A 72089-nucleotide genomic window follows, 5' to 3' on the forward strand; every position below is an offset into this window, starting at 1 on the left:
CATCCTGTCATGTGCTGCACCCATCCGGGGGCCTGAGAAGGCGGGGACACCAACGCGCTGTGGGGGTCAGGTGCCGGTATCGCCGCCAGCTCAGGCCCCCCAGCACTTACTATATTCACCTGTCCTCCGTTCCACCGATGGGCGCCGCCATCTTCCCGGTCTCCTGGCTGTGACTGTTCAGTCAGAGGGCGGCGCCGGCGCGCATTAAGCGCGTCATCGCGCCCTCTGAACTGAAGGTCACAGGCCGAAGGCCGGGAAGATGGCGGCGCCCAGCGGTGGAACGGAGGACAGGTGAATATAGTAAGTAAGTACACACACAGTGTAGTATAGTAAGTATATACACACACACATATATATACACACATACACACACATACAGTAAAATATACCTTTTATTTATCCATTAAATTAAAAAGTTCCAGATTTCTTCAGTAACAATATTGCAAACATTCAATCCCTTATGGACGACATGTTTCGACACATGTCGTCCATAAGGGATTGAATGTATGCAATATTGTTACTGAAGAGATCTGGAACTTTTTAATGGATTAATAAAAGGTATATATATATATATATATATATATTTACAATAAAAGCCAGCAATTCAGAAGCCACATAATGTAAAATCACTGCAGGAGCAGACAGGATAGAAAAGATGGATTACATACAGGAAATACAAATAGAATAGAGAGATAGATAGCGGTCAGTGACAAATACAATTAGTGCAGTGTGTGCTGCTGACTGTACATGTATTTAATTAATAAAAGATAATTTTTCTGAAAAAAATGGTGTAGGCTCCCATGTAATTTTGTCAACCAGCAAAGGGAAAGCCAATGGCTGGGGGCAGATATTTATAGCCTGAGACGGTGGTAATACTCCTGGAGCTTCCCAGGCTGTTAGTATCAGCTCACAGCTGTATAATTAGCCTTTACTGGCTATTAACCCCTTCCCGACCCATGACGCCACGTAGGCGTCATGAAAGTCGGTGCCAATCCGACCCATGACGCCTATGTGGCGTCATGGAAAGATCGCGTCCCTGCAGATCGGGTGAAAGGGTTAACTCCCATTTCACCCGATCTGCAGGGACAGGGGGAGTGGTAGTTTAGCCCAGGGGGGTGGCTTCACCCCCCCCCCCCCCCCGTGGCTACGATCGCTCTGATTGGCTGTTGAAAGTGAAACTGCCAATCAGAGCAATTTATAATATTTCACCTATTATAACGGGTGAAATATTACAATACAGCCATGGCCGATGCTGCAATATCATCGGCCATGGCTGGAAACACTAATGTGCCCCCACCCCACCGATCGCCCCCCCAGCCCTCCGATCTGTCCGGTACACTGCCCCGCTCCCCTCCGTCCTGTGCTCCGCTCCCCCCGTGCTCCAATCACCCCCCCTGCACTCCGTTCCACCCCCCCGTGCTCCGTTCCACCCCTCCCGCGTTCCGATCCCCCCCCCCCGTGCTCCTCCCACCCCATCATACTTACCGATCCTGCCGGGGTCCGTCCGTCTTCTCCCTGGGCGCCGCCATCTTCCAAAATGGCGGGCGCATGCGCAGTGCGCCCGCCGAATCTGCCGGCCGGCAGATTTGTTCAAAGTGCATTTTGATCACTGAGATATAATCTATCCCAGTGATCAAAATAAAAAAATGATAAATGACCCCCCCCCCCCCTTTGTCACCCCCATAGGTAGGGACAATAAAAAAATAAAGAATTTTTTTTCTCCACTAATGTTAGAATAGGGCTAGGGTTAGGGGTAGGGTTAGGGCTAGGGTTTTGGTATGTGCACACGTATTCTGGTCCTCTGCGGATTTTTCCGCTGCGGATTTGATAAATCCGCAGTGCTAAACCGCTGCGGATTTACCCCGTTTTTTCGGAGCATTTCACTGCGGTTTTACAACTGCGGTTTTCTATTGGAGCAGTTGTAAAACCGCTGCGGAATCCGCAGAAAGAAGAGACATGCTGCGGAATGTAAACCGCTGCGTTTCCGTGCAGTTTTTCTGCAGCATGTGTACAGCGATTTTTGTTTCCCATAGGTTTACATTGAACTGTAAACTCATGGGAAACTGCTGCAGATCCGCAGCGTTTTCCGCAGCGTGTGCACATACCTTTAGAATTAGGCTATGTGCACACGGTGCGGATTTGGCTGCGGATTCGCAGCAGTGTTCCATCAGGTTTACAGTACCAAGTAAACCTATGGAAAACCAAATCCGCTGTGCCCATGGTGCGGAAAATACGGTGCGGAATCCGCAGATGAAATCCGCACAAAAAACACTGGAAATCCGCGGAAAATCCGCAGGTAAAACGCAGTGCCGTTTACCCGCGGATTTTTCAAAAATGATGCTGAAAAATCTCACACGAATCCGCAACGTGGGCACATAGCCTTAGGGTTGGAATTAGGGTTGTGGTTAGGGGTGTGATTAGGGTTATGGCTACAGTTGGGATTAGAGTTAGGGGTGTGTTGGGGTTAGTGTTGGAGGTAGAATTGAGGGGTTACCACTGTTTAGGCACATCAGGGGTCTCCAAACGCAACATGGCACCACCATTGATTCCAGCTAATCTCGTATTCAAAAAGTCAAATGGTGCTCCCTCAATTCCGAGCCCCGACGTGTGCCCAAATAGTGGTTTACCCCCACATATGAGGTACCAGCATACTCAGGATAAACTGCGCAACAATTACTGGGGTCCAATTTCTCCTGTTACCCTTGTGAAAATAAAAAAATGCTTGCTAAAACATCATTTTTGAGGAAAGAAAAATGATTTTTTATTTTCACGGCTCTGCGTTGTAAACGTCTGTGAAGCACTTGGGAGTTCAAAGTGCTCACCACATATCTAGATAAGTTCCTTGGGGGGTCTAGTTTCTAAAATGGGGTCACTTGTGGGGGGTTTCTACTGTTTAGGCACACCAGGGGCTCTGCAAACGCAACGTGACGCCCGCAGACCATTCCATCAAAGTCTGCATTTCAAAAGTCACTACTTCCCTTCTGAGCCCCGACGTGTGCCCAAACAGTGGTTTACCCCCACACATGGGGTATCAGCATACTCAGGAGAAACTGGACAACAACTTTTGGGGTCCAATTTCTCCTGTAACCCTTAGGAAAATAAAAAATTCTGGGCTAAATAATTATTTTTGAGGAAAGAAAACGTATTTATTATTTTCACGGCTCTGCATTGTAAACTTCTGTGAAGCACTTGGGGGTTCAAAGTGCTCACCACACATCTAGATAAGTTCCTTTCGGGGTCTAGTTTCCAAAATGGGGTCACATGTGGGCGGTTTTTACTGTTTAGCCACATCAGGGGCTCTGCAAACGCAACGTGACGCCCACAGAGCATTCCATCAAAGTCTGCATTTCAAAACGTCACTACTTCACTTCCGAGCCCCGGCGTGTGCCCAAACAGTGGTTTACCCCCACATATGGGGTATCAGCGTACTCAGGAGAAACTGGACAACAACTTTTGGGGTGAAATTTCTCCTGTTACCCTTGGGAAAATAAAAAATTGCAGGCTAAAAGATCATTTTTGAGAAAATAATTTTTATTTTCATGGCTCTGCGTTATAAACTTCTGTGAAGCACTTGGGGGTTCAAAGTCCTCACCACACATCTAGATTAGTTCCTTTGGGGGTCTAGTTTCCAAAATGGGGTCATTTGTGGGGGATCTCCAATGTTTAGGCATACAGGGGCTCTCCAAACGTGACATGGTGTCCGCTAATGATTGGAGCTAATTTTCCATTTAAAAAGCCAAATGGCGTGCCTTCCCTTCCGAGCCCTGCCGTGCGCCCAAACAGTGGTTTACCCCCACATATGGGGTATCAGCATACTCAGGACAAACTGGACAAGAACATTTGGGGTCCAATTTCTCCTATTACCCTTGGCAAAATAGGAAATTCCAGGCTAAAAAATCATTTTTGAGGAGAGAAAAATTATTTTTTATTTTCATGGCTCTGCGTTATAAACTTCTGTGAAGCAGCTGGGGGTTTAAAGTGCTCAATATGCATCTAGATAAGTTCCTTGGGGGGGTCTAGTTTCCAAAATGGGGTCACTCGTGGGGGAGCTCCAATGTTTAGGCACACAGGGGCTCTCCAAACGCGACATGGTGTCCGCTAACAATTGGAGCTAATTTTCCATTCAAAAAGTCAAATGGCGCGCCTTCCCTTCCGAGCCCTGCCGTGTGCCCAAACAGTGGTTTACCCCCACATATGAGGTATCGGCGTACTCGGGAGAAATTGCCCAACAAATATTATGATCGATTTTATCCTATTGCCCATGTGAAAATGAAAAAATTGAGGCGAAAAGAATTTTTTTGTGAAAAAAAAGTTCTTTTTCATTTTTACAGATCAATTTGTGAAGCACCTGGGGGTTCAAAGTGCTCACTATGCATCTAGATAAGTTCCTTGGGGCGTCTAGTTTCCAAAATGGGGTCACTTGTGGGGGAGCTCCAATTTTTAGGCACACGGGGGCTCTCCAAACGTGACATGGTGTCCGCTAAAGAGTGGAGCCAATTTTTCAAAAAGTCAAATGGCGCTCCTTCCCTTCCAAGCCCTGCCGTGCGCACAAACAATGGTTTACCCCAACATATGAGGTATCAGTGTACTCAGGACAAATTGGACAACAACTTTCGTGGTTCAGTTTCTCCTTTTACCGTTGGGAAAAAAAAAAATTGTTGCTAAAAGATAATTTTTGTGACTAAAAAGTTAAATGTTCATTTTTTCCTTCCATGTTGCTTCTGCTGCTGTGAAGTACCTGAAGGGTCAATAAACTTCTTAAATGTGGTTTTGAGTACCTTGAAGGGTGCAGTTTTTAGAATGGTGTCACTTTTGGGTATTTTCAGCCATATAGACCCCTCAAACTGACTTCAAATGTGAGGTGGTCCCTAAAAAAAATGGTTTTGTAAATTTCGTTGTAAAAATGAGAAATCGCTGGTCAAATTTTAACCCTTATAACTTCCTAGCAAAAAAAAATTTTGTTTCCAAAATTGTGCTGATGTAAAGTATACATGTGGGAAATGTTATTTATTAACTATTTTGTGTCACATAACTCTCTGGTTTAACAGAATAAAAATTCAAAATGTGAAAATTGCGAAATTTTCAAAATTTTCGCCAAATTTCCGTTTTTATCACAAATAAACGCAGAATTTATTGACCTAAATTTACCACTAACATGAAGCCCAATATGTCACGAAAAAACAATCGCAGAACTGCTAGGATCCGTTGAAGCGTTCCTGAGTTATTACCTCATAAAGGGACACTGGTCAGAATTGCAAAAAACGGCAAGGTCTTTAAGGTCAAAATAGGCTGGGTCATGAAGGGGTTAAAATGGAAGACGCCAAAAAAAAAAAAAAAAAATGATGTGGGGTCCCCCGATGTTTACCCTGGTTACCAGTGTAAATGTAAGAAAACCAAACACTTCATACTTACATTCCGGTGTCTGTCCCCCGGCGTTCTGCTTCCCTGCACTGTCAGCGCTGGCCATCCATAAAGCAGATTACAGCAGTGACATCACCGCTCTGCTTTACGGCCAGACGGCGCTCACAGTCAGTGCAGGAGAGCATAGTGACGGGGACAGACACCGGAATGTAAGTATGTGTTTTTTTTAACGTTTACGCTGGTAACCAGGGTAAACATCGGGTTACTAAGGGCGGCCCTGCGCTTAGTAACCCGATGTTTACCCTGGTTACCAGGGGACTTCGCATAGTTGGTCGCTGGAGAGCTGTCTGTGTGACAGCTCTCCAGCGACCACACAGCGACGCTGCAGCGATCGGGATCGTTGTCTAGATCGCTGCAGCGTCGCTAAATGTGACGGTACCTTTAGGCTATATTCACACTTAGCGGTTTTTACCGCGGAACCGCCGCGATTTTGATGCTGCGGGTCCGCAGCAGTTTCCATAGCGTTTACAGTAACATGTAAACCCTATGGAAACCGCAAACCGCTGTGCACATGCTGTGGGAAAAACCGCGCGGGAACGCAGCGGTTTACAACCCGCAGCATGTCACTTCTTTGTGCAGAATCGCTGCGATTCTGCACCCATAGGAATACATTGAACCGCTTACTTCCCGCATGGGGCTGTGCCCACGTTGCGGGAAGTAAGCGGATAATGTGCGGGTGGTACCCGGGGTGGAGGAGAGGAGACTCTCCTCCAGGCCCTGGGAACCATATTTGGGGTTAAAAAATAAAAAATCTGGTTATACTCACCCTCTGATGTCCGGAGCTCCTGGGCGCTGCACGCGGCTGTCCGGTCAGAGTTGCTGTGCGACCAGGACCTGCGGTGACGTCGCGGTCACATGACCGTGACGTCACGAAGGGTCCTTCTCCCACAGCATCTTAGGAACCGGACCGCCGGGTGCAGCGCCCAGGAGATCCGGACATCAGAGGGTGAGTATAACCAATTTTTATTATTTTTAACATTACTATTGATGCTGCATATTGCTGCATATGCAGCATCAATAGTATAGGCGGAAACCCGCAGCGGAAAACGCGGAACAAACCGCGATAAATCTGCAGGGAGAACCGCAGTTGTTTTGCCCTGCAGATTTATCAAATCCGCTGCGGGAGAACCCGCAGGGACCCGACGCAAGGTGTGAACATAGCCTTACTCTCCTAGCAGAAACCAAAGCTACTAATAATACTGTCTTTAATGAGATATATTTCAATGAGGCTGTATGAAGAGGTTCGAAAGGGCTTTCTGTTAATGCATCCAGAACCAAACTCAAATCCCATGATGGGATCTAAGGTATATGTACTGGTTTTGAGCGTTGACACGCAGATATAAACAGAGATACCCATCTATTATCTGCAATGTCATAATTAAAGAGAGCTCCCAGAGCTGAAATTTGAACTTTAACCCCTTTCTGCCAGCTGACGGAATAGTACGTCAGCTGGCAGATCCCCCGCTTTGAGGTGGGCTCCGGCGGTGAGCCCACCTCAAAGCCGCGACATGTCAGCTGTTTTGTACAGCTGACATGTGCGCGCAATGAGCGCGAGCGGAATCGCAATCCGCTCGCGCCCATTAACTAGTTAAATGCCGCCGTCAAGCTCTGACAGCGGCATTTAACTAGCGCTCCCGTCACATGATCGGGGGTCAGCGGTGCATTGCCATAACAACCAGAGGTCTCCTTGAGACCTCTATGGTTGTTGATGGCCGATTGCTTTGATCGCCACCCTGTGGTCGGCGTTCAAAGTACACCTGCCTTTCTGCTACATAGAGGTGATCTGTACTTCACCTCTATGTAGCAGAGCCGATCGTGTAGTGCATGCTTCTAGCCTCCTATGGAGGCTATTGAAGCATGCCAAAATTAAAAAAAAGTATAAAAATATAAAAAAAAAATTAAATATATATAAAAGTTCAAATCACCCCCCTTTCGCCCCAATCAAAATAAAAAAAAAAAAATAAATAAATAAATAAAAATACACATTTGGTATCGCCGCGTTCAGAATCACCCACTCTATCAATAAAAACAAAGGATTAACCTGATCGCTAAATGGCGTAGCGAAAAAAAAATCAAAACGCCAAAATTAAGTTTTTTTGGTCGCCGCAACATTGCATTAAAATACAATAACATGCTATCAAAAGAACGTATCTGCACCAACATGGCATCATTAAAAACGTCAGCTTTGCACGCAAAAAATAAGCCCACACCTGACCCCAGATCACGAAAATTGGAGACGCTACGGGTATCAGAAAATCGCGGGTTGTTTTTGTTTGTTTTTTTAGCAAACTTTGGAATTTTTTTTCACCACTTAGATAAAAAATAACCTAGACATATTAGGTGTCTATGAACTCGTAATGACCTGGAGAATCATAATGGCTGGTCAGTTTTAGCATTTGGTGAACCTAGCAAAAAAGCCAAACAAAAAACAAGTGTGAGATTGCACATTTTTTGCAATTTCATCACACTTGGAATTTTTTTCCCGTTTTCTGTTACACGGCATGGTAAAACCAATGATGTTGTTCAAAAGTACAACTCGTCCCGCAAAAAATAAGCCCTCACATGGCCATATTGACGGAAAAATAAAAAAGTTATGGCTCTGGGAAGGAGAGGAGCGAAAAACGAAAACGGCTCCGGGGGTGAAGGGGTTAAGAGCGTTTACTGAGAGATCTAAATCAAGTCCTTTCTGCAGAAACTCCAATATGGGGAAAATGGGTATGTCTGTAGATACCTGTGGTGTGCAACTCAAGAAATTTTCTCCATATCCTAGCGTACATTTTTGGGGTGGATGGTTTTCTACTTTTCATGAGGTTACTTACTAAACCCTCAGAGAATCCTCTACGTTTTAATAATTACCTCTCAAATTCCAAACTGTCAAGTTCATACTCTTGACTTGAGGGTGGAAGAAGGCCCTGAGAAGAATCCAAGGGTCGGAAATAGACATTGCCTTTAACCATGAAAACCATGGCCTTTTGGGCCAAAATGGAGCTATCAACAAAACTCTCACCCCTTCCTCCCTTATCTTCCTGATTACTACCAGAAGGAGATTCCATGGGGGAAAGGCATAGGCCACATTGAATGTCCATGGAACCTGCAGGGCGTCGAATACATCTGGATTGTCCTGTCTGCATAATGAGACGAATGTTTTGACCTGCCTGTTGGATTTTGTTGCAAATAAGTCTATCTGAGGTACACCCCATGAAGGAGTATGGGGGGCGCTGCACCTGTGAGTGCGGAATATGGAGTAGTATGGGGGGCGTTGCACCTGTGTGAGTGCGGTACATGGAGGAGTATGGGGGGCGTTGCACCTGTGTGAGTGCGGTACATGGAGGAGTATGGGGGGCGTTGCACCTGTGTGAGTGCGGTACATGGAGGAGTATGGGGGGCGCTGCACCTGTGTGAGTGTACCTGTGAGTGTACTCACGTGCAGCGCCCCCCATACTCCTCCATGTACCGCACTCACACAGGTGCAACGCCCCCCATACTCCTCCATGTACCGCACTCACACAGGTGCAGCGCCCCCATAATCCTCCATGTATAGCACTCACACGTGCAGCGCCCCCCATACTCCTGCACGTACCACACACAGGTGCAGCGCCCCCCATACTCCTGCACGTACCACACACAGGTGCAGCGCCCCCCATACTCCTGCACATACCACACACAGGTGCAGCGCCCCCCATACTCCTGCACGTACCACACACAGGTGCAGCGCCCCCCCATACTCCTGCACGTACCACACACAGGTGCAGCGCCCCCATACTCCTCCATGTACCGCACTCAGAGGTGCAGCGCCCCCCCCCATACTCCTGCACGTACCACACACAGGTGCAGCGCCCCCCATACTCCTGCACGTACCACACACATGTGCAGCGCCCCCCCATACTCCTGCACGTACCACACACAGGTGCAGCGCCCCCCCATACTCCTGCACGTACCACACACAGGTGCAGCGCCCCCCATACTCCTGCACGTACCACACAGGTGCAGCGCCCCCCATACTCCTGCACGTACCACACAGAGGTGCAGCGCCCCCCCATACTCCTGCACGTACCACACAGAGGTGCAGCGCCCCCCATACTCCTGCACGTACCACACAGAGGTGCAGCGCCCCCCCATACTCCTGCACGTACCACACACAGGTGCAGCGCCCCCCATACTCCTGCACGTACCACACACAGGTGCAGCGCCCCCCATACTCCTGCACGTACCACACAGAGGTGCAGCGCCCCCACATACTCCTGCACGTACCACACAGAGGTGCAGCGCCCCCCCATACTCCTGCACGTACCACACACAGGTGCAGCGCCCCCCCCATACTCCTGCACGTACCACACACAGGTGCAGCGCCCCCCATACTCCTGCACGTACCACACACAGGTGCAGCGCCCCCCATACTCCTGCACGTACCACACAGAGGTGCAGCGCCCCCCCATACTCCTGCACGTACCACACACAGGTGCAGCGCCCCCCATACTCCTGCACGTACCACACACAGGTGCAGCGCCCCCCATACTCCTGCACGTACCACACAGAGGTGCAGCGCCCCCACATACTCCTGCACGTACCACACACAGGTGCAGCGCCCCCCCCATACTCCTGCACGTACCACACACAGGTGCAGCGCCCCCCATACTCCTGCACGTACCACACACAGGTGCAGCGCCCCCCATACTCCTGCACGTACCACACAGAGGTGCAGCGCCCCCCCATACTCCTGCACGTACCACACACAGGTGCAGCGCCCCCCATACTCCTGCACGTACCACACAGAGGTGCAGCGCCCCCCCATACTCCTGCACGTACCACACACAGGTGCAGCGCCCCCCATACTCCTGCACGTACCACACACAGGTGCAGCGCCCCCCATACTCCTGCACGTACCACACAGAGGTGCAGCGCCCCCACATACTCCTGCACGTACCACACACAGGTGCAGCGCCCCCACATACTCCTGCACGTACCACACACAGGTGCAGCGCCCCCACATACTCCTGCACGTACCACACACAGGTGCAGCGCCCCCCCATACTCCTGCACGTACCACACACAGGTGCAGCGCCCCCCCATACTCCTGCACGTACCACACACAGGTGCAGCGCCCCCCATACTCCTGCACGTACCACACACAGGTGCAGCGCCCCCACATACTCCTGCACGTACCACACACAGGTGCAGCGCCCCCCATACTCCTGCACGTACCACACACAGGTGCAGCGCCCCCCCATACTCCTGCACGTACCACACAGAGGTGCAGCGCCCCCCATACTCCTGCACGTACCACACAGAGGTGCAGCGCCCCCCCATACTCCTGCACGTACCACACACAGGTGCAGCGCCCCCCATACTCCTGCACGTACCACACAGAGGTGCAGCGCCCCCACATACTCCTGCACGTACCACACACAGGTGCAGCGCCCCCACATACTCCTGCACGTACCACACACAGGTGCAGCGCCCCCACATACTCCTGCACGTACCACACACAGGTGCAGCGCCCCCCCATACTCCTGCACGTACCACACACAGGTGCAGCGCCCCCACATACTCCTGCACGTACCACACACAGGTGCAGCGCCCCCCATACTCCTGCACGTACCACACACAGGTGCAGCGCCCCGCATACCCTCTTACGACTACACCACCATAACACAAGAAGTCAGTACTTCCTACAACTACTGCTCGCATCTCATTGGCTGGCGCGAATCTCCGTACGTACAGGCCACACCTCCTCAGTACGCACGCGCAATATTATGCCGATCGTACAGCCACGTCCACTTCCCTTAGTGCCGGAAAAGGCGGGTTTTGTCTCTCTTCCTAATGCCCGCCCCTCCGTCTGGCCACGCCCACGCTCTCCCATTTCTGGAGGATACGTAGCACGTCGCCATTGAGTGAAGGGGTTTGATAGTTGTGTAAGAGGCGGCGACGTCAGGAAAGACCCTTCACCGCCTGAACTACTCCGCGCCTCTCTGGGCTCCACAGCTGCGACACCCCGTGCTCCGCCGCCATGACCTCGCTGCGCCGTTTGCTGCTGTTGCTGCTGCTGGCTTTCCCGGTCACCCTGCTCGGCAGAGGTACGTGTAGTGTGCGCCTGTTACTGGCCAGTGTGTGGCGGCTGCCCGGGAGTTTCCGGCTGCTGTAGTCCCGTCATGCGGTGCGGGGTGTGCGGTGCGGGGTGTGCGGTGCGGGGTGTGCGGTGCGGGAGGAGCGCGGGGTGTGCGGTGCGGTGCTCCGGCCTGTGGCTGACGTGTCACTGCGCCCATTCATTCTGCGGCTCCTCCCCCACTAGTGCAGGGACCGCGGGGGTCCTCACTCAGTGCCCACTCTCCTCCAGCTGATGGTGGCCCCTTGTACCCCACCTGTGAGGATCTGACCCCTTCGCCCCCTGTACACACTGTCTGGCGAGCCATCGCCCGGCTGAGCAGGTCACACATCTGTGGCTGCAGAATCCGGGGCCCAGGAGGTAAAAGGGGCCACGTCTGCCGGTGGAATTGTGTGTTGCGGAGCATTATTGGCCTTCTGGTTCACGTTGCGTTAAGTGCAGTCCATTCAACGCATACACTAACGGACTGCGTTAACGGAAGTGCCGAGAAAGATCGTGTTTATGCGTTGCGCTAGCGCAGATGCTGTATCTGTTAGCGGTGACAGACCCAAAAACGCTGCAGACCGCGTCCGAGGGTCCGTCACAGAATGACGGCACATCACTAACGCATGCCGATTATGACATGCATTAGCCATGCGCTACATAATGGCAATCTCTGGGTGCGCTAACGGATCCGTTACATAGCGTTAGTGCCGCTATGAAACGGATTCCATCAGCGGATTGCCATTAACGCAATGTGAACCCTAAGGGCCCTACTGTTGTTCTTCACCAACTGTCAGTGTGGGCCTGGCCTGGTCCTTATCTCCATGACCTCATCAGGGCCCCTCATATAATATAGGCAGACGGTATCAGCCACCTAATGTGTATTGGGGTCTTTCCACTGTCATTGCTGCAATACACAGATCTGACCTGGCAGCTACTGATCCCCTCTCCAGATGAATGTGAGACCCCCAGTGTGGAGTTTATAATAAGTAAAGCGAATCCAAAGAAACGAATGGTTGTTGTGAAATCCTCTGATCGGCAGGGACCCTCTGACATATGGGAAGGAGTTGTCCATGGCGAGCAGGCAGTGTTAGGGGAGACCCACCACCTCCATAATTACCTCTGTTTTGGGAGACCCTCCGCCTCATCTGCTTCTCATCTTGAAATGAAGAGCAGATGCGGCTCTATAACTATTTCTTGGCGGAGATCCGTGACCCGGAATAGCCGATTCTCTGTGGCCTGTAGATGACTACATCAGGCCACAAGATAATGAGGGATGGCGAGAGGAAGGTGCCACAATGTACCGTGTGCCTCACTTTGTTTTGCAGCCTCTGACATAAGACACCTTTGGGTTTTTTTGTTTTTTTTTTATATTTTTTTTTTTTTTCAGCGTTTGTCTTTTCTTGGCAAAGCTGTTCAGTTTATTTCAGACTTTCTTGGATGTCCTTCAAAACGTACGCAGCGGGTGATGACTCCACAGTTGATAGCCACTTGGCATCATGCGTTTTGGCTCTTATTCACATCACTGTTTGCGTTTTAGAACTTCACCTAAAAATCTCACCATTGACTTTTAGAGTGTCCAAATCTAAACTCTTTCTGTTATCATTTCTTTAGTTGCTGCCCAAGATGCCACAGAAGATGAAGAAGCCATTGAAGACTCTGTGGTAGAAGATGATGATGACGAGGCTGAAGTGGAAGAAGATGAGACGACAGACTTGGTAAACGGGCATTTACATAAGAGGATGGGTGGTCTAGCTGGGCTGTAGCCCGAGCAGGGCAACCATCCCAGAATGTTTTCCTCTGTTTCCTCCTACTGCCACCTTTCAGCTGCTTGAAATTTCCCCCTGAAAATGCAGAATATTGTAACACCATCTGAATTGCTTTACTGAACCAACCTCCGTTACCTTCCGTTATTCCCACTATATCATAATTATCTTCTAACATTATGAATTCCAATTCCCCCATCTCAACCATCATTTTAATTTAATCAATAGTATATATGAAAATCAGCAACTTTGTAATATAACTTATCTGAGGAATCTGCTTCTTTCTCCTCCAGGACTGATTATTCATTCTTAATTCAGGGACATAATCTGTATTTAGTGAAGACTGATTTTCTATTCGCCACGACAGCACCCACTAGAGAGAGGGGATCCGCCCCTAGGAACAGGAAACCTACAGAGAGATAAAAGGGGCGGCCCCCCCTCGCTCCTCAGTTGGTTTCCTGTTCCTAGAAGGGAACCCACAGAGAAGAACTCTATGGCTAAGAAGAGGAAGACCTGCCTGGGCTACCGCCTGTATCGACTCTGCTGAGCGACAGGGGTCCCAGAGCAGGTAGACAGTGTCGGGGGAATGTTCCTGCGGGCTCCCCCCTCATCTGGTGCGGCTGACAGGGAAGCCTGAAGGTACCAACGGTCTCCCTGCTGGGACACCGTTGGGTAAGTGCTAATGAAAGGCACGGCGCAGTGTGGATACCTGTGGTAATGCCCTCCTGAGTGGAGCTGAGCAGCGGTGTGGTATCCCTGGGCGGAATCTTCCCTCCGTTCCCTCCAGAGGTAAGAGGCGACATGGTGGGAAGCAGCGCTGAGAGCGCTTCCGGTTTGCAGAGACGCGGGCGCATGCGCAGTAGCGTCGGCGTCCCATGGAAGGAAGCTTGAACTTCCGGGGTCGCGGTGTCAGAGTACCATTTCCGGGGGAACCGCCATATTGGATTCCCCCATGCGATCCCAGCGTCTGGATGCCGGACTTGTGAGTAAAAAAAAAAAAAAAAAACAGGATGGGGATGTATGCAGGAGTGGCTACACTATAAAAGTCAGGATGAGAAGTGCAGTCAGTGTGCATTATGTCATCCCAAGAGGAGGTCCGTGTGCACTCCATGGAAGAGCCACTAGTACCTAGTAGCGAAACCAGGAAAAACAGCAGTGGACACTTTAAGTTAAGTGACTCCACTGATAAATCGGGAAGAAAATCATCCCGTTCCACATCCCAAACTAAGACAACCCCGCAGCCGGTAAAATTAATACGCTGGGTGAGTGTACGCATACTTCACTGAAGTATATATTGATTCCTTTGCTTGTATTATTTTAGGCAAAAAGGACGGGAAAGAGTAAGCACAAACAATGTGCTATATGTACCGAACCCCTGCCTGACTCCTATACTAAGAGTCTATGTCAGGCATGTATAGATAACACCTTACGGCAGGAGGAATCGGTGAAAATGAACGAGATACGGCTCATAATTAGGGAAGAACTTCAGTCGTTAGGAGGCGGTTCTTCCTCGATTAATACCGAGAAAAAGAAAAGAAGAGTATCCTCACCTAGAGCCGACACGTCAGCAGAGAGTGGGGAGGTCGACTCTGAGGTCTCTCAACTGTCTGATTCTTCAGGGGAAGAAGACTTTGTTTGCTTTCCAACTGAAGGCATAAACAACTTGGTTAAATCGGTGAGAAATACGATGGGGGTATCGGAGTCAAAAGAACCCCAAACACCACAGGAAATCATGTTTGCTGGTCTTTCCCAACGGAAAGGCCACGTGTTTCCAATAAACCAGGCCATAAAGGACCTCGTTAAGAAGGAATGGGGTAAAGGTCAAAAAGGTTTTGTACCAATACCCTGTAAAAGGCGCTACCCATTTGATGACGAAGATTTAAGTACATGGACCAAAATACCAAAGGTCGATGCTGCAGTTGCATCTACATCTCGCCGGTTCTCCTTGCCCGTGGAAGATGCAGGTTCCTTAACAGATCCCATGGACCGAAAATCAGATGCGCTCCTTAAAAAATCGTGGGAGGCCTGTGTCACGGCATTCAAACCGGCAATTGCAGCCACATGTACTGGCAGATCAATGTTAGTCTGGCTGGATCAGCTGGAGCAAAATATTAAAAATGGTGTATCCAGGGAGAAGTTACGAGCGTCTATCCCTTTGATCAAGGGTGCGGCTGCCTTTATATCGGATGCCTCTATTGACTCCCTACGTCTGGCGGCCAGAACAGCTAATATCTCCAACACGGCTAGGCGGGCTTTATGGCTAAAAAACTGGAAAGGAGATGCCCAATCTAGATCAAAATTATGTGCCATACCCTGTCAGGGTGAGTACCTGTTTGGAACAGTCCTTGACGATATACTCAAGAAGGCAGGTGAAAGGAAAAAAGGATTCCCTAATCCCTTTGTTCCATCTTACAGAAGGGCCTTCAGGAAGCCACCATTCGGAAAGAAGGGAGGCTTCAGAGACAGATGGAACAATGAGGATTTTAAACAAAAAGGAAACCTGTTTAATAAACGTCCATTCAAGCCAGCCGACAAATTCCAGTAATTATATTCCTCCAGTGGGTGGAAGATTAAAACAGTTTAGGCAACAATGGGAAGAGATAACAATAAATACTTGGGCCATTAAATTAATATCTTCAGGCCTCACATTAGACTTTATTAGAACTCCACCGGACTCCTTCCTCCTTACCACCTTAAGATCCAGGCCTCAGCAAGAGGCACTTGAAACAGAGGTTAAAACCCTCCTACGCAAACAAGTCCTAGTGGAAGTCCCATCTTCCCAGAGGGGGAGGGGATTTTATTCTCCCTTGTTTCTGATTAATAAGCCGGATGGCTCTTTCAGAACCATAATTAATTTAAGAAAGCTGAACTCCTTTATAAGGCCTAAAACATTCAAAATGGAATCCATTCGTTCAGCCATAAAGAATTTATTTCCAAACTGTTACATGGTAGTATTGGATCTTAAGGATGCTTACTATCATATTCCTATACATCATTTATTCCAGCAGTTCCTTCGGGTAGCAGTCTGTATAGAGGGACAAATTTGTCATCTACAATATAAGGCGATGCCCTTCGGATTATCCATGGCCCCAAGGGTTTTCACAAAATTGCTATTGGAAGTTATGTCTTTCCTAAGAGTAAAAGATACTTTAGTCATTCCATATCTAGATGACCTATTGATTGTGGGTAAAGACCCCCTACAGTGTGAGCAGAGGTTACGGGAAGTAGTGGTTTCCTTACAATCCCTGGGGTGGCTGGTTAATTGGGAAAAATCTAGACTTCAGCCGGTTAAGTGTCAGAAATTCCTAGGGCTCCTTCTAGATTCAGCTGACCAGATTTGTAAGCTGCCTGAGGATAAGAAAATCTCCATAGTTGATAAGGTATCTTTAGCAATAGAAAATCGTAGTATGTCACTCAGACAGAGCATGTCATTACTAGGTTCTCTGACATCGTGTATCCCTGCGGTCCAGTGGGCACAGGCTCATACTAGGCCTCTACAAAAATTTATATTAGAGGAGGACATTAAGAATAGAGGCTGTCTGGATAGAACAGTTTATCTAACAACGGAAGTATTACACTCCCTTAGGTGGTGGTTAAATCAGAAAAACCTTTCAAAAGGGGTTCTCTGGATAATTTCCCCCTCTAGTATAGTGACCACAGATGCTGGTCCTAAAGGCTGGGGGGCACATTTTAAGGATCAGTGGGTTCAGGATCTTTGGTCTAGTTCGGAACTAGATAGTTCTTCAAATGTCAAAGAGTTGAGGGCAATATATTATTCCCTACTTCACTTTCTTCCTCAGCTCAGCGGCTCTCACACAAGAGTGTTCTCCGACAACACCACGGCAGTAGCTTACTTAAACCATCAAGGAGGTACGCGGTCGGACAGACTCAGGCAGCTGGCATCAGACATCATGGAATTAGCCGAAGGTCATCTGCTATCACTATCAGCAGTTCACATCAGGGGCACAGACAACTTTCGTGCCGATTTTCTGAGCCGTCACACCCTTCATCAAGGGGAATGGATGCTAAACAGAAAAATTTTCAAAATGATAACAGCGCAATGGGGTATTCCTCAAATAGACTTGTTTGCCACAAGAGCCAACCGACAGGTCAGGATGTTTGCCTCTCTAAACAGAGAGGACAAGCCGGACATACTCGATGCCCTCCAAGTGCCCTGGACTTTCGACCTGGCATATGCTTTTCCTCCATTGAATCTACTACCTTTGGTAATAAGAAAAATAAGAGAAGAAGGAGCAAGAATTCTATTAATAGCCCCATTCTGGCCCAAAAGGCCATGGTTCTCATGGCTGAGGGCGATGTCAGTGTCGGACCCGTGGATTCTGCCTCAATCCAAGGACCTGCTCTCTCAGGGTCCGTTCCTTCATCCTCAGGCAAAGGGCATGAATTTAACTGCATGGAGTTTGAAAGGCAGTTACTAAATCTCAGGGGGTTTTCTAGTGGGTTAATAGATACTCTGATGAAAAGTAGAAAACCCTCAACTACCAGGATTTATGTCAGAATTTGGAGGAAATTCCTTCAATTCCATACTACACAACTTTCCGCTGATATTCCTATATTTCCAATATTGGAATTTCTACAAAAAGGTCTGGAATTAGGACTCTCTGTAAGCACTCTGAAAGTGCAGGTGTCAGCCTTAGGAGCTCTTTTTAATTTTGATGTAGCAGGTAATAAATGGATATCTCGGTTTATATCTGCCTGTGAGAGATCGAGACCAATTAGCATACCTCGGGTCCCTCAGTGGGATCTATCAATAGTCCTAAATGCATTGACTCAATCACCTTTTGAGCCTCTCCATGCAGCCTCACTAAAAAATATTTCTTTAAAAACGGTATTATTAGTGGCATTAGTTTCTGCCAGAAGAGTAAGTGATCTTCATGCTTTATCTATAGATCCTCCCTTTTTTGTGGTAACATCAGATAGGATACTTTTAAAAACAGATCCTTGTTATCTCCCTAAGGTGGCTTCTACCTTTCATAGATCCCAGGAGATCCAGTTGCCTACCTTTTATGAGAACCACTCAACTCCAGAAGAAGAAAGACTTCACACCCTAGACGTAAAAAGGACTGTCTTAGCCTATTTAGAGAGAACTAGGGACTGGAGGAAGAGTAGGGCTCTCTTTGTGTCTTTTCAGGGTAAAACCAAGGGTGCCGGAGTCACAAAGAACACATTATCTCGCTGGATCAGAGAGGCAATAATCTTGGCGTATAAGGCTGGAGGGAAAGATCCTCCAATGCATGTGGGAGCGCACTCTACAAGAGCCTTGTCGACTTCCTGGGCAGAAAGGGCAAATGTGCCAATAGACCTTATATGTAAGGCTGCAACTTGGTCTTCACCGAATACCTTCTATAAGCATTATAGATTAGATCTATCCTCTGCTTCTGATCTAACTTTTGGTGTATCGGTCCTTGACTCAGTAAACCCACCCAGTCTATAGTCTCTGCAATTCTCTCTAGTGGGTGCTGTCGTGGCGAATAGAAAATACCGGATTACGTACCGGTAATGCTCTTTTATAGAGCCCACGACAGCACCCGTTCACATCCCTCCCTTTTCTGTATATAGTTGCACATGGTGCTTGTTTGGTGAGGTGTAAATATTAGAAAATATAGTATGAGGTTGTAAATATGTATATATATGGATATACCCGAACCTGTTAACTAAAACCTGGCGGCGGTTCCTCCTATTCTCTGTAAAACAACTGAGGAGCGAGGGGGGGCCGCCCCTTTTATCTCTCTGTAGGTTTCCTGTTCCTAGGGGCGGATCCCCTCTCTCTAGTGGGTGCTGTCGTGGGCTCTATAAAAGAGCATTACCGGTACGTAATCCGGTATTTTCTTAGGCTGGGTTCACACTGCGTTAGTGTGACCCATTTAACGGACTTCATTACACCGCGGCACAACGCGGTGTAACGTAGTCCGTTAACGCCGCCATTACTTTCAATGGCGAACGCATCGCTAGCACATGCCCACAATGGGCGTGCGCTAGCGATGTGCCGTCATTGAGTGACGGACCCGAGACACGGGCTGCAGCGTTTCTGGGTCCGTCACTGTTAGCGCAGATGGAGCTAGCAGGTGCTCCATCTGCGCTAGCGCAGTGCCAAAGTCGGCACTTGCGTTAGTGCAGTCCGTTTAACGGATTTGTTGAACGGACTGCACAACGCAAGTGTGAACCCAGCCTTAATAATGAGATAGGAGGTGACAGTAGGTGCCTTTAAAGGGCTATATGGGGAGGAGCTAGAGGCCGATATTCTGCTACATGTTCTCCATTGAACTTTATAAGCACCAACTGTCACCTAGATGAGAAATGGGGAAATCTTATTTGCTGAAGACACATTTGACAGTAAATTGAGAGTGAGTGTTCCACTCAGGAGGACAAAGAAGCAGATTTGTCTAAGATGCATTGGAAAGTTTCTTATTTTAATATATAGTAACGATTTGTGGAAAAACAAAAACAGTTACTCTTTAATCTCAGACAGTCTTGTTCCATCTGTAATATCTGTGTGTTTGTCTCAGAGAATTGCTAGTATACAGTTTAAATGCCAGGAACCAATTTGGCTTTTTTAGTTAACTCCTTAATTACCGTCAATACGTCTTTTAACTGACCTGAGATATAAGAGAATAGCATCTCCATACAGGTGATAATCCAGCAGCTGTCGGCTGTCCACTATAGCTGACAACTTGCTGCATCAGCCACGATCAGCGTTGGCACCGTCCATATCTGTTTAACCCCTTAGATGCTGCTGTCAATAATGACTATATCATATAAATGGTTAAGAGTGTGGGGGGGCTCCCTCTTTATCCCCATCGGCACCCTGAGATCATGATTGTGTGGTCCTGATGTTTGCTATGGCAATTCAAGAGCAAATAGTGTCCTTAGGGTACCGTCACACTATACGATTTACCTACGATCACGACCAGCGATACAACCTGGCCGTGATCGTAGGTAAATCGTAGTGTGGTCGCTGGGGAGCTGTCGCACAGACCGCTCTCCAGCGACCAACGATGCCGAGGTCCCCGGGTAACCAGGGTAAACATCGGGTTACTAAGCACAGGACCGCGCTTAGTAACCCGATGTTTACCCTGGTTACCAGCGTAAAAAAAAACAAACAGCACATACTTACATTCCGGTGTCTGTCCCTTGCCGTCTGCTTCCCGCACTCACTGACTGCCGGCCGTAAAGTGAAAGCACAGCACAGCGGTGACGTCACTGCTGTGCTCTGCTTTCACTTTACGGCCGGCAGTCAGTGAGTGCGGGAAGCAGACGGCAAGGGACCTGACGGACTCCGGAATGTAAGTATGTGCTATTTGTTTTTTTTTCTCCAGTCACCTTCCACGACAGTGGTACTGGAGGATGTCTCCCCGCCCTAATGCGGGACAGGAAACACAGAGGTTAAATACCCTCCCCTTCCTGCCACCTCCAGTGTTTTTCCTGTCCCCTATGGGGCATGAAGAGGTCCTGCGGTAGTGCTGCCGTGGCCGGCGATCGGAGCACTCGAGATCTTACCTAGCCGGGCAGCCTGGGTCGGGATGTTTCTCCTCCCTGCGGCGCTGCTCCCGTCTCCCCACTTGGTGTGGACTCGGGACCCTTCCTCCGCTCCTCCCGCGCTCCTTCGGGAGTAAAGCGGAGCGGTATGGTGCGGCCGGGGTCCCCGCGCGGCTCCCCGGCATTCCTCCTCTCCTGCATGGCCGGAAACGGTGGACGCGCGAACCGGAAGTACCCGAACTTCCGGTTCACGGCATGTGCGTTCCAGCGGTGGAACGCACGCGCGTCGGAAACCAATTCTGATGGGGCATGGCGGTTCTCTCCCCTATGCCTGGGACCGGGAGGAGGAGCACACGATTGGACGCAGCTTCCACGGTATTTAACCCTGGAAGTCACCTCCAGGTAAGGCCCCCCGTCTGACTGACTGGACTTCAGTACTGACTGACCATGGAAGGTGACAGACCTATCTCTGCTTCTGCCGAGCCCTGCGTCCTCCCTCCTACCGTGAGTAGCGGGTTAAGGTCCCTTTATCCCTGTATTCCTTAGGGTGCTATATACTTAGTCCTCCTTCTCTCTCTCTTTTAGGGAGACAAGGCCTCTGCCCCTAGGAAGGACAGATCTTCCAAGACAAAATCGGAAGATCGGAAATGTGGTGTTTGTGCATCAAGGCTTCCTTCTTCTTACAAGAAGAAACTGTGCCAGCCCTGCACTGATGAAATTTTACGCTCAGAAGAGCCATCCTTGTTTGAGAGCATTAAATCCCTCATTAAACAGGAAGTTCAGTCCTCAGTATCGGCCCTTTCCCAGTCTCTGTTACCTCCGCCACCTCCCCCTAAAAAAAGGAAGATGGCTACGGTTACGTCTGATTCAGATTCTGGTGAAATTCGTTCCTCCGGTTCGGAGGATTTGTGGGAGAATGAGGGCTCCACTTCCACCCCCAAAGAGGAGAGTAAGAAATACTATTTTTCCTCAGAAGACATACATGAGTTAATTAGTATGGTCAGTGGGACAATGGGCGTTGAGGAGGAGGAGGAGAAACCATCAGTGCAGGATGAGATGTTCGGTGGGTTAAAGCCAAAGAAATTAAAGGGGTTCCCTATACACGAGAATGTACAGTCTCATTCTTCATGAATGGGAATCGCCCGAAAAGGGACTTACTGTTCCCTCTGAGCTAAAGAATCGTTTCTCTCTCGATGGAGACGTCTCTCTGTGGGATACCCCTAAGGTAGATGTGCAGGTCTCTAGAGTCTCAAAAAAGACAACCCTTCCCTTCGAGGATGCTTCCCAACTCAGAGACCCTATGGATCGCAAGATGGAGAGCTTGCTAAGAAAATCCTGGGAGACTTCCACCAATCTCCTTAAAACAAATATTGCGTCCACCTGCTTGGCTAGATCCCTATTTCGTTGGCTCCGCACACTTGAAGACCACCTTACCCAGGGAACATCTAGGGAAGTAATCTTAGATTCCCTCCCGCTTCTCCAGAAAGCTACGGGCTTCCTAGCCGATGCTTCGGCAGAGTCCGTTAGAGTAGCTGCCAAATCTGCAGTTCTCTCTAATTCAGCCAGAAGAGCTCTATGGCTAAAGTCTTGGAGTGGGGACATAACGTCCAAAACAAAGCTCTGTGCCATTCCCTTTCAGGGCCACTATCTGTTCGGGCAGGCCCTAGACGATATTCTGGAAAAAGCAACGGACAAGAAGAAAGCGCTTACGGAACAGAGGAATCCGAAGAAACGTTTTTTTTCGTCCCTCAAAAGAACAACCCTTCCAGCGAGAGTTCAAAGGGAAGGGCAAATCAGGACGCTGGAGCTATCCTAAAGGGGGGAAAGGTAGGAACATCCTGGTTCCCCAGTCCCAGCAGACCCCGGATAAGCAGTGACTACGCCCAGGGCGTTGGGGGTCGTCTCTCGAGCTTCATCAACCAGTGGAGTTCCATTTCGTCGAACCAATGGGTACTCGACACTATTCAGAATGGACTAAAATTAGAGTTCGAGAGCCCTCCCCCTCATCACATAAGGATAACCTCATTGCAGAGTCTCAGCCCTCAGGGCGCATTCCTTTGCGGACTTCAAGAGTTACTCCAGGAAGGAGTAATTTCCCCAGTACCTCAACAAGAAAGAGGCAGAGGACACTATTCCCACCTGTTTCTGATCAAGAAACCTTCGGGAAAACACCGAATAATAATCAACTTGAAACCCCTGAATCGAGTAATAACCTACAGGAGGTTCAAGATGGAGTCGGTCAAAACAGTGATCCCTCTGATAGGACAGGACTGGGCGATGGCTACAGTGGATCTGAGGGACGCTTATTACCACGTCCCAATCCATCCAGAATTCCGGAAGTACCTAAGATTCGCAATATCTCAGGAGCAAGGGATAGTACACTACCAGTTCAACTCCCTTCCCTTCGGAATCGCCTCAGCTCCCAGGGTCTTTACAAAGATCATGACAGAAGCCATTATATTCATCCGTCTTCAGGGAATCTGCATAGTACCCTATCTTGACGATCTACTCATTGTCGCTCCTTCAGTTTCCCGCCTCAGGGCGGACTTATCAAAATCTCTAGAAATACTAAAGTCGTTGAGGTGGATCCTGAATCTAGAGAAATCGGACCTACTTCCCTCCAGGAGGAAGAAGTTCCTAGGGGTCCTTCTGGACTCGGAGTTGAGGAAATCCTTTCTGCCCAGAGAACGTCAACTCGATCTGGTACAGAAGATAACAGCATTCAGAACCCTGAAGACTCCAACTCTACGACAATCCATGTCTATTCTGGGATCTCTAACATCTTGTATCCAGATGGTATCTTGGGCCCAAGCCCACACGAGAGTCCTCCAAACCCATGTCCTATCATCTTGGGACGGACAGCAGAGTTCTCTTTCCAAAAGGATTTCCCTCCCCAATCATGTCAGGACATCCCTGACATGGTGGCTACGGCTCCGGAACCTCCAACGGGGGGTCAGTTGGGACCAGATCCCGCTAAAGACACTCACTTCGGACGCCAGTCAAAGGGGATGGGGTGCTATAGTCGATGGAACCCATTTCCAGGGCACCTGGGCTCCAGACATCAGAGCAAGCTCTTCGAACTTCAGAGAACTGAAGGCAGTGGAAGAGGCGTTAAAAGCCGCATCCTTTATTGTTCAGGGACACCATGTCAGGATATATTCCGACAATATGACCACGGTAGCATACCTTCGTCATCAGGGAGGCACAAGATTCAAGAAATTTAAAAACCTTCGCCTCAAACATTTTTTTCTGGGCAGAGAGGCACCTCCTCTCTATTTCGGCAGTTCACCTGAAAGGGTCAGCCAATACCCAGGCGGATTTCTGGACCAGGAGGTCTTCCTCTCCCTGATTTCCAGATGGGGGATTCCGGAAGTGGACCTTTTTGCCAACAGTCAGAATGCCAAGCTGCAAACTTATTTCTCCCTAAATATGGCAGACAGAGCACTGGGCATGGATGCGTTCTCTCACCCGTGGAGGTTCAACCTCGTGTATGCTTTTCCTCCGATTCCATTGCTGTCAAAAACTCTACAGAAGATTCGATCGGAGCGAGTTACGGCCGCGCCAACATGGCCGGGGAGAAGTTGGTACAGCGCCATGTTGGACATGGCTCAAGAAGGTCCAGTATATCTACCCCAGAAGGAGAATGTTCTTCATCAAGGACCTTTGCTGCATCCAAACCTTCACAGGTTAAATCTTTCAGCATGGCTTCTGAGGCCGAAATACTAAAGGCAAGAGGCCTCTCGGATGAAGTAATTCATACTCTCCAAAGCAGTAGAAAACCCGTGACGAATGCCATTTATGCCAAGATATGGAAGTTTTCCTCATGGTATCTTCCAGATATTCCAGACCCATTTCATCCTAATATTGCCAAGATTCTGGACTTCTTGCAAAAAGGTCTAGAGTTGGGTCTTAGGCCCAATACCTTGAAAGTACAAATTTCAGCACTTAGCTCCTATTTTGACCAAGAACTAGCCAAACATCGGTGGATCAGGCGTTTTATAACTTCAGCAAGTAGAATCCGTCCCAGAGTTCTCAACAATACTCCTCCTTGGGACCTTAATTTGGTCCTTAATAGTCTAACTCAGGACCCTTTCGAACCTTTATCTCAATCTTCATTAAAGGTTCTTACCCTGAAAACGGTCTTTTTAGTGGCTATTACCTCTGCCAGACGGATAGGAGAACTACATGCCCTATCCATACAAGAACCTTACTTGAGGGTAACATCGGATAGTATAATCCTTCGTCTAGACCCTACCTTCTTACCTAAAGTAACATCAGACTTTCATAGAGGTCAGGACATAGTGTTGCCCTCATTCTACCCGGATCCTTCCAATGTGAGAGAAGAGTCCTTCCACACTCTGGATGTCCGCAGAGTGGTTCTATATTATCTTTCACAAACAGAGAGTTGGAGGATTGATCAAAATCTCTTCATTCAACTCTCCGGAAGGAACAAAGGAAGAAAGGCGACAAAAAATACTATCGCCAACTGGATTAAACAAGCCATATCTCTGGCATACTCATCCCAGAATCTAACACCTCCTCCATCGCTAAAGGCCCATTCTACACGGTCGGTGTCAACATCATGGGCAGAGAGGTGATGCTTCTACGGAGCAGATTTGCAGAGCTGCCACCTGGTCATCAGTACATACGTTCACCAGGCACTACAGGCTTGATTTCAACCGGGATTTAACTTTCGGCAGAACAGTTCTGCAGGCGGTTGTCCTCCCCTAGAAATAATTTGTTGGTACTACTCCAGTACCGCTGTCGTGAAAGGTGACTGGAGAAAATAGAATTATTCTTACCGTTAATTCGGTTTCTAGGAACCTTCCACGACAGCACTAATTTCCCTCCCTATCTGATAATTTTATTGGATGATTCCTGCACTTAAGTGGTAACTATACATACTACTGTGTCCAGAAAAAACACTGGAGGTGGCAGGAAGGGGAGGGTATTTAACCTCTTTGTGTTTCCTGTCCCCCATTAGGGCGGGGAGACATCCTCCAGTACCGCTGTCATGGAAGGTTCCTAGAAACCGAATTAACGGTAAGAATAATTCTATTTTTTACATTTACGCTGGTAACCAGGGTAAACATCGGGTTACTAAGCGCGGTCCTGCGCTTAGTAACCCGATGTTTACCCTGGTTACAAGCGAACGCATCGCTAGATCGGTGTCACACACACCGATCTAGCGATGACAGCGGGAGATCCAGCGACGAAAGAAAGTTCCAAACGATCTGCTACGACGTACGATTCTCAGCAGGATCCCTGATCGCTGCTGCGTGTCAGACACAGCGATATCGTAACGATATCGCTGGAACGTCACGAATCGTAACGTCGTAGCGATCGAAATGGCACTGTGTGACGGTACCCTTAGAGTCTGCCGGCTGTAGTCGCCTGTTCAAAAGTCAGCAACATTTAGGTGGTAAAAGTCAACTTTTTAATTCCTGTCATGTCACTTTGTATTAATTTCTGAAAAGCACCTGAAGGGTTAATAAACTACCTGACAGCAGTTTTCAGTATGTCGGGGGTGCTGTTTTTAAAATGGTATCAATTTTGGGGTTTTCCAATATATAGGACCCCTAAAGGCCCCTCAAATCTGGATAGGTCCCTAAAAAAAATAATTTTGTAAATTTCCTCGAAAAAATGAAAATTGCTGCTACATTTTTAAACCTCCTAAAATGCTAACAAAATAAAATAACATTTTACAAATGGTGCTGATGTAAATCCGACATGAGGGAAATAATGTTTATTAAGTTTTGCTGTGGTATGACTACCTGCATTAAAGGGATCATGCAAAGTTTGAAAATTGCAATTTTTTTTTTTTACATTTTTGTCAAATTTCTGATAGGTTTTGTGTTTATTTATAAAAAATATCGACCTTATTTATAAAAAATATCGACCTAAATTTACCATTATCATAAAGTATAATGTCACCAAAAAACAGTCTCAAAATCACTGGGATTTGTTGAAGCGTTCCAGAGTTTTTACCACATAAAGTGACACTAGTCCGATTTTTAAAATTTGGCTCCGTAACTAAGGGGTTAATAGCAATAACTTCTATGGACTCTGCAAAGTAAAATCTAAAAAGTCTGATACAAGCAGTAAATCTGAAGCCTCTCTCGCATCCCTGTAGTTTGCCCAGTCACTGGTCAGCGAGGAGGAGGATTTATATGAAATGGTCCTTCACTGTGTAACTAGTGCTTGGAGCATCTGTGTTGAATTTTCTGCAAAACATTTTGTGTACATTGGATTTTTTTTTTCTCTGTTAACAGACAGAAGAAAAGGAGGAAGAAGAAGATTTGAGTTCAGGTGAACCGAAGGCCTCTCCCAATGCTGACACCACCATTTTGTTTGTTAAAGGCGAAGGTAATTCCCGATTCTTCTATTTCAGTAAAGGGGTATTCACATGTTCTAAAGTGATTGAATGCCCTAAAGATATGTCACCACTTTATGATTGATCTGACCACTGAGTCCCTTGCCGTTTTTGAGAATTATGGGCATGCAGTCCTGGTTTCACTTAGTGGCCATATCACTGTATTTCCTGCACCCAGGCCAGCAGCGTGTGGCATAGCTAGAATTCCCTGAAAGCCGGGTGGATGGAAATGCTCTTGTGCATTCTGTCAAGGTGGTTCTTTTAGTTCGGGTCCCTGGCACTGCTGAAAGAATCGTTGTTGAAATTAGTCCCTCATACCGTGAAATCGCCACAGGGGCAGGTCTTTACCCCCCTAATCCAGACGCCTCACAGCCGTCAATCATGGCCTCTGCGCGCCAGGTGCGGCTTCCTCTTCCTTCATTAGCATCCCCGGCGCCTGCGCAGGTATTTTTTTTTTTCGGGCATGCGCAGTTGCGCTACCCTTTTGAACTTACAGCGATTCTTTTAGCAGTGCCAGGAGCAAGAACTAAAAGAGCCACCTTGTCAGAATGCAGCATTAGTGCAACACAAGGTGGCTGTTTTAGTTACAAACGCCCGGGGGGTTACGGGTTCCCTTTAAAAGCAGGCGGCCCAGGGGATACGCCATTTTGAATCTTTCCCCATCAAAAGTAAAGAAATTTAAAATAAAAAAAAAAACTTTTTAGCACTGTTTGCAAAAGTCCAATCTATGAAAATATAAAATTAACCTTTATTGATAAGCATCATAAAGAGAAAAATAAAATGAACACCACAATAGCGTTTTTATTTGTGGCTAAAACTTATTATTGCTGTAATAAGAAGTGAAGAAAAGGTGTCTACTCCAAGAATGCTACTGATAAAACCATCAAATAGCTGTGTAAAAAAAAAACCAAGCCTTTAAATGGCTCAATCAATAGAAAAAATTAATGGTTATGGGTCTTGGAAAATAACTTGACAAGTACCGTAATTTTTTGGGTTGGGTATCACTGTAATCGTACCGATCTGTAATTTCATGTTCCCAGGTTTATTTTTACAGTACTGTGAACACCATAAAAATAAAACCCAAATGAGGGTTTTTGTTTTTTTACTTATCATTTTTTTTTTTTTTTTTGTTCTTCCCATTTTCCAGTACATTGATTAGTGTCTTTCTAAACTACGGCTTGTCCTGCAAAAATTAAGCCCTCATAAGGCTATGTGGATAGAATAATAAAAAGTTATGGCTCTTGGAAGACAAGCGAATATAGAAAATTGCCCAGTCAAGAAGGGGTTAAAATAAAATTACAATCGCCTGCTTTCCCTTTATTTAAAATAAAAATAATTTTAAAAATTTACATTGATATTCCTGTAAATGTCTTGTCTCGCAAAATCTAAAACTATTTAACCCCTTCCCGACCCATGACGCCACGTAGGCGTCATGAAAGTCGGTGCCAATCCGACCCATGACGCCTATGTGGCGTCATGGAAAGATCGCATCCCTGCAGGCTGGGTGAAAGGTTTAACTCCCATTTCACCCGATCTGCAGGGACAGGGGGAGTGGTAGTTTAGCCCAGGGGGGGTGGCTTCACCCCCTCGTGGCTACGATCGCTCTGATTGGCTGTTGAAAGTGAAACTGCCAATCAGAGCGATTTGTAATATTTCACCTATTATAACGGGTGAAATATTACAATCCAGCCATGGCCGATGCTGCAATATCATCGGCCATGGCTGGAAATACTAATGTGCCCCCACCCCTCCGATCGCCCCCCCCAGCCCCCCGATCTGGCCGGTACACTGCTCCGGCTTCCCTCAGTACAGGGCTCCGCTCCCCCCGTGCTCTTGTCCGCTCCCCCCGTGCTCCAATCACCCCCCCCGTGCTCCAATCACCCCCCCTGCACTCCGATCCACACCCCCCCCTCCCCCCCCGGTGCTCCGTTCCACCCCCCGTGCTCCATTCCAGCCCCCCCGTGCTCCGTTCCACGCCCCCCGTGCTCCGTTCCACCCCTCCTGCGCTCCGATTCCCCCCCCCCCCGTGCTCCGATCCCCCCCCCCCCCCCTGGGTCCCCCCCCCACCCCATCATACTTACCGATCCAGCCGGGGTCCCGTCCGTCTTCTCCCTGGGCGCCGCCATCTTCCAAAATGGCGGGCGCATGCGCAGTGCGCCCGCCAAATCTGCCGGACGGCAGATTCGTTCCAAAGTGCATTTTGATCACTGAGATAGATTATATCTGTGATCAAAATAAAAAAAATAATAAATGACCCCCCCCCCCCCCTTTGTCACCCCCATAGGTAGGGACAATAAAAAAATAAAGAAATTTTTTTTTTCCACTAATGTTAGAATAGGGTTAGGGGTAGGGTTAGGGTTAGAGCTAGGGTTAGGGGTAGGGTTAGGGCTAGGGTTAGGGGTAGGGTTAGGGCTAGGGTTAGGGTTTCGGTATGTGCACACGTATTCTGGTCCTCTGCGGATTTTTCCGCTGCGGATTTGATAAATCCGCAGTGCTAAACCGCTGCGGATTTATGGCGGATTTACCGCGTTTTTTCTGCGCATTTCACTGCGGTTTTACAACTGCGATTTTCTATTGGAGCAGTTGTAAAACCGCTGTGGAATCCGCACAAAGAAGTGACATGCTGCGGAATGTAAACCGCTGCGTTTCCGTGCAGTTTTTCCGCAGCATGTGTACAGCGATTTTTGTTTCCCGTAGGTTTACATTGAACTGTAAACTCATGGGAAACTGCTGCGGATCCGCAGCGTTTTCCGCAGCGTGTGCACATACCTTTAGAATTAGGCTATGTGCACACGGTGCGGATTTGGCTGCGGATCCGCAGTGGATTGGCCGCTGCGGATTCGCAGCAGTGTTCCATCAGGTTTACAGTACCATGTAAACATATGAAAAACCAAATCCGCTGTGCCCATGGTGCGGAAAATACCGCGCAGAAACGCTGCGTTGTATTTTCCGCAGCATGTCAATTCTTTGTGCGGATTCCGCAGCGTTTTACACCTGTTCCTCAATAGGAATCCGCAGGTGAAATCCGCACAAAAAACACTGGAAATCCGCGGAAAATCCGCAGGTAAAACGCAGTGCCTTTTACCCGCGGATTTTTCAAAAATGGTGCGGAAATATCTCACACGAATCCGCAACGTGGGCACATAGCCTTAGGGTTAGGGTTGTGGTTAGGGTTGGAATTAGGGTTGTGGCTACAGTTGGGATTAGGGTTAGGGGTGTGTTGGGGTTAGTGTTGGAGGTAGAATTGAGGGGTTACCACTGTTTAGGCACATCAGGGGTCTCCAAACGCAACATGGCGCCACCATTGATTCCAGCCAATCTCGTATTCAAAAAGTCAAATGGTGCTCCCTCACTTCCGAGCCCTGATGTGTGCCCGAACAGTGGTTTACCCCCACATATGGGGTACCAGCATACTCAGGACAAACTGCGCAACAATTACTGGGGTCCAATTTCTCCTGTTACCCTTGTGAATCTAAAGAAATGCTTGCTAAAACATAATTTTTGAGGAAAGAAAAATGATTTTTTATTTTCACGGCTCTGCGTTGTAAACGTCTGTTTTGGGGGTTCAAAGTGCTCACCACATATCTAGATAAGTTCCTTGGGGGGTCTAGTTTCTAAAATGGGGTCACTTGTGGGGGTTTCTACTGTTTAGGCACATCAGGGGCTCTGCAAACGCAACGTGACGCCCACAGAGCATTCCATCAAAGTCTGCATTTCAAAACGTCACTACTTCACTTCCGAGCCCCGGCATGTGCCCAAACAGTGATTTACCCCCACATATGGGATATCACCGTACTCAGGAGAAACTGGACAACAAATATTGGGGTCAAATTTCACCTGTTACCCTTGGGAAAATTAAAAAATTCTGGGCTAAATAATTATTTTTGAGGAAAGAAAACGTATTTATTATTTTCATGGCTCTGCATTATAAACTTCTATGAAGCGCTTGGGGGTTCAAAGTGCTCACCACATATCTAGATAAGTTCCTTTCGGGGTCTAGTTTCCAAAATGGGGTCACTTGTGGGGGGTTTCTACTGTTAAGCCACATCAGGGGCTCTGCAAACGCAACGTGACGCCCACAGAGCATTCCATCAAAGTCTGCATTTCAAAACGTCACTACTTCACTTCCGAGCCCCGGCATGTGCCCAAACAGTGATTTACCCCCACATATGGGATATCAGCGTACTCGGGAGAAACTGGACAACAACTTTTGGGGTCAAATTTCTCCTGTTACCCTTGGGGAAAATAAAAAATTGCAGGCTAAAAGATCATTTTTGAGAAAATAATTTTTTATTTTTATTTTCATGGCTCTGCGTTATAAACTTCTGTGAAGCACTTGGGGGTTCAAAGTCCTCACCACACATCTAGATTAGTTCCTTTGGGGGTCTAGTTTCCAAAATGGTGTCATTTCTGGGGGATCTCCAATGTTTAGGCACACAGGGGCTCTCCAAACGCGACATGGTGTCTGCTAATGATTGGAGCTAATTTTCCATTTAAAAAGCCAAATGGCGCGCCATCCCTTCCGAGCCCTGCCGTGCGCCCAAACAGTGGTTTACCCCCACATATGAGGTATCGACGTACTCGGGAGAAATTGCCCAACACATTTTAGGATCCATTTTATCCTGTTGCCCATGTGAAAATGAAAAAATTGAGGCAAAAAGAATTTTTTTGTGAAAAAAAAAAAGTACTTTTTCATTTTTACGGATCAATTTGTGAAGCACCTGGGGGTTCAAAGTGCTCACTATGCATCTAGATAAGTTCCTTGGGGCGTCTAGTTTCCAAAATGGGGTCACTTGTGGGGGAGCTCCAATTTTTAGGCACACGGGGGCTCTCCAAACGTGACATGGTGTCCGCTAAAGAGTGGAGCCAATTTTTGATTCAAAAAGTCAAATGGCGCTCCTTCCCTTCCAAGCCCTGCCGTGCGCCCAAACAGTGGTTTACCCCCACATATGAGGTATCAGCGTACTCAGGACAAATTGGACAACAACTTTCGTGGTTCAGTTTCTCCTTTTACCATTGGGAAAATAAAAAAATTGTTGCTAAAAGATAATTTTTGTGACTAAAAAGTTAAATGTTCATTTTTTCCTTCCATGTTGCTTCTGCTGCTGTGAAGCACCTGAAGGGTTAATAAACTTCTTGAATGTGGTTTTGTGCACCTTGAGGGGTGCAGTTTTTAGAATGGTGTCACTTTTGGGTATATTCAGCCATATAGACCCCTCAAACTGACTTCAAATGTGAGGTGGTCTCTAAAAAAAAATGGTTTTGTAAATTTCGTTGTAAAAATGACAAATCGCTGGTCAAATTTTAACCCTTATAACTTCCTAACAAAAAAAAATGTTGTTTCCAAAATTGTGCTGATGTAAAGTAAACATGTGGGAAATGTTATTTATTAACTATTTTGTGTCACATATCTCTCTGGTTTAACAGAATAAAAATTCAAAATGTGAAAATTGCGAAATTTTCAAAATTTGCGCCAAATTTCCGTTTTTATCACAAATAAACGCAGAATTTATTGACCTAAATTTACCACTAACATGAAGCCCAATATGTCACGAAAAAACAATCTCAGAACCGCTAGGATCCGTTGAAGCGTTCCTGAGTTATTACCTCATAAAGGGACACTGGTCAGAATTGCAAAAAACGGCAAGGTCTTTAAGGTCAAAATAGGCTGGGTCATGAAGGGGTTAACCTGTATGGTAAACTCCAGAATTGTTGTTTGTCAGTAGTTATTAAGACATCGAATTTACCCCCACCACCCCCAAAGTTCCAAATTATAACTTTTCAAGCAAATAAATGAGTCCTCATAAAAAAAAAAAAAAAATTGAATTCTGGAAGAAGGAAAAAAATGTACAAAGAGTGGCAATGATAAGGAGGGGTTAATAAGTTTTCTTGTTTGTTTTTTTCCAGATTGTGAGTAATGTTACTTTATTTCTGACATTTCAATGGAAAGAATATTCTGTATAGTTTTTCCCCTAAGCTAATGACCACTAGTTCCACTTTCTGGATGTTTGCTGTGGTCCTGTAATGAAACCACATGTACAAGTATAGAGATGTGTAAGGATGCTACGGCCTTATCCTCCGCATGTATTGTGTGAATAATGCCATATTTTCATCTCCTTTTAGATTTCCCAGCTAATGATATTGTAAAGTTCCTTGTTGGCTTCACAAACAAGGGTACCGAAGACTTCGTGGTGGACTCCCTGGATGCCTCCTTCAGATACCCTCAGGACTACCAGTTCTATATCCAGAATTTTACAGCTCTTCCTTTGAACACAGTGGTTCCTCCTCTGAGGCAGGCCACCTTTGAGTACTCTTTTATCCCAGCCGAGCCAATGGGGGGACGTCCCTTTGGGCTGGTCATTAATCTGAATTACAAGGATGCCAGTGTAAGATTTCATTATTCTTGTTAGAAAACATTAAGACTTTCCTTTAAACCTTTGCAGAGTATATAACATGGCCACTTTCACCACAAAAACAAATGCCGTATTATAATCTATAGGGAAAAATGTGCTACAATAGCCTACAGAGGGAAGATTTGGGGTTTAATGTAAAATTGTAGCATGGTTTATCATTTTGCAACTAAATGGTAAAGAAGCCTCGCCTCTCTGTTGCAAAATTCCCATCACTTCCCAGTGCTTGGTCTCCAAAAACATACAAGTTAAAACGATAATCCATATAAGTTTATCACAAATTGGTCATCTAGTCGCAATTCTTGCAAGGTCACCTTGTAATGAGTAAGTGGAAAGTTTTCCAAGAGCCATAACATTTTTGATTTTTCAATCTATATAATCATGTGATAATTGTTTTGAATGACTCCATTCATTTTTACCATAAAATGGGGAAAAAAATTTCTAACCACAGGGAACGTATGGAATGTCCCCCAGATTGCACGCTGCCATTAAATTGTCAATTCTCCACAGCATTTACAGCACTCAGAGCGCCACCTGCTGGTGTTAGAGGCAGATCCTGTAATAATGACTAATGTAGCACTTGTTCTGGTCACACTAGGCTGGCTGTTGCTGCTTCCTGTTGTTTTGCCAGCTTCTGATCTGTACAAATACATTGTATTGATACTGTGTCATATGAAGGGATGATTTTAAGTGTAACCATGTGCTACACTATACCAGATTAGTTAGGCTTTTTTCACACTTCTGTCTTCCAAATCTGCACAGGATCCGTCAAGACGTTGAAATGACGGATCCTGTGCAGATTGTGGAAAACGTGTGCACTGGGCCCGTCTTTCTGACGGACCCGTAGAGCCTATGTGCACCTGTTGTGTATGCGTCTTCGCAGCCGTTTTCCGCTGCGAAAATGCAAACACAACACAAGCCAGGTTAAAAAAAAAAAAAAAATCGCAGTTTTCTCGCCTACAGGCGTCCCGCGCAGCGATGCTCCCGGCAGCTAGCGTTATTTCCTAGTAATACATTTTGAAATCTCTCGAGAAGTCGCGGTCTCGTGAGACCGTGACTTCTCGCGAGATTTCGCAATGTATTACTAGGAAGTAACGCTAGCTGCCGGGAGCATCGGTGATGCTGCGTGGGAACGCTGGTAGGTGAGAATATTGTGGGGTTTTTGTTTTTGTTTTTTTTTAAATTTTCACATTATATTTTGTTACTATTGATGCTGCATAGGCAGCATCAATAGTAAAAAGAGAAAGCGAGCGAGAAAGAATTTCCCTGACGGGAAATTCTTCCACGCATGCTCTTTGAAAAGGCGGGACCCGTCGCTGGATTCCTGCTTTTCACAGGCAGTGACGGGCAGCGCAGGACCCGTCGATGACCGATTTTCTGACGTGCAGAAAAAATGTTCCTCTGAACGTTTTCTCTGCCCGACGGACCGTTTTTTTTATGGAGGATCCAGTGAAAGACGGATGAAACGGATGGCCTTCCGTCACAATCCGTCGCTAATACAAGTCTATGAGAAAATGCAGGACCCTGCATTCTCAAAAAACGATGGATTGTGACGGGAGCTGAAAGACGGAAGTGTGAAAGAGGCCTTACAGTAGTGTTTCCCAACTCTAATCCCCGCGGCCCACCAGCAGTTCAAGTTTCACTATTTCCTTAACTTGAATAACTCAATCACCGGTGCAATATTATGGAAATCCTGAAAACATGATTTGCTATTGGGCCACAAAGACTGGAGTTGGGGGAACACGGAGTTACAGCATCATGCCAGTGAATGGGATAATAACATGACCTTCTTTGCACTTTCAACATTTTTTTTTTTTTCTTTAGGGCAACTCTTTCCAGGATGCTGTGTTCAATCAGACTGTGACGATTATTGAAAAGGAAGATGGCCTGGATGGAGAAACGTAAGTGTACAACTGCTACCCTTGTTGGATGTTGGTCGTGCAGGGTCACACCCTGGTGAAAGCTGGGTCCCTATATAGTTCTTAGAGTGGTCACACACTCATTTTGTTCATAAAGAGGTTTTCACTTGTAACATTTTCACAAATGTTATATTAGTGAGATGAATGGGATAATGGATTTCCTAATTGACTTTTGGGTGATGTAAGATGGGATGCTACAGCCATATACAGGTCCTTCTCAAAAAATTAGCATATAGTGTTAAATTTCATTATTTACCATAATGTAATGATTACAATTAAACTTTCATATATTATAGATTCATTATCCACCAACTGAAGTTTGTCAGGTCTTTTATTGTTTTAATACTGACGATTTTGGCATACAACTCCTGATAACCCAAAAAACCTGTCTCAATAAATTAGCATATCAAGAAAAGGTTCTCTAAACGACCTATTACCCTAATCTTCTGAATCAACTAATTAACTCTAAACACATGCAAAAGATACCTGAGGCTTTTATAAACTCCCTGCCTGGTTCATTACTCAAAACCCCCATCATGGGTAAGACTAGCGACCTGACAGATGTCAAGAAGGCCATCATTGACACCCTCAAGCAAGAGGGTAAGACCCAGAAAGAAATTTCTCAACAAATAGGCTGTTCCCAGAGTGCTGTATCAAGGCACCTCAATGGTAAGTCTGTTGGAAGGAAACAATGTGGCAGAAAACGCTGTACAACGAGAAGAGGAGACCGGACCCTGAGGAAGATTGTGGAGAAGGACCGATTCCAGACCTTGGGGAACCTGAGGAAGCAGTGGACTGAGTCTGGTGTGGAAACATCCAGAGCCACCGTGCACAGGCGTGTGCAGGAAATGGGCTACAGGTGCCGCATTCCCCAGGTAAAGCCACTTTTGAACCATAAACAGCGGCAGAGGCGCCTGACCTGGGCTACAGAGAAGCAGCACTGGACTGTTGCTAAGTGGTCCCAAGTACTTTTTTCTGATGAAAGCAAATTTTGCATGTCATTCGGAAATCAAGGTGCCAGAGTCTGGAGGAAGACTGGGGAGAAGGAAATGCCAAAATGCCTGAAGTCCAGTGTCAAGTACCCACAGTCAGTGATGGTGTGGGGTGCCATGTCAGCTGCTGGTGTTGGTCCACTGTGTTTCATCAAGGGCAGGGTCAATGCAGCTAGCTATCAGGAGATTTTGGAGCACTTCATGCTTCCATCGGCTGAAATGCTTTATGGAGATGAAGATTTCATTTTTCAGCACGACCTGGCACCTGCTCACAGTGCCAAAACCACTGGTAAATGGTTTACTGACCATGGTATTACTGTGCTCAATTGGCCTGCCAACTCTCCTGACCTGAACCCCATAGAGAATCTGTGGGATATTGTGAAGAGAAAGTTGAGACGCAAGACCTAACACTCTGGATGAGCTTAAGGCCGCTATTGAAGCATCCTGGGCCTCCATAACATCTCAGCAGTGTCACAGGCTGATTGCCTCCATGCCACGCCGCATTGAAGCAGTCATTTCTGCCAAAGGATTCCCGACCAAGTATTGAGTGCATAACTGAACATTATTATTTGTTGGTTTTTTTGTTTGTTATTAAAAAACACTTTTATTTGATTGGATGGGTGAAATATGCTAATTTATTGAGACAGGTTTTTTGGGTTATCAGGAGTTGTATGCCAAAATCATCAGTATTAAAACAATAAAAGACCTGACAAATTTCAGTTGGTGGATAATGAATCTATAATATATGAAAGTTTAATTGTAATCATTACATCATGGTAAATAATGAAATTTAACACTATATGCTAATTTTTTTGAGAAGGACCTGTACTTCATTCTTTTACTTAAAGGGAAGGTGCCACCAGTTTTCTTGCATTTTGTTTTTTTGTGAAATTAAGCTTAAAATAGTAATTAAAATGTATTAATGCAATGTTTGCACTGTTTGCAAACATTTCTATATGGAAAATATTATATATTTTTCTACAAATATACATATTTACCACTAGGGGGAGCATTTTCCGTTTTAGACCTCAAGCAGCTATAGTAAGATTTAGCAGCTCTGCCCCAGGGATATTAGACCACCCAAAAGGGGAGGGAAATGGTGATGTCAGCAGTTACTGCCCCAACAGTAAGAATGAAAAGCAGCATCACAGGGCAGCACCATTTTGTGTGTGACGGCCCTGTGACCTGCTATCACCAGCAGTTACTGCATCAGAGGCACAGCTTGTTTACAGAGGAGCAGAACACAGTGGGCTCAGCAGCATTTTTTGTGAATAACATTCTTGCCATCCCCCTTCCCCCACCTTAATCCCTGTCCTGTCAGCTGCCCTGCTCCCTCTCTGCAGGTGTCACCTCCCTCTCTGCAGGCTGTGAGTGCAGCTTACCAGAGATCACAGGGACTGTCTGTGAGGGGGAGGGGGAGACACAGCAGGAGAAGCACACAGGGCAGCATGTGAGGAGCAGAGGACGTGTGCCCAGGTTGTGCCTGCTTGGAGTACAGAGGAGCAGTGAGGGCTTCTTCTGTCCTGTGATAGAGAGCACAGGGCTATAATAAAATGGCAGCTAGTCACACCTACAGCAGTGAGTTGTGCAGCCCACAGAGGTGTGCCCAGCTCACTGCTGATGCTGCTGCAATGTTACAGATGGGGTCCGTGCTGGTCTATTATCTCCTATGTCCATGGGGTGCCGTAATCTGACACTGATAGTGCCCTGCTACTGCTGCAAAACCAAGATGTCAGCCCCCAGTGCATTCTTTAAACTCATATAACACATGAAATCTGTTTCACATGCATTTCAAACTTGCTTATAGCAGCATGTTATGCTACATTACAGTGATTTATTAATGACCTACAAACACGGTACCTTCCCTTTAAGCAATAACATTACCCTTTTTTCTGTGTGTCAAAAAAAAATAAAAAAAACTATAAAGAAGTGTGTGTATATTACTATTTGTTCCTATTGTTGATTCGTGTTACATTCTGTCTTGGCAGAATCTTCATGTACTTGTTCCTTGGTGGTCTTGGGCTGCTTGTCATTGTTGGTCTGCATCAGTTGTTGGAGTCCAGAAAGGTAAGCTCAGATAACTACTGCCGAGACCTCCACCTGTAGTCTATTTTATTCTTCTGCTCCTGAGTAATGTTTTATTGTTTTTAAAATCTGCAATACTGTTTCAGAGAATGAGGTGGGGTCTTTTTTTGGCTTTCTTCTGCTAGTTCTGGTCTTTTCCAGGGGGTCATGGCTTACTGAGTAATAATTCTGAGCAGTGTAAAGAGTAAGCACACAACCCCACCCCCAATTCATAAAGCACATAAAAAGAGCACTTAGTAACCAAGGCCCATATCTCTAAAACTGCAGGGTATATTTAAGAAAAACAACATAGTGGACTGCAGTAAACTTATATGGCATGTGCGGAGTCCTGGACTTCAAGCCCATTAACCATGGTGACTTGTTCAATAAATGTCAGATCAAACTCGTCTGTTGGTCAGTGGAATAATCGGACAGCACTCTGATGCCATCTGTGTGTTGTACATTTTTCACTGACCGTTTTAAAGCTTTAAAAACCTCCATTAGTGCCTGTGTTTTGTTTTTTTTTCTATCCTAGAACTGTCAAAACTTGCAGTAGTTTTAGTGTACTCAAAAATTCACTGAATTCTATGAGCCCTAACTCTAATCCAGTGTAGCAACATCTGGTGGCATACATGGCTGTCAGACGCAGTCACCCGCGATCCATTCAAACCCACATCACCCAAGACTGTTCATGTAATGTGTCTAAATGAAGAATTATAATGGGGAACCTGTTCAAATGCTTTATGTAGCTGTATGTGTCGCCCGATGCATAAGTTATTTCTTGGCATTTAAAAACAAGGGTTAAACAACAAAACAGATACATCTCTATTCACATAACTTTGTAAAATTGCAGAGAATCTATGAAGCAAGAATATATATTAATATAACTTCATTCCATGGTGGACACAAGCTACAAAGAAAACTATGTATCCTCATGTCCATGCAGCTGCTGCCTTATGTGATGGCTGAGCTTTGCCCATAGTATTGTGACTGTATGTAAATGCCTGTGTTTTTCTGTCTGCAGAGAAAGCGACCTGCCCAAAAAGTGGAGATGGGCACATCTAATCAAAATGATGTTGATATGAGCTGGATTCCTGCTGAGACGTTGAGTCAAATCAGTATGTATTCTGCATCCATGGCTGCTCTTTACTCCCTGCTGTATACATAAGTAAAACATTGCTTCCCAATATGCTAGTAAGACTTGTAGGATCCAACACTAAAATGTGATACATGGAGACACTGTTAGGAACTATCGGTGGGACTAGTGGGAAAATGACGCTTCTGATTTCACTGCAGTGTCTATTCTCTTCTCTAATACTTCTTGCTGTCTTTCTTTTCTTTTTTTTGCTTCCTTGCAACTTCAGTGCAAAGTAGACGAGGTGAGAGCACTTAAATCTGAGTGAAGTACTGATATGTTTCCGCACTGTTTGTGATCTTGGCTGCTGTGCTACTGACTATAAAAGTAAAGATTTGGCCACCATACCTGAGCATTGCTTTGTTTTTTTGTTTTTTTTATTTCCTCCCTTCTAATAATAAGGAACTGTTTCGACAATACAAACCTCATTATTTTCACTTTCAAAAAAAAATTATTGCTTTTCATTCTTTTTATATACTATATAGGTAAAATGTTTAGGTTTTTGGCGATTAATCATTAAATTTATGGTCAGTACCAAAGTGTTTTGTGTGTTACGGAGCACTCGTCCTATTGTGCCGATGGCTTTCTGCTTAAATTGGTATCCACAAGAGTGTGCATGTCTTACATTTGTGAGGTCACTGAGCTGTCAGACTGCTGTCCATCTGCACAATACAATACTTACTTTTTTTCCCCCTTTTACCTTCTAGACAAAGCTTCCCCAAGACGATCTCCTCGTAAAAGAGCCCAGAAACGATCAGCAGGATCTGATGAATAAACAGACTTTGTGATTTGTAAAAATTGTCTGTCCACTAATACCAGTCCCTCCTATCCAGGATGGATAAACCTGTGACATCCATAATGGAAAAGTGGAGTAGGATGTGAAGTCTTGTAAAATCATTGACTGCAAATTTTTTTTTTTTTTTTCTTTTCCCATGGGTTTTTTTTTTTTTTTTTTAAATAAATCTTTGGTCTCCACCCCCCTCCACCATTAAACTAAGGAATGATACATCAGCAAGGATCTTGAAGCACGTAATACTGCAGGGCAGTCCTAAGTTGCATGACTTCTCCATTCACTGGCCTGTTTGTACAATTTGAGAGCAATGTGACTATGGGCGTATTACGTTTTTATTCCCCTCCCCCTCCCAAGCTGCAGTGGATTTTTGCTGTGGCCCTGCTTCTCTGTGCCTGTTTTCTGAGACCTGATGAAGTAAACCAGTGTATTTGGCTTCTAGGTTAACACTCTGCTATGGGGGAAAGAGCTGATGAGCTTGCCTGTCGCCAAGTTGTGACCTGAAAATGTAATTGTGTGTAAAGACTTCTAGCAGAAAGTTTTACTGACTATCTTGGTTTGGGAAATCATGGTTATGTGGAATATTATAAGATGGGGTTTTTAATAGATTGGCATAAGACATTGTGTCTGTGTGGGTGGGCAGAGGTGTGCAAAGAACAAATCTTACTTTTTGTAAACAGAGAAAGTCATTTGGAATAGTCAACCTGCAAGTGTACAAAGAAATAAATTCTTAAATAAAGCGAACTCCATTTTTGTACTGCTGCTCAATTTTCTGTAGGGCTAAACAGTGAGGTTTCGAAATTTCACCAAGTGTGGCTTCTTCGTTAAAGGTTTACTCTTTGCAAAACTGGTACCCTGGATATTATGATACAAAGTCTCAGATACAGATACCATAATACGAAAGAGTCCTAAGATTGTCAGCCAGGACTACTATGGGTAATACGGGGTAGCAACAGTAACCACTGATGCATATTAAATGCCAAATTAGGTCTATTACCTATACATAGGGACTAGATCAGTGCGATCAAGACACTCCTGGATGTACAATTCCTACAGAAAACATGGAGTTCATGTCCAAACCAAGTATTAAAAATATATATTTTTATTAAACTACACTGTGTGCAGAATTATTAGGCAAGTTGTATTTTGATCACATGATACTTTTTATACATGTTGTCCTACTCCAAGCTGTTCAGGCTTGAGAGCCAACTACCAATTAAGTAAATCAAGTGATGTGCATCTCTGTAATGAGGAGGGGTGTTGTCTAATGTTATCAAAACCCTATATAAGGTGTGCTTAATTATTAGGCAACTTCCTTTCCTTTGGCAAAATGGGTCAGACGAGAGATTTGACGGGCTCTGAAAAGTCCAAAATTGTGAGATGCCTTGCAGATGGATGCAGCAGTCTTGAAATTGTCAAACTTGAAGCGTGATCACCGAATAATCAAGCATTTCATGGCAAATAGCCAACAGGGTCGTAAGAAGCGTGTTGGGCAAAAAGGCGCAAAATAACTGCCCATGAATTGAGGAAAATCAAGCGTGAAGATGCCATTTGCCACCAGTTTTGCCATATTTCAGAGCTGCAACATTACTGGAGTAACAAAAAGCACAAGGTGTGCGATACTCGGGGACATGGCCAAGGTAAGGAAGGCTGAAAAACGACCATCTTTGAACAAGAAAAATAAGATAAAACGTCAAGACTGGGCCAAGAAATATCTTAAGACAGACTGACTTTTCAAAGGTTTTATGGACTGATGAAATGAGTGATTCTGGATGGGCCAGAGGCTGGATCAGTAAAGGGCAGAGAGCTCCACTCAGATACCAGCAAGGTGGAGGTGGGGTACTGGTATGGGCTGGTATCAAAGATGAACTTGTGGGACCTTTTCGGGTTGAGGATGGAGTGAAGCTCAACTCCCAGACCTACTGTCAGTTTCTGGAAGACAACTTCTTCAAGCAGTGATACAGAAAGAAGTCTGTATCGTTCAAGAAAAACATGATTTTCATGCAGGACAATGCTCCATCACATGCCTCCAACAACTCCACAGCGTGGCTGGCCAGTAAAGGTCTCTAAGAAGAAAAAATAATGATGTGGCCCCCTTGTTCACCTGATCTGAACCCCATAGAGAACCTGTGGTCCCTCATAAAATGTGAGATCTACAGGGAGGGAAAACCGTACACCTCTCGGAACAGTGTCTGGGAGGCTGTGGTGGCTGCTGCACGCAATGTTGATCGTAAACAGATCAAGCAACTGACAGAATCTATGGATGGAAGGCTGCTGAGTGTCATCATAAAGAAATGTGGCTATATTGGTCACTAATTTTTTTTTATTTTTTTTTCGGGGGGGGGGGATTGTTTTTTGCATGTCAGAAATGTTTATTTCCAAATTTTGTGCAGTTATTGGTTTACCTGGTGAAAGTAAGCAAGTGAGACAGGGATATATTTTGTTTTTATTAAGTTGCCTAATAATTCTGCACAGTAGTAGGTACCTGTAGAAACAGATATCCTCCTAAGATAGCCAAATCTAAAAAAAAAACCAAAACACTCCAACTTCACTTCCAAAAATATTAACCCCTCTGTGACCTTAGACGTACTATCCCGTCGAGGTGCCCTGGGCTTATCTGACCCTGGACGGGATAGTACGTCATAGCCGATCGGCCGCGCTCACGGGGGGAGCGCGGCCGATCGCGGCCGGGTGTCAGCTGCTTATCGCAGCTGACATCCGGCACTATGTGCCAGGAGCGGTCACGGACCGCCCCCGGCACATTAACCCCTGGCACACCGCGATCAAAGATGATCGCGATGTGCCGGCGGTGCAGGGAAGCACCGCGCAGGGAGGGGGCTCCCTGCGGGCTTCCCTGAGCCCCCCGCAGCAACGCGATGTGATCGCGTTGCTGCGAGGGTCTCCTCACCTCCCTCCCTGCTCGAGCCCCGGATCCAAGATGGCCGCGGATCCGGGTCCTGCAGGGAGGGAGGTGGCTTCACAGAGCCTGCTCAGAGCAGGCACTGTGAAGGCTGCAGCGCTGCATGTCAGATCAGTGATCTGACAGAGTGCTGTGAAAACTGTCAGATCACTGATCTGTGATGTCCCCCCCTGGGACAAAGTAAAAAAGTAAAAAAAAAATTTTCCAAATGTGTAAAAAAAAATAAAAAAAAATATTCCAAAATAATGAAAAAAAAAAAAAAAATATTATTCCCATAAATACATTTCTTCATCTAAATAAAAAAAAAAAAACCAATAAAAGTACACATATAGTATCGCCGCGTCCGTAACGACCCGACCTATAAAACTGTCCCACTAGTTAACCCCTTCAGTAAACACCGTAAGAAAAAAAAAAAAAAAAAACGAGGCAAAAAACAACGCTTTATTAGCATACCGCCGAACAAAAAGTGGAATAACACGCGATCAAAAGGACAGATATAAATAACCATGGTACCGCTGAAAGCGTCATATTGTCCCGCAAAAAAAGAGCCGCCATACAGCATCATCAGCAAAAAAATAAAAAAGTTATAGTCCTGAGAATAAAGCGATGCAAAAATAATTATTTTTTCTGTAAAATAGTTTTTATCGTATAAAAGCACCAAACCATAAAAAAATGATATAAATGAGGTATCGCTGTAATCGTACTGACCCGAAGAATAAAACTGATTTATCAATTTTACCAAACGCGGAACGGTATAAACGCCTCCCCCAATAGAAATTCATGAATAGCTGGCTTTTGGTCATTCTTCCTCACAAAAATCGGAATAAAAAGCGATAAAAAAAGTCACGTGCCCAAAAATGTTTTCAATAAAAACATCAACTCGTCCCGCAAAAAACAAGACCTCACATGACTCTGTGGACCAAAATATGGAAAAATTATAGCTCTCAAAATGTGGTATTGCAAAAAATATTTTTTGCAATAAAAAGGGTCTTTCAGTGTGTGACGGCTGCCAATCATAAAAATCCGCTAAAAAACCCGCTATAAAAGTAAATCAAACCCCCCTTCATCACCCCCTTAGTTAGGGAAAAATAAAAAAAAATGTATTTATTTCCATTTTCCCATTAGGGTTAGGGCTAGGGTTAGGGCTAGGGTTAGGGCTAGGGTTGGGGCTACAGTTAGGGTTGGGGCTAAAGTTAGGGTTAGGGTTTAGATTACATTTACAGTTGGGAATAGGGTTGGGATTAGGGTTAGGGGTGTGTCAGGGTTAGAGGTGTGGTTAGGGTTACCGTTGGAATTAGGGTTAGGGGTGTGTTTAGATTAGGGTTTCAGTTATAATTGGGGGGTTTCCACTGTTTCGGCACATCAGGGGCTCTCCAAACACGACATGGCGTCCGATCTCAATTCCAGCCAATTCTGCGTTGAAAAAGTAAAACAGTGCTCCTTCCCTTCTGAGCTCTCCTGTGTGCCCAAACAGGGGTTTACCCCAACATATGGGGTATCAGCGTACTCAGGACAAATTGGACAACAACTTTTGTGGACCAATTTCTCCTGTTACCCTTGGGAAAATACAAAACTGGGGGCTAAAAAATAATTTTTGTGGGAAAACAAAAAGATATTTTATTTTCACGGCTCTGCGTTATAAACTGTAGTGAAACACTTGGGGGTTCAAAGTTCTCACAACACATCTAGATAAGTTCATTGAGGGGTCTAGTTTCCAATATGGGGTCACTTGTGGGGGGTTTCTACTGTTTAGGTACATTAGGGGCTCTGCAAACGCAATGTGACGCCTGCAGACCAATCCATCTAAGTCTGCATTCCAAATGATGCTCCTTCCCTTCCGAGCCCTCCCATGCGCCCAAACGGTGGTTCCCCCCCACATATCGGGTATCAGCGTACTCAGGACAAATTGGACAACAACATTTAGGGTCCAATTTCTCCTGCTAACCTTGGAAAAATACAAAACTGGGGGCTAAAATATAATTTTTGTGGAAAAAAAAAATATTTTTTATTTGCATGGCTCTGCGTTATAAACTGTAGTGAAATACTTGGGGGTTCAAAGCTCTCACAACACATCAAGATGAGTTCCTTAGGGGGTCTACTTTCCAAAATGGTGTCACTTGTGGGGGGTTTCTACTGTTTAGGTACATTAGGGGCTCTGCAAACGCAATGTGACGCCTGCAGACCATTCCATCTAAGTCTGCATTCCAAATGGCGCTCCTTCCCTTCCGAACCCTCCCATGCGCCCAAACGGTGGTTCCCCCCCACATATGGGGTATCAGCGTACTCAGGACAAATTGGACAACAACTTTTGGGGTCCAATTTCTCCTGTTACCCTAGGGAAAATACAAAACTGGGGGCTAAAAAATAATTTTTGTGGGAAAAAAATTTTGTTTTATTTTTATGGCTCTGCATTATAAACTTCTGTGAAGCCCTTGGTGGGTCAAAGTGCTCACCACACATCCAGATAAGTTCCTTAGGGGGTCTACTTTCCAAAATGGTGTCACTTGTGGGGGGTTTCAATGTTTAGGCACATCAGTGGCTCTCCAAACGCAACATGGCGTCCCATCTCAATTCCTGTCAATTTTGCATTGAAAAGTCAAACGGCGCTCCTTCCCTTCCAAGCTCTCCCATGCGCCCAAACAGTGGTTTACTGCCACATATGGGGTATCAGCGTACTCAGGACAAATTGGACAACAACTTTTGAGGTCCAATTTCTTCTCTTACCCTTGGAAAAATAAAAAATTGGGGGCAAAAATATAATTTTTGTGAAAAAATATGATTTTTTATTTTTACGGTTCTGCATTATAAACTTCTGTGAAGCACTTGGTGGGTCAAAGTGCTCACCACACCTCTAGATAAGTTCCTTAGGGGGTCTACTTTCCAAAATGGTGTCACTTGTGGGGGGTTTCAATGTTTAGGCACATCAGTGGCTGTCCAAACGCAACATGGCGTCCCATCTCAATTTCTGTCAATTTTGCATTGAAAAGTCAAACTGCGCTCCTTCCCTTCCGAGCTCTCCCATGCGCCCAAACAGTGGTTTACTGCCACATATGGGGTATCAGCGTACTCAGGACAAATTGGACAACAACTTTTTGGGTCCAATTTCTCTTGTTACCCTTGGTAAAATAAAACAAATTGGAGCTGAAGTAAATTTTTTGTGTAAAAAAGTTAAATGTTCATTTTTATTTAAACATTCCAAAAATTCCTATTAAACACCTGAAGGGTTAATAAACTTCTTGAATGTGGTTTTGAGCACCTTGAGGGGTGCAGTTTTTAGAATGGTGTCACACTTGGGCATTTTCTATCATATAGACCCCTCAAAATGACTTCAAATGAGACGTGGTCCCTAAAAAAAAATGGTGTTGTAAAAATGAGAAATTGCTGGTCAACTTTTAACCCTTATAACTCCCTAACAAAAAAAAAATTGGTTCCAAAATTATGCTGATGTAAAGGAGACATGTGGGAAATGTTACTTATTAAGTATTTTGTGTGACATATCTCTGTGATTTAATTGCATAAAAATTCAAAGTTTGAAAATTGCGAAATTTTCAAAATTTTCGCCAAATTTCCGTTTTTTTCACAAATAAACGCAGGTACTATCAAAGAAATTTTACCACTATCATGAAGTACAATATGTCACGAGAAAACAATGTCAGAATCACCAGGATCCGTTGAAGCGTTTCGGAGTTATAACCTCATAAAGGGACAGTGGTCAGAATTGTAAAAATTGGCCTGGTCATTAACGTGCAAACCACCCTTGGGGATAAAGGGGTTAAGCTTTGATATTTATGAGTCTTTTGGGTTGATTGAGAACATAGTTGTTGATTAATAATAAAAATAATCCTCTAAAATACAACTTGCCTAATAATTCTGCACACAGTGCATCTTGCAAAACATGACAAACATGTAACATTAAAACAGCTTATCTTGGATGGGGTACATACATGCGCAGCGGTTTTACACCTGCTCCAATAGAAAACTGCAGGTGTAAAACCGCAGTAAATCTGCGATAAAAATGCAGCATTTTTGCCCTGCAGATTTATCAAATCCGCTGCGGAAAAATCCACAGAGGACCATTCTACGTGTGCACATACCCTAACTCTACCCACCAGCCCAAATACACTGCCCCAACAGCAGCTAACAACGGGGAGCTCAGACGGCAGCTTGCTTACCCATAAGGCCTGCTGGTGTGGAGCTTCCCAATAGCGTTAAGAAGCTCCATGTTTTTGTATATCAACCACAAAAAAAGCGTAATGATTAAAAGGTATAATTTTAATAATAAAATAAATCATGAAAATCAATCACTCATAGAGCAGTTGTCAAAAACAGAGCTATTTGAATACGGCTACAGGTGCACCAGTAAGGGTATGTGCACACGTGGATTTGACTGCAGATCCGCAGCAGTTTTCCATGTGGTGTACAGTACCATGTAACCTATGGAAAACAAAATCCGCTGTGCACTTGCTGCAGAAAATTCCACGCAGAAACGCAGTGGATTATTTTCCGCAGCATGTCAATTCTTTGTGCGGGATCCACAGCGTTTTACACCTATTCCATTATAAGAATCCGCAGGTGTAAAAACGTTGGCAAAATCCGCAGGTAAAACGCAGGTTATTTTACCTGCGGACTCTGCAGAATCCGCATGGAAAAATCCGCAATGGAATCCGCAACGTGTGCACATACCCTAAAGATGGTGAAATGAGTCGCCCGTCAGGGCCGTGGGGTACTCGGTATCGGGTCCGGTACTTAAAGGGATGTGTCACGGCGGCCCATCTTAAAGGAACGGTCTTTAACCCCTTCCCGACCCATGACGCCACGTAGGCGTCATGAAAGTCGGTGCCAATCCGACCCATGACGCCTATGTGGCGTCATGGAAAGATCGCGTCCCTGCAGGCCGGGTGAAAGGGTTAACTCCCATTTCACCCGATCTGCAGGGACAGGGGGAGTGGTAGTTTAGCCCAGGGGGGGTGGCTTCACCCCCTCGTGGCTACGATCGCTCTGATTGGCTGTTGAAAGTGAAACTGCCAATCAGAGCGATTTGTAATATTTCACCCATTATAACGGGTGAAATATTACAATCCAGCCATGGCCGATGCTGCAATATCATCGGCCATGGCTGAAAATACTAGTGTGCCCCCACCCCACCGATCGCCCCCCCAGCCCCCCGATCTGGCCGGTACACTGCTCCGGCTCCCCTCCGTCCTGTGCTCCGCTCCCCCCCCGTGCTCTTGTCCGCTCCCCCCATGCTCCAATCACCCCCCCCGTGCTCCAATCACCCCCCCTGCACTCCGATCCACACCCCCCCCCCCCGTGCTCCGTTCCACCCCCCCGTGCTCCGTTCCAGCCCCCCCCGTGCTCCGTTCCACGCCTGCCGCGCTCCGATCCCCCCCCCCCGTGGTCCCCACCCCACCCCATCATACTTACCGATCCTGCCGGGGTCCCGTCCGTCTTCTCCTTGGGCGCCGCCATCTTCCAAAATGGCGGGCGCATGCGCAGTACGCCCGCCGAATCTGCCGGCAGATTCGTTCCAAAGTGCATTTTGATCACTGAGATAGATTATATCTCAGTGATCAAAATAAAAAAAATAATAAATGACCCCCCCCCCTTTGTCACCCCCATAGGTAGGGACAATAAAAAAATAAAGAAATTTTTTTTTTCCACTAATGTTAGAATAGGGGTAGGGGTAGGGTTATGGCTAGGGTTAGGGTTTCGGTATGTGCACACGTATTCTGGTCCTCTGCGGATTTTTCCGCTGCGGATTTGATAAATCCGCAGTGCTAAACCGCTGCGGATTTATGGCGGATTTACCGCGTTTTTTCTGCACATTTCACTGCGGTTTTACAATTGCGATTTTCTATTGGAGCAGTTGTAAAACCGCTGCGGAATCCGCACAAAGAAGTGACATGCTGCGGAATGTAAACCGCTGCGTTTCCGTGCAGTTTTTCCGCAGCATGTGTGCAGCGATTTTTGTTTCCCGTAGGTTTACATTGAACTGTAAACTCATGGGAAACTGCTGCGGATCCACAGCATGTGCACATACCTTTAGAATTAGGCCATGTGCACACGGTGCGGATTTGGCTGCGGATTGGCCGCTGAGGATTCACAGCAGTGTTCCATCAGGTTTACAGTACCATGTAAACATATGAAAAACCAAATCCGCTGTGCCCATGGTGCAGAAAATACCGCGCGGAAACGCTGCGTTGTATTTTCCGCAGCATGTCAATTCTTTGTGCGGATTCCGCAGCGTTTTACACCTGTTCCTCAATAGGAATCCGCAGGTGAAATCCGCACAAAAAACACTGGAAATCCGCGGAAAATCCGCAGGTAAAACGCAGTGCCTTTTACCCGCGGATTTTTCAAAAATGGTGCGGAAATATCTCACACGAATCCGCAACATGGGCACATAGCCTTAGGGTTAGGGTTGGAATTAGGGTTGTGATTAGGGTTGTGATTAGGGTTATGGCTACAGTTGGGATTAGGGTTAGGGGTGTGGGGGGGTTAGTGTTGGAGGTAGAATTGAGGGGTTACCACTGTTTAGGCACATCAGGGGTCTCCAAACGCAACATGGCGCCACCATTGATTCCAGCCAATCTCGTATTCAAAAAGTCAAATGGTGCTCCCTCACTTCCGAGCCCTGATGTGTGCCCAAACAGTGGTTTACCCCCACATATGGGGTACCAGCATACTCAGGATAAACTGCGCAACAATTACTGGGGTCCAATTTCTCCTGTTACCCTTGTGAATCTAAAAAAATGCTTGCTAAAACATAATTTTTGAGGAAAGAAAAATGATTTTTTATTTTCACAGCTCTGCGTTGTAAACGTCTGTGAAGCACTTGGGGGTTCAAAGTGCTCACCACATATCTAGATAAGTTCCTTGGGGGGTCTAGTTTCTAAAATGGGGTCACTTGTGGGGGGTTTCTACTGTTTAGGCACACCAGGGGCTCTGCAAACGCAATGTGACGCCCGCAGACCATTCCATCAAAGTCTGCATTTCAAAAGTCACTACTTCCCTTCTGAGCCCCGACGTGTGCCCAAACAGTCGTTTACCCCCACACATGGGGTATCAGCGTACTCAGGAGAAACTGGACAACAACTTTTGGGGTCCAATTTCTCCTGTAACCCTTGGGAAAATAAAAAATTCTAGGCTAAATAATTATTTTTGAGGAAAGAAAACGTATTTATTATTTTCACGGCTCTGCATTATAAACTTCTATGAAGCACTTGGGGGTTCAAAGTGCTCACCACACATCTAGATAAATTCCTTTCGGGGTCTAGTTTCCAAAATGGGGTCACTTGTGGGGGGTTTCTACTGTTTAGGCACATCAGGGGCTCTGCAAACGCAACGTGACGCCCGCAGAGCATTCCATCAAAGTCTGCATTTCAAAACGTCACTACTTCAATTCCGAGCCCCGGCATGTGCCCAAACAGTAGTTTACCCCCACATATGGGGTATCAGCGTACTCAGGAGAAACTGGACAACAACTTTTGGGGTCCAATTTCTCCTGTAACCCTTGGGAAAATAAAAAATTCTGGGCTAAATAATTATTTTTGAGGAAAGAAAACGTATTTATTATTTTCACGGCTCTGCATTATAAACTTCTATGAAGCACTTGGAGGTTCAAAGTGCTCACCACACATCTAGATAAGTTCCTTTGGGGGTCTAGTTTCCAAAATGGGGTCACTTGTGGGGGGTTTCTACTGTTAAGCGACACCAGGGGCTCTGCAAACGCAACGTGACGCCCACAGAGCATTCCATCAAAGTCTGCATTTCAAAACGTCACTACTTCACTTCCGAGCCCCGGCATGTGCCCAAACACTGATTTACCCCCACATATGGGGTATCAGCGTACTCAGGAGAAACTGGACAACAACTTTTGGGGTCAAATTTCTCCTGTTACCCTTGGGAAAATAAAAAATTGCCGGCTAAAAGATCATTTTTGAGAAAATAATTTTTTTTTTTTATTTTCATGGCTCTGCGTTATAAACTTCTGTGAAGCACTTGGGGGTTCAAAGTCCTCACCACACATCTAGATTAGTTCCTTTGGGGGTCTAGTTTCCAAAATGGGGTCATTTCTGGGGGAGCTCCAATGTTTAGGCACACAGGGGCTCTCCAAACGCGACATGGTGTCCGCTAACAATTGGACCTAATTTTCCATTCAAAAAGTCAAATGGCGCGCCTTCCCTTCCGAGCCCTGCCGAGTGCCCAAACAGTGGTTTACCCCCACATATGAGGTATCGGCGTACTCGGGAGAAATTGCCCAACAAATTTCATGATCCATTTTATCCTACTGCCCATGTGAAAATGAAAAAATTGAGGCTAAAAGAATTTTTTTGTGAAAAAAAAGTACTTTTTCATTTTTACGGATCAATTTGTGAAGCACCTGGGGGTTCAAAGTGCTCACTATGCATCTAGATAAGTTCCTTGGGGTGTCTTGTTTCCAAGATGGGGTCACTTGTGGGGGAGCTCCAATTTTTAGGCACACGGGGGCTCTCCAAACGTGACATGGTGTCCGCTAAAGAGTGGAGCCAATTTTTGATTCAAAAAGTCAAATGGCGCTCCTTCCCTTCCAAGCCCTGCCGTGTGCCCAAACAGTGGTTTACCCCCACATATGAGGTATCAGCGTACTCAGGACAAATTGGACAACAACTTTCGTGGTTCAGTTTCTCCTTTTACCATTGGGAAAATAAAAAAATTGTTGCTAAAAGATAATTTTTGTGACTAAAAAGTTAAATGTTCATTTTTTCCTTCCATGTTGCTTCTGCTGCTGTGAAGCACCTGAAGGGTTAATAAACTTCTTGAATGTGGTTTTGAGTACCTTGAGGGGTGCAGTTTTTAGAATGGTGTTACTTTTGGGTATTTTCAGCCATATAGACCCCTCAAACTGACTTCAAATGTGAGGTGGTCCCTAAAAAAAATGGTTTTGTAAATTTCGTTGTAAAAATGAGAAATCGCTGGTCAAATTTTAACCCTTATAACTTCCTAGCAAAAAAAAATTTTGTTTCCAAAATTGTGCTGATGTAAAGTATACATGTGGGAAATGTTATTTATTAACTATTTTGTGTCACATAACTCTCTGGTTTAACGGAATAAAAATTCAAAATGTGAAAATTGCGAAATTTTCAAAATTTTCGCCAAATTTCCGTTTTTATCACAAATAAATGCATAATTTATTGACCTAAATTTACCACTAACATGAAGCCCAATATGTCACGAAAAAACAGTCTCAGAACCGCTAGGATCCGTTGAAGCGTTCCTGAGTTATTACCTCATAAAGGGACACTGGTCAGAATTGCAAAAAACGGCAAGGTCTTTAAGGTCAAAATAGGCTGGGTCATGAAGGGGTTAAAGGGGTTTTTGAAATAAAGAACGTTCATGACGCCACCTGTGGTATTCGGTCAGGGATGACCATCGCTGTTTAAAGGGGTCCTTTGGGGTGATGTTATGGCAGCCATGTGGTATAACTTCCCACAGGTGAAGTAGGTCCCCAGGGCTCACTGTGAATAGATGGAAGATGGTGAGTGGTGCAGTGAAGGATGCAGTTATGCAGTCTTTTTACCTGATTTACTGATGGCAGCCACAGTCCAGGGCACCAGATCACAGGTACAGGCAGGGTCCGTCTGGCTTGGAAGCGAGTTCAGAGTCCAGCTTTACCAGGTGGAGTTAAAAGCCTTCCTCTTAGCGCGGTGGAATTATAGTCCCTTACTGCCTATGGCTTCTTAGCAAGGTCATCTCAGTTATCTCTGTCCTTTATTGAAGTGGGACACAAACCTGTATGACAGGTGACTCGAGCCTTTTTACAGGGTCTCTATCATGACCCGGGCTCTATATGTCCGTGTGTCTCCTGGGTATTAGGGCGGACAGGTTACGTGTAGTCTAGCTATCCTAGCGGTTTCTGCTGTGCCTCCTAAAGTATGACACAACCTCGGTCTTCCGGTTACCGGTATCTGCACTCGTATCAGGGACGTAGCACAGTCGCTGCTATTCTCCCTTGTCACTCTCCTGTGCTTCACTCTCTGGCACGTTAGCTAAAAGCTGTTCTTCCTTCTGAATCTCGCCATCTAGGAGCTACAGCACCTTGGGCTGTACGGCCCCTCACTCGTCCTTCTGCCTCAGACTGCTCCAGTCTGCTGTCTGGCACCAACTGACTAATTCTTCCCAACTGCTTAGCAACTATTTCCTCCCGTCCAGAGAGAGCAACTCCCCTTAAGTCAGTTGTAGAGCTGCCCCTTTTGGCCTGGAGTCAGAACGGTGTTGTATGTGCTGATTACCTGTCAAAAGGAATCCTACATCGCTTCCAAGCGTGACATCACTCTCCACGTGAGGAAAGCAACGCCACTGTGACAACCAGGACCCTGGGGCGTCACACTCCCGTTAAATCCAGTACTCCCGGACTGGGAAAAAAACAACAGTTACAGGTTATTAAAAGACATGTAACATTTATGTAAATGCTGATAAACAGGTTAAACATGTAAACTTGAGCTTCCCTTTATGGGAGGTAATTTCTTAAACGCTGCAGGAACATATAGCAGGTAGGTTTCTTTCTTGAACGTTGCATAAAACAAGTGCAAACATTTTTCAGGTGCACAACATTACATTAATAACATTTTTTACTTCTTGTTCTAGGGCAGGTCCTCAGGACTGCATCCTCCTGGACTGGAGGCCAGCTGGATCTTCTCCTTTGGGGGCACTTGCATAGACTGCACAATTTTGGTTAAGGGCATAGTCCCCCATACTGTCCTGCACCCTCTGTTTACAGCCAAAGAATCTCATTTTTAGTATTGCTGCAGTGTAAGTGTCAAAAGTTTGACTAATATTTGCTCAACAGTTCCTTTTCCAATATTTTATCCAGGATTTTACTTCTCTTTGTGCTGCACCAATTAATTGGCCAGTTAGGATGCTGACTTTTTGTTGTTCTAACAGGGGGTACACCTGAAATAAGCTGCAGAGTCTTTCTTTAAAGTCATTAAGGGTGTGGGACTCCCCTGAATATTGTGGCAGCCAGGCCGCTCCTGGTATATTATTATTTATTTATGTAGCACCATTAATTCCATGGTGCTGTACATGAGAAGGGGTTGCATCAAAATACAAATATCACTTACAGTAAACAAAACTAGCAATGACAGACTGGTACAGAGGAAGAGGACCCTGCCCTTGCGGGCTTACATTCTTTTTTTTTTTTTTGTTCAAATAGATTTTTATTAAGAATAACAAGGCAATTAACATGTTACATTCACATTTTCAATACAAAGTTCTTTCCCCCCCCTCCCCCTTCAAACAACCCCCTTCGATCCCAAGACCCCCCGCCCCCACCCCACAAAGCAGCTCACCTTGCTAATTACTTCCATCATTAAGACAATAGAATATCCAATCCCTCAACCGATCGTATAAGCCACACTTTACATTACTATCCCATAGCAATCCATGAAGACCATAATTTATTGAACTTTTCAATTTTCCCTCTCTTATAAATCCCCTTTTCCAGTGTCAGGCCCTGTTTCACATACTGGAGGAACTCTCCTCTTGACGGTGGCTCTTCCCTAATCCAGTTTCGAGCTATTACCTTCCTAGCCATGTATAACAATCTGGCAATAGCTATCTTTAGGTGTCTATCTACTCTAATCTCATCCACGCATCCCAACAAACAGACAACTGGATACCTTGGCACCTTACATCCATACGCACCTTACATCCATACGCACCTTCCATACGACTCAAAACTACCACCCAGAAGGCAGCCAACCTCGGACATGTCCACATCATATGAAAAATATCAGCATCCGTAGATTTACACCTCGGACATTCAGAGTCATTACGCAATCCTGCCTTATATAGCACCATCGGAGACTTATAAACTCTGTGTATCACGTAAAGCTGTGACAGTCTATACGGTTCACTCAGCGACAGTCTTGGGACCCATTCTAACACCGACTCCCAAGTCTCGTTATCCATTGGACCCAGATCCCTTTCCCATTTAGCTCTCGCCATTATTGGAAACCCCAATAGGAAAGTGTGCAACAAATCTTTATACAGAGTAGAAATGACCCCTCCAGTCGTCCCGTCATTACACACATACTCCAGTACTATAACCCTTTGAATCCTAATACCTCCGTCCCTACTCTGAGCTCCAAAGGCATGCCTCATCCACAAATACTGATACTCCCCTGCAGTCCAAAGACCAAATTCCGCCTGCAATTGGGAAAATGATTTCAGTTCACCTTGCTCAATTATTTGATACACATACTGAATCCCTTTCCCCAGCCACTCTATCAGTACCCCCAGTGCCTCAAATTCCTTCAGATTATTGTTATGCCATAGCGGCGAGTATCTAGTCAAGTCCGTGATCCCACGTATATGCCTCAATCTACTCCACAGCTTGCGTATCAACAGCACAGTCGGATGTAACTTCTCCAGAATCTCCAGGGATCCATCCTCCAAACATTGTACCATTGGCCTTTTTGTCACCACTTCCATCAACCGCTGTACCGCACCAGATGACCCTTCATGCGCCCAGCCCTTTAAATGTTGACTCTGGGCTGCAAGAAAATACAATTCAGGGTTAGGCAAGGCCAGGCCCCCATCCTTGGGTCGCTGAAGTGTCTCCAGTCTGATACACGGATGCTGTCTCCCCCATATCAAATTCCTAAACAGAGAGAGAGTTGATCTGTCTAAATTTCCCGCGTGGTATCCAAACTGGCGCTTTGTGGAGAATATACAGTATTTTCGGCATCAGAATCATTTTGATAAGATTCACCCTACCTACCACAGATAGATGCAGCTTAAGCCAAGCATCCGCTTTTGCCTTAAGGACACCTAAGATTGGAGTCAGATTCTTGTGTATATAGTCAGTGACCGGCATAGATACCCATATTCCAAGGTACTTAAATTTACTCATCACCTCCAGTCGCCCATCCTCCAGTGGTTCCCCACCCATGTCGTCCACCTTAAACAAGATAGACTTACTCCAATTTATCCTAAGCCCCGACACTGATCCGAATCGTTCAATAATCCCAATGGCTCCCTCCAAGGATGCAACTGGATCAGCCAGAAATAACAAAATGTCATCCGCATACAGCGCCCCCCTTTCTTCAATCCCATATTTAAACCCCGTCATCTCATCAGACCGTCGAAGCGTAGCAGCCAGTGGTTCCACAGCCAGAGCAAACAAAAGGGGGGAGAGCGGACACCCCTGTCTCGTCCCTCTAGCCAATTGTATGGTCTGTGACAACTCCCCGTTCACCCTAACCCTGGCCATCAGCATCGAGTACATTAGTTGAATCCAGGATATGAACTGCGGTCCAAACCCCATTCTTCGCAACACCTGCCAGAGATATCCCCACTCCACACTATCAAACGCCTTGTGAGCGTCTAAAGATGCAATAACTCTCTGGCCACAGTTATCGGATCTGAGTTGCAAGTTCATATACAGCCTTCATAAGTTGATCACAGTTAATCTATCAGGCATAAAGCCAGATTGATCTGAGTGTACCAGGCCGGAAATAACACTTGTCAACCTCATCGCCAACACCTTAGCCAGGAGTTTAACGTCTATAGTAAGCAAAGAAATTGGCCGATATGAGTCCGGCTGTGTCGGGTCTTTCCCCTCCTTAGGAATCACCACTATTGTGGCCTCCCGCATAGATGCCGGTAGCCTTCCACCATTCCTAGCCTCCAGGACCGCCTTCAATTTAGGGATCAACACTTCCCCCAAGTTTTTATAAATTTCGGCAGGAAATCCGTCCACGCCAGGCGCCTTCCCATTAGCCATCGACTGCAATGCCCGTCCCAATTCCTCCTCCGTAATGGGAGCCTCCAAATCCTCCCTATCCATGTCACTCAGCCTTGGGAGCTCCAACTCCTCAAGGAACTCCACCGTGTCCTCCATTGACCCATCTACCCGAGAGGAGTATAAGTCTGCATAAAAATCTGCAAAAATCTCTGAAGTCTCAGAGACAGCAATACCGCTCCCAGACACCAGAGAATGAACAAAGGAAGTATTTCTCTGGGCAGACGCCACCAGCGATAGCAAATGACCCACCGATTCACCCTCCTGGTAATAGGCCAGATTCATGAATTCCCTCTTCCTTTCAGCCTTACTCAGCAAAACCGCCTCTAACTGACTCTGAGCTGCCTTTAACCTCCTCCCAGCCTCCAGAGTACCCATTATTACCATCTCATCCTCTGCCACCCTCAGCCCATCCATCGCCAACCTCTCTGCCTCTCTCGATTTCTGCTTACACCTACTAATATCCCTGAACAACAGCCCTCTCAAGTACACTTTCATGGCTTCCCACACAGTAAGCACGTCTACACTTCCCTCATTTATCTAAAAAAATTCCACCAACTCCTTCTTAATCTTCTCCAAGTCTATACTGTGTAGCCAATTAGGGTGAATTTTCCACTCCCTCCTGCTCCCGGTCCGTGTCCCCACCGGCCGAAATTCCACTTCAACTGGACTATGGTCTGAGAGAGCCCTAGGCAAATATCTCACGTCCCTTACCATCGTATCCAGTAAACGGTTACCCAGTGCCTAGACAAAGTACCATGAGCTGGCAAGTAGCATGAGTACCCCCTCTCCCCGATATGCCTAACTCTCCAAAAATCAATCATGCCCACTTCCCCGACATAGGTCCCAAACGTAGTGATATGTCCCACTGTCCTATTCTGGGGGTTTTTGTTCTTATCCCAAAAGTCATCACATATATTATTAAGGTCGCCGATAATTAGTAATGGTAACGGTCCCCAACGCTCTACCCTCTCCAGCACCTCTCTTATCTTCTTGCTTGAGTATGGGGGCGGAATATACATTGCCGCTATACACATCAATACTCCATTCATTTTACATTTCACCACCACATACTGACCATCCACATCTTCCTTTACCGCTACCTCCTCATACTGCACCCCCGCAGGAATCAACACAGACACACCCCTAGAGTACGTCGAGAAAGTAGAATGATACGCCCTCTGTATCCAGCGCCTATTCAATACGTTCACACTCTCCCGCACTAAATGTGTCTCCAGCAGACATATCATTGAGACCTTCTGCTCTCGAACATACTGTAGACTTGCCGCCCGCCGTGTTTTATCCGCCAGACCTCTCACATTCCAACTCAATATTTTAATATACTCTCCCCTCATGTGGCTCATCATTTCTCATAGTATCCAATTTCCCAAGTATGAGCTGCCCCACCCCTCCCATCCCCCCTACCCCCTCCCAACTTGCCCCCCTAACCCCCCCAGTGTAACGCATTCTTCCTCTCAGCAAGAGTGGGGCTCCACTGCCCACTGCGAACACTCTCCCTTACTTAACCCTCTCCATTCGCGTCCCACTGCCATAACAAACATAATTTCCCCCAACTTTTCACTTTATTATATTTTAACATTGCACTTATATGAACATATAAGAAAAGTACCAAACCAATTTACAGTACCCGCCATAGCCCTCCTCACCCACATTTAGTAGACGGTACTGTCCCCTCCGGCCAGTCCTCAACATGGCCCAGCAAAACCCTCAGGAGTTGCTCAACTTTTTAACCAACGCTAACAAGCGCAAAACTCTCCGCCAACAACAGAGAAAACAATTTCCAGCCAAATCTCGTCGACATGTCAGTCGCCCATTCCTTTCAGCTTTTTCTCATTGGTGTCAAGCCACTGGGTAGCGTCCTCCGGTGTCAGGAAAAAGTGGGTCTTATTAAAAGCCACCAGTCTCAGCTTGGCGGGAAACATCACTGAATACTGCACTCCCAGCTCCTTCAGTCGCCGCTTGACTCCAGTAAACTTCATCCGCTGCTTCTGAACCGCAGCGGAATAATCCGGATAAATGGCGATTTTCTGACCTCCAGCTGTCAGATCCTATATCTCTCTAGCCTTTCTAAGGATAATGTCTCTGTCCCTGTAATTGAGTATTTTAGCAAGCATGGTACGGGGATTCGCTCCTGGGGCAGGGGGCTGCGGCGGGACCCTATGAGCCCGTTCAACAGCAAAGACTTTTGTCAACACTGTGCTCCCAATCTTCTCCAGCAGCCAGTTCTCAACAAACTCAGTGGGATTTCTCCCCTCAGTCTTTTCAGGCAGCCCCACTATACGTATATATTATTTCTTCTGGATCTATTTTCCAGATCCTCATTTTTGGCAGCGAGCTCGGCTATTGCTTGGGCGAACTTCTTTTCAGCTTTTTGTAGTTTAACTATGTGATCTTCTGCCGTGCTCACCCTCTCCTCCACCACTCCTATACATTTGTCCATTTTCTGCAGGGCCGTATTAATCTGTGCATCTGCTGGGCTAGGGAATTTAGGGATTGCTGGCATGAGGAGATCAGGGTAATAACATCCCTAAGAGTCGGCTCCTCTCCCTGCGGTATGCCTCCAGGTCCCTCACTAGCCCCCGCCATACTGCCTCCTTCTGTCCCCTTCTGTACCTCGTGCTGCTCAGCTGTGCCTGCTTCTTCCACCTCCTGGTCAGCTCCAGCTCCGGATCCTGGTTCTGCCTCCTCAGCAGCCTCCACTCTGGCATACTGCTGCAGCTGTGCCACCTCCATGCGCCACTGACATGCGGCGTTCACCTTCTTGGCGTCCTCCCTAGCATCGGCGCAATCTTGGCCGACTCCTGCATCGCCGGTGCCAGCGTCTTTCTGCCGCCTTCTTGTCATCGCCGCCGACTCTGGACCCGCCGCTCCACACCGCTGCCCTCTCCGGACCTTCAGCCAACCGGAGGATTGTAAGTATCCCCGAAAATCGGGGTTAAATCAGGATTATTAGTCCTTCTGGCAGCGGGAACGCTCTTCCCTGCATCTGCTCTCATGGCCAGCTAGGACACGCCCCCGCGGACTTACATTCTACAGGATTATGGGGAATGAGACAGTAGGTCGAGGGTTGCAGTAGCTCCAGTGGTGTTGAGGTGGCCGTGTGGTCGTTACAGGCTGTAAGCTTCTTTGAAGAGGTGGGTTTTCAGGTTTCTTTTGAAGGATCCAAAAGTAGTGGATAACCGGACGTGTTGGGGTACAGAATTCCAGAGGATGTGTGATATTCCGGAGAAGTCTTGGAGGCGATTGGGTGAGAAGTGAATAAGCATGGAGGAGAGGAGGAGGTCTTGGGAGGACCGGAGATTACGTGAGGGAAGATATTGAGAGACTAGTATGGAAATATACGGAGGAGAAAGGTTATGGATGGCTTTGTAGTTCAGTGTTAGTAATTTAAACTGGATACGCTGGGAATTTGGGAGCCAGTGAAGGGATTTGCAAAGAGGGGAAGCAGGAGTGTGTCGAGGAGAGAGATTAATTAGTCGGGCAGAGAGTTAAGGACGGACTGGAGGGGTGCGAGAGTGTTAGAAGGTAGGCCACAGAGGAGGATGTTGAAGTAGTCGATGTGGGAGATGATTAGGGCATGCACAAGCATTTTGGTATAGTGTGTGTTGAGGAAAGGACGGATTCTGGAAATATTTTTGAGCTGGAGGCGACAGGAGGTGGTGAGAGCTTGGATGTGCGGTTTGAAGGACAGGGCAGAGTCAAGGGTTACTCCGAGGCAGCGGATTTTGGGGACAGGGGAAAGTGTGATTTCATTTATTTTGATAGAGAGATCAGGTAGGGAAGATATGCGTGATGGAGGAAAGATAATGAGTTCAGATTTGTCCACATTGAGCTTGAGGAAGCGAGAGGATAAGAAGGAGGATATGGCTGATAGACACTCTGGGATTCTGGAGAGCAGAGAGGTGACATCTGGGCCAGAGAGGTAGATCTGAGTTTCATCAGCATATAGATGGTACTGGAAGCCATAGGACCTTATGAGTTGCCCCAGGCCGAGTGTATAGATTGAGAAGAGTAAGGGTCCTAGGACAGAGCCTTGGGGGACACCAACAGAGAGGGGGCGAGATGAAGAGGTAGTATGGGAGTAGGAAACGCTAAATGTGCAGTTGGTAAGGTATGAGGAGAGCCAAGATAGTGCAAGGTCTTTGACCCCAAAGGAAGAGAGGATCTGTAGTAGGAGGCAGTGGTCAACTGTGTCGAAGGCAGAGGACAGGTCTAGGAGGAGGAGTATAGAGAATTGTCTGTTAACTTTGGCTATAAGTAAGTCGTTAGTAATTTTGGTCAGGGCAGTCTCAGTGGAATGGTGGGGACAGAAGCCAGATTGTAGGTTGTCGAAGAGAGAATTAGATGCAAAGTGAGAGGAAAGTTCAGCATGGACATGCTTCTCAAGAAGCTTGGAAGCAAATGGGAGCAAATATATGGGGCGATAGCTGGATATAGCGCTTGGGTTAATGGATGGCTTTCTGAGGGTAGGTGTGATTGTGGCATGTTTGAAGGCAGAGGGGAAGATACCAGAAGTTAGTAATAGGTTGAAGAGATAGGTTAGGGATGTGGTGGTGGTGTTGGCGGAGGAGGTGGGATGTGGTGGTGAGGTTGGGGAGGAGGTGGGATGGAATGGGGTCAAGTGCACAAGTGGTGAGGTGTGATTTGTAGAGAAGATGATCAAGCTCCCCTTCAGTGATTTTGGAGAGTGAAGTTATGGGGTTTGGGCATTGGTCTGGTATACAAAGGGGCTGTGGTGAGTTGGCAACAAAGACTTGCCTTGTTTGGTCTATCTCATTTTTGAAGTGCGTGGCAAAGTCCTCGGCAACGATTAGGGAACTCGGAGGGGGCAGTGGTGGGCAGAGGAGGGAGTTAAAAGTGTTGAACAACTGTTTGGGGTTGTGGGATAAGGAAGATACGAGGGTTGTGAAGTAGGCCTGTTTAGCAGAGGTGAGAGCTGATTTAAATGCGAGTGTTGCTTGTTTGAGTGCAGTGAAATCATCTTGCGAATGTGTTTTCTTCCAACGCCGTTCTGCAATTCTGGATACTTGCCGAAGCATTTTAGTGATGTTATTGTGCCAGGGTTGTCTATTGGTTCGTCGCACTCTGCTATGCATGACAGGGGCGACCGTGTCAATAGTTGATGCAAGGGTGGCATTGTAGAAAGCAGTGGCAGTGTCTGTGTCGTGGAGTGAGGATATGGATGCCAGTGGTAGGATAGAGTCAGAGGGTGTGTGGGTGTCTAGGTGTGCGTGGTTCCTGCATGTTGCTGGACATGGGTGACAGATGAGAAGGACAGGGATGAGAAAGTGAGTAGATGGTGGTCGGGTAGAGGGAGAGGGGAGGATGTGAAGTTAGATAGGGAGCATAAACGGGTGAAGACCAGGTCTAATGTGTGTCCGTCTGTGTGGGTGGCTAAGGAGGACCACTGAGTAAGTCCAAAGGATGAAGTAAGGGAAAGGAGTTTGGAGGCTGCTGACTGGTGGGTGTCAATGGGGATGTTGAAGTCGCCCATGATGATGGTGGGAATGTCAGCAGACAGAAAGTGAAGGAGCCAGGTGGAGAATTGGTCAATAAAGGCAGTGGTTGGGCCCGGAGGTCGGTATATGATGGCCATTTGGAGGTTGTAGGGGGAGTAGATGCGGACAGAGTGGACTTCAAAAGAGGGGAGGATAAGGGAGGATAGAGGTGGAATTGGATTAAAGGTACAGTTGGAAGAAAGGAGAAGGCCCACTCCTCCACCATGTATATAGGGCATGGATAGCGGCATTATAGGAGCTGTTACTTCGGCGGGGTCTGGCCTATTTGCAGGAACTGTGGGAACTGATGGCATTATGGGACCTGCGGCTGCGACCGCCGCTAGTTCTCCCAGGTCTGACATTTCCATCCCCCTGTGCTAATGTTCACTTTGGCTGACGTCTCTTCTCTGGAGCCTGCAGCAGTTCCTCCTGTGCGCGGTTAGTCACTCTTTCCGGTCCTCCGTCCAGGGCTTTGCAGTGTCTTCACTTGTGGTTCTCCTGCACGGCTTCCTCACTTGCGGCTCTCACTTCAGGCTCCGCCCACAATGGCACCCCCTCTTTTCCTGCGCTCCTCGCAGCGCTCTTTCTGGCTACCGTTTTTGGCGGTGATTTTGAAAATAAAGTGCGCGCACCACGTGACACAGTTATGGCGATCTTTTAAAAGCTCATTTAAGTCTCTGGCACACAACAATTTAATAAAGTCTGTCTTTTAAGCACAGTCTGTTAGGCACACAAGACCCACTCCAAAGGGTCAGTCCATCCTGTTCGTGACACCAAAATGAGTCGCCTGTCAGGGTCGTGGGGTACTCGGTCTGGTACTTAAAGGGATGTGTCACAGCGGCGGCGACCCGGTCCGTGGTCCTGGGCGCCCATGTTAAAGGGATGTTCTTTAAAGGGGACGCCACCTGTGGTATTCGGTCAGGGATAACCAACACTGCTTAAAGGGGTCCTCTGGGGTGATGTTATGGCAGCCAGATGGTATAACTTCCCACAGCTGAAGTAGGTCCCCAGGGCTCACGGTGAATAGATGGTGAGTGGTGCAGTAAAGAACGAAGGACGCAGTTGCGCAGTCTTTTAACCTGGTTTACTGATGGTAGCATGTAGCCACAGTCCAGGGCACCAGATCACAGGTGCAGGCAGGGTCCGGCTGGCTTGGAAGCGAGTTCAGAGTCCAGCTTTACCAGGTGGAGTTAAAAGCCTTCCTCTTAGCGCGGTGGTATTATAGTCCCTTACTGCCTATGGCTTCTTAGCAAGGTCCTCTCAGTTATCTCTGTCCTTTATTGAAGCGGGACACAAACCCGTATGACAGGTGACTCGAGCCTTTTTACAGGGTCTCTATCATGATCCGTGCTTTATATGTCTGGATATTAGGGCAGACAGGTTACGTGTAGTCTAGCTGTCCCACCGGTTTCTGCTGTGCCTCCTAGAGTATGACGCAACCTCGGTCTTCCGGTTACCGGTATCTGCACTCTATCAGGGAGGTAGCCCAGTCGCTGCTATTCTCCCTTGTTGTCACTCTCCTGTGCTTCACTCTCCAGCACGTTAGCTAAAGGCTGTTCTTCCTTCTGTATCTCGCCATCTAGGAGCTACAGCACCTTAGGCTGTACGGCCCCTCACCCGTCCTGCCTCAGACTGCTCCAGTCTCTGTCTGACACCAACTGACTTATTCCTCCCAATTGCCTAGCAACTACCTCCTCCTCCCGACCAGAGAGAGCAGCTCCCCTTAAGACGGGGGTAGAGCTGCCCCTTCTGGCCTGGAGTCACAACGATGTTGTATGTGCTGATTACCTGTCAAAAGGAATCCTCCATCGCTTCCAAGCGTGACATCACTCTCCACGTGAGGAAAGCAACTCCACTGTGACATCCAGGACCCTGGGGCGTCACAGTCACATCACAGACATAGGATACAGGAAAAAAACAATCATAAAGCCAAAAAAAACCTTTGATATGACACTATTTTTACTGGTGCACCTGTAGCCAGGGCCGCCATCAGGGCATTACAGCCGTGACTGGCGTATGGGGCCCGGTGAGCAGAGGGGGCTCGCATCAGGCCCTGTCTCATCTGCTCACCGGGCCCCCCCTGCAGGCGCTGCGGCACGCTATTGAAGTGCGGGCCTGCGCCCGCACGTCAATAGTTAACAGCCGCCAGCCAGTCTGAGGCTGGCAGCTGAATAGGGCCGCAGTGCGCACTCGCCGGTGTCTGATGTCATTCTCAGCCGCCGGGCCCGGCGAGTGCATCTGCGTGGAGCCTGGAGGGAGCTTCGCCTGGCGCAGGAGCATGGCCAGGTAAGAACTCGTGTTTTTTTTTTCTTTGAGAGCGGCGATCCAGGGGGCCCGGGAAGCAGAATGCTGGACACACAGGGGCAGAATGCTGGACACACAGGGGCAGAATGCTGGACACACAGGGGCAGAATGCTGGACACACTGGGGCAGAATGCTGGACACACACTGGGGCAGAATGCTGGACACACACTGGGGCAGAATGCTGGACACACACTGGGGCAGAATGCTGGACACACACTGGGGCAGAATGCTGGACACACTGGGGCAGAATGCTGGACACACTGGGGCAGAATGCTGGACACACTGGGGCAGAATGCTGGACACAGTGACAGGGGCAGAATGCTGGACACAGTGACAGGGGCAGAATGCTGGACACAGTGACAGGGGCAGCATGCTGGACACAGTGACAGGGGCAGTATGCTGGACACAGGGGCAGAATGCTGGACACGGGCAGAATGCTGGACATTGGGGCAGAATGCTGGACATTGGGGCAGAATGCGAGACACGGGGCAGGATGAAAGACATGGGGGCATGACTGGAGACAGATGGGGGAGGATTGGAGACACTGGGGGCAGAACTGGAGACAGATCGTGCAGGATCATGGGGCAGGATGGATATGATGGAGACAGATAGGGCAGGATGGAGAGATCACATGGGGCGATCATATGGGGCAGGATGGGGAGATCATATGGGACAGAATGGATACTCATGAGGGCAGGATGGGAGAACATATGGCTGACGCCAGGAATGAGACACACGGTGGCCACTGGCCAGGCTGGGGAATATTATTACCATAGGGGCTAATTTAGGGATATTATTACTGCAGTGATGTATTTATTTTATTTTTTGAGGACACGGTTTTAAATGGGGGGGCGGTCCTGTTACTGTGTAGAGTGACACTATGTCGCCTCTTTTTATTCATGTGGTGTAATGTAGAAGTTGGGAAAAATTAAGCAATGTATTCTACAAGCGGAGCTCGAGATAAGTGTGTTATTTCCTGCAGAGAGAAGTCCTGGCTGGATGAAATGATGGTGGTCTGTGCTGGATGAAAGATGAAGGACTTCACCTAGAGACGTCACTGGTGAGTCAGTGTGTTACCTATACACTGACACTATACACTGTATACTGTATAGAGAGCTTCTGTGTATAATTTCACTAGTGATCACTGTATTATCTGTACACAGACACTGCATACTAAGTACAGATCTCCTGTGTATAATGGCACTTATGGTGATAGTATGGTGCTTTTTTTTAATTACTGATCAGAATTGTAGTATTCAGTCACTATGTGGTGGTAATATGTGGTCTGGACATGGTGTTGCGGTATTTGTTCCTTGTATGTGATATTATTCGATTACTGTGGTGGTAATATGCGGTCTGGTCATGGTGTAGCGGTATTTGTTCTTTGTATGTGATATTATTCGATCACTGTGGTGGTAATATGTCATCTGGTCATGGTGTAGTGATATTTGTGCTTTGTATGTGATATTATTGGTCATTTTAAAAATTGAAAAATATATAAAAATATACCTAAATTGTATTGCATATTTTAACAAATATTTAATAGGTTACAATAGAGTAGGGCCTGGCCAAAAGTGTCTACCGTGTTATGGTGGTTTCTTAAAAAATCTTTTGGCCAAAACAAAAGCTGCTGGCTATGTATCTGATCTGGTGATGGGAACTGTTAATGTGTGATAGGTGAGAAGTGGAGTTTTTCCAAGAGAGAGCAGTGGGACTGTGGACAGTTCGAGGGGTGGAGCGTGGAGGCGGGGCTGGGGGTGGAGCCTGGGCAGAGTCTCAAGGGGGCCCCAAAAATTTTGCCAGTATGGGGCCCCGAAATTTCTAGTGGCAGCCCTGCCTGTAGCCGCCATAGTCAAATAGCTCTGTTTTTGACAACTGTTCTATAATATACAGTGGGGCAAAAAAGTATTTAGTCAGTCAGCAATAGTGCAAGTTCCACCACTTAGAAAGATGAGAGGCGTCTGTAATTTACATCATAGGTAGACCTCAACTATGGGAGACAAACTGACAAAAAAAATCCAAAAAATCACATTGTCTGTTTTTTTAACATTTTATTTGCATATTATGGTGGAAAATAAGTATTTGGTCAGAAACAAAATTTCAGCTCAATACTTTGTAATATATCCTTTGTTGGCAATGACAGAGGTCAAATGTTTTCTGTAAGTCTTCACAAGGTTGCCACACACTGTTGTTGGTATGTTGACCCATTCCTCCGTGCAGATCTCCTCTAGAGCAGTGATGTTTTTGGCTTTTCGCTTGGCAACACGGACTTTCAACTCCCTCCAAAGGTTTTCTATAGGGTTGAGATCTGGAGACTGGCTAGGCCACTCCAGGACCTTGAAATGCTTCTTACGAAGCCATTCCTTCGTTGCCCTGGCGGTGTGCTTTGGATCATTGTCATGTTGAAAGACCCAGCCACGTTTCATCTTCAATGCCCTTGCTGATGGAAGGAGGTTTGCACTCAAAATCTCACAATACATGGCCCCATTAATTCTTTCATGTACCTGGATCAGTCGTCCTGGCCCCTTTGCAGAGAAACAGCCCCAAAGCATGATGTTTCCACCACCATGCTTTACAGTAGGTATGGTGTTTGATGGATGCAACTCAGTATTCTTTTTCCTCCAAACACGACAAGTTGTGTTTCTACCAAACAGTTCCAGTTTGGTTTCATCAGACCATAGGACATTCTCCCAAAACTCCTCTGGATCATCCAAATGCTCTCTAGCAAACTTCAGACGGGCCCGGACATGTACTGGCTTAAGCAGTGGGACACGTCTGGCACTGCAGGATCTGAGTCCATGGTGGCGTAGTGTGTTACTTATGGTAGGCCTTGTTACATTGGTCCCAGCTCTCTGCAGTTTATTCACTAGGTCCCCCCGCGTGGTTCTGGGATTTTTGCTCACCGTTCTTGTGATCATTCTGACCCCACGGGGTGGGATTTTGCGTGGAGCTCCAGATCGAGGGAGATTATCAGTGGTCTTGTATGTCTTCCATTTTCTAATTATTGCTCCCACTGTTGATTTCTTCACTCCAAGCTGGTTGGCTATTGCAGATTCAGTCTTCCCAGCCTGGTGCAGGGCTACAATTTTGTTTCTGGTGTCCTTTGACAGCTCTTTGGTCTTCACCATAGTGGAGTTTGGAGTCAGACTGTTTGAGGGTGTGCACAGGTGTCTTTTTATACTGATAACAAGTTTAAACAGGTGCCATTACTACAGGTAATGAGTGGAGGAAAGAGGAGACTCTTAAAGAAGAAGTTACAGGTCTGTGAGAGCCAGAAATCTTGATTGTTTGTTTCTGACCAAATACTTATTTTCCACCATAATATGCAAATAAAATGATAAAAAAACAGACAATGTGATTTTCTGGATTTTTTTTTCTCAGTTTGTCTCCCATAGTTGAGGTCTACCTATGATGTAAATTACAGACGCCTCTCATCTTTTTAAGTGGTGGAACTTGCACTATTGCTGACTGACTAAATACTTTTTTGCCCCACTGTATGTGATTGATTATCATGATTTATTTTTATTAAAATTATACCTTTTAATCATTACGCATTTTTTGGTGGTTGATAAGATCCATGTTTTTGTATCTAAACATCCTGTATATTATAACTGGGTCAGGCTGCTCAGGTGGGTACGGGAGACAGGGATTCAGCCCTTGCAGTAGACGTTGCCTGCAGTATTTGATCTGTAATTAAAATAACTTGTTTATAGTGCAGAAACATATTTAAAACAAAAAAAATTGCAGTATTTAAAAAAAACTTTCGCCATGGAATAGATTTTTGTTTTAGTGTTAAAAAAAGTATTACGGCTCTAACCGTGCGACCTTGCTCATCCATCACATAACTACTCTACTAAGTGGCTGAACACTCTCTCTCTCTCTCTCTCTCTCTCTCTCGTCACCATTATGCTATATTCACACATCTATTTTTCTTATGTGTGCAGCCCAATTGATAGGGAGTATCATGTATACCAGTTATGTCTCCTCCTGTACTGTGCAGAGTTGGCAACTATCCAGAAATTCCAGGATAATCCGTAAAAATAGGGAACTATATCCTCTTGGTAAAAAAAAAATGCAAGACATCTGTGATTTTTTGGGGGGAGCTGAAGACATGTTTGCAGATTCAAATGGTGATACTTTTAGTCAAAATATAGTTTACAATGAATGCTGCTGATGTCTTCACATCAGAATTGTGAGGTTTAAACCTGTATCACTTATAATAATTATGGATTTCCAAAGTGTCCGTAAAAAATATTGTCTGTCCATAATTTTTTGATCAGCTGTCCAGGGAAAAAAAATCAATTTGGCAATGCTGTCACTGGCTTGCTGTGGTGGTGGCCTGTGCTAATGGTTATCTGCTCCCTGTGTATTCTGTCTATGTTAATGGTATGGTGGGGGAAGGGAGAAGAGTTGCTAGAGCAGCGAGAAGAAGTTAGTGGCAGTCAGTGAAGAGCCATTTTTGGTAATATGGAGCTGTTGATGGTGCAGTGAGTGGTAAACCCTTAAATGCAATCTGCTTTTGCCATCATGCACCAGTCTTAAACCCTTGTTTCCAGGACGTCCCTCCTGACATCGCCACTAGGAACGCAAGAGAGGTTAAAGTTACAGCAGCAGATCCTAGCATCCTGGAACAGATGAGAATTGGATTGGACAAGAAAAAAAGATTGTCCATAACTAAAAAAAAAGTCATTGAATTGGTAGACCTGTATGATCCACCTTCAGAAAGGAAATATGTGGAGTCTATCCCCAATTGTAAGGGTATGTGCACATGCTGCGGATTTTGCTGCGGATCCGCAGCGTTTCCGCATCTGCGGGTCCGCAGCGGTTTCCCATGAGTTTACAGTATAATGTAAACCTATGGGAAACGAAATCCGCAGTGCACATGCTGTGGAAAAAAACGCGCGGAAACGCAGCGGTTTAAAATCCGCAGCATGTCAATTCTTTCTGCGGATTCCGCAGCCGTTTTACACCTGCTCCAATAGAAAACTGCAGGTGTAAAACCGCAGTGGAATCCGCAGTAGAAACCGCGATAAATCCGCAGTAAAAACCGCAGCGGTTTTGAACTGCGGTTTTTCAAAATCCGCTGTGGAAAAATCCTCAGTCCTCCAAGATATGTGTGCACATACCCTAACTATTACCACAAACACAAGCAACAGCGGATGGGGGCCCATGTACAAGTTCAATACCTACAGGGCACCTCCCAAAACTAGGACATCTCCCATCATCAAACCTCAGAGAAGACCAAGTGATCTGGGAGACGTTAAAGAAATGCTGGTTAAGTTTAAATTCAAGATCAACACGTCAGAATTCTATGAATGTCACGACAGTGGCCTTCCTCCAGCATTAGGGTGGTCCGAGACATCACCATCTTCAGACTTTGGCCACAAAAATACTCAGTTGAGCAGAAAAAAACAGTCCTTTCAGTTTCGGCAATAAGCCTAAAGAGAACTCAAAATCTCATTGCAGATTTTTTTCAACAGAAAGCATGTTCAACAATCACAATTGTAATTGAACTGGGAGGAATTCCATAAGGCTACGTTCACACATCAGGTTTTCAGTGTCAGGCTATATCCGGCTAATTTTCAAAAAACCGGATCAGGCGAATGTTGCCACCGGATCAGGTTTTTTCCCCATAGCCTTGTATTGGTGCCGAATTGCACCGGATGACATTGCGTTTCATCCAGTTTTCGCCGGATCCGGCAAATCTGCTGCTTCCGGTTTCTTGAAAAAGCGTCCACGGCAACATTATTTGTCTCCGGCAAAAAAGCCTGAAGCGCCTTGCACAGGCGTGTACTATGGAGGACAGAGAATGAACTTCAATCCAATATTGCAGCCAGCATGCAGCCAGCGGGTAAGGAAAGGGTGAATCAAACACCCGAAAACCCCGCCTCTATGGCTGAAAATTGTTCTCTCCAAATTCAGGTGACAGAGTCCCTTTAAAGTGGCCACTTGCAAGTTGTTCTCCTGTTTGAATCTCCTCTGAAGAGTGGCATCATGGGCTCCTCAAAACAACTGTCTAATGATCTGAAAACAAAGATTATTCAACCTAGTTGTTCAGGGGAAGGATACAAAAAGCTGTCTCAGAGATTTAACCTGTCAATTTCCACTGTGAGGAACATAGTAAGGAAATGGAAGAACACAGGTACAGTTCTTGTTAAGGCCAGAAGTGGCAGGCCAAGAAAAACATCAGAAAGGCAGAGAAGAAGAATGGTGAGATCAGTCAAGGACAATCCTCAGACCACCTCCAGAGAGTAGCAGCATCAACTTGCTGCAGATGGTGTCACTGTGCATCAGTCAACTATACAACGCACTTTGCACAAGGAGAAGCTGTATGGGAGAGTGATGCGAAAGAAGCCGTTTCTGCAAGCACGCCACAAACAGAGTCGGCTGAGGTATGCAAAACCACATTTGGAGAAGCCAATTTCTTTTTGGAAGAAGGTCATGTGGACTGATGAAACCAAGATTGAGTTGTTTGGTCATACAAAAAGGCGTTATGCATGGCGGCCAAAAAACACAGCATTCCAAGAAAAACACTTGCTACCCACAGTAAAATTTGGTGGAGGTTCCATCATGCTTTGGGGCTGTGTGGCCAATGCCGGCTCCGGGAATCTTGTTAAAGTTGAGGCACGCATGGATTCCTCTCAGTATCAGCAGATTCTTGGCAATAATGTTCATGAATCAGTGACAAAGTTGAAGTTAAGCAGGGGATGGATCTTTCAGCAAAACAATGATCCAAAACACCGCTCCAAATCTACTCAGGCATTCATGCAGAGGAACAAGTACACTGTTCTGGAATGGCCATCCCAGTCCCCAGACCTGAATATCATTGAACATCTGTGGGATCATTTGAAGAGGGCTGTCCATGCTCGGCGACCATCAAACTTAACTGAACTGGAATTGTTTTGTAAAGAGGAATGGTCAAAAATACCTTCATCCAGGATCCAGGAACTCATTAAAAGCTACAGAAAGCGACTAGCGGCTGTTATTTTTGCAAAAGGAGGATCTACTAAATATTAATGTCACTTTTCTGGTGGGGTGCCCATACTTATGCACCTGTCAAATTTTGTTTGAATCCAGATTGCACATTTTCTGTTAGTACAATAAACCT

At 46.2% G+C, this 72089-nt stretch overlaps 1 protein-coding gene across 1 annotated transcript; it reads left to right on the forward strand.

Annotated features, from left to right (window-relative positions):
- The first annotated feature begins 11259 nt into the window (after nucleotides 1-11259).
- Nucleotides 11260-41209, forward strand: SSR1 (signal sequence receptor subunit 1). Its single transcript, XM_069730698.1, has 8 exons — nucleotides 11260-11495; nucleotides 13121-13224; nucleotides 27042-27135; nucleotides 33266-33528; nucleotides 35377-35453; nucleotides 38452-38530; nucleotides 39552-39645; nucleotides 40370-41209. Exons 1-8 carry the CDS (start codon nucleotides 11429-11431, stop codon nucleotides 40435-40437), a joined length of 846 nt encoding a protein of 281 aa, XP_069586799.1. The 5' UTR covers nucleotides 11260-11428; the 3' UTR covers nucleotides 40438-41209.
- Nucleotides 41210-72089: the final 30880 nt, after the last annotated feature.

The sequence above is a fragment of the Ranitomeya imitator genome, chromosome 6 (genome assembly GCF_032444005.1).
Source record: "Ranitomeya imitator isolate aRanImi1 chromosome 6, aRanImi1.pri, whole genome shotgun sequence".
Classification (NCBI taxonomy): domain Eukaryota; kingdom Metazoa; phylum Chordata; class Amphibia; order Anura; family Dendrobatidae; genus Ranitomeya; species Ranitomeya imitator.

What these genes read in the sequence shown, in the direction of transcription:
- SSR1 (XM_069730698.1), top strand. Translation starts at nt 11,429, where the DNA reads ATGACCTCGCTGCGCCGTTTGCTGCTGTTGCTGCTGCTGGCTTTCCCG. An exon ending in GGTCACCCTGCTCGGCAGAG is followed by an intron (nt 11,496 to 13,120) that starts GTACGTGTAGTG and finishes TCATTTCTTTAG; the next exon opens with TTGCTGCCCAAGATGCCACA. An exon ending in TTTGTTTGTTAAAGGCGAAG is followed by an intron (nt 27,136 to 33,265) that starts GTAATTCCCGAT and finishes ATCTCCTTTTAG; the next exon opens with ATTTCCCAGCTAATGATATT.